Raw genomic sequence first — 72089 nt, forward strand, 5'->3', positions numbered from 1 at the left:
GATACGTAGGAGCACTAACGGAAACCCCTAAACACCTACCTGAGCACTCTCGCGACCACCCTGTGAGAGCCCTCTGTGGCCAAGAAACAGTGGGGTTATGACAAGTTAACCAGGGTAGGCCTAGCACCACAGAATACGCAGGAGAATCAATAAGGAAAAGACTAATCTTCTCCTTGTGACCCTCCTGCGTTATCATACACAAAGGTGCGGTGACCTCCCTGATAAACCCTGAACCTAATGGTCGACTATCTAAGGCATGAATAGGGAAAGGCATATCCACAGAAACAATAGGGATCCCTAAACTATGAGCTAGATCTTTATTAATGAAATTCCCAGCTGCGCCTGAATCTACTAGCGCCTTATACTGGGAATGCAGGGAAAAGTCCGGAAAAGTGACAGAGACAAACTTAAGTGCGACAGAGGGCTCTGGATGAGAATGGTGCCTACTCACCTGGGGTGATGCCAGAGTGCCCTGCCTGCCTTCTCTATTCCCAGAGGAACCAACCCGGCACCGACCAGCAGTGTGATCTCTGCGACCATAAATGGTGCTCGAGCAGGAACCCCCTTCGGTCTCCCTGCGCACCATCCCTCCTAATTCCATAGGTTCGGGAGAGAGGGTGCGGGAGGATGGAACAACCAGACCCCGATCTAGACGTCCACGAGTAGCCAGCATGTTGTCCAGCCTGATGGACATGTCCACCAGCTGGTCGAAGTTGAGGGTGGTGTCTCTACAGGCCAGCTCCCGACGGACGTCCTCGCGTAGACTACAGCGGTACTGGTCGATCAGGGCCCTGTCGCTCCATCCAGCGCCGGCAGCCAAGGTTCTAAACTCCAAAGCAAACTCCTGTGCACTCCTCGTCTCCTGCCTCAGATGATAGAGGCGCTCACCCGCCGCTTTGCCTTCGGATGGGTGGTCGAATACTCTCCGGAAATGGCGGATGAACTCCTCAAAATCGTCCAACGCCGCATCCTCCTCTCTACACACAGCGCTGGCCCACTCCCGGGCTTTCCCGGTGAGGCATGAGACGAGGGCGCAACTCTTCTCACGGTCTGATGGTACTGGGGAGACCGTGGCCAGATACAACTTAAGTTTAAGGAGGAAACCCTGGCAGCCGGCAGTATCTCCGTTGTATCCAATGGGTAGGGGTAAATGGATTTTGTTCGGTTCAGGAGGGAAAAAAGTGTTCAAGGAATACCCTGGTTGTGGGAGTGGAGGCGCTGGAGAAACTCCCTGTCTCTCCCAGCGGTCCATTTTCTGGACAATGCGATCCATGACTGCGCTCAAACATTCAATCTCCTCCTTTTGTTCCCGGACGCGTTCCTCCACCTCCATGAGCGTAGTGTCCTCTCCTGCTGACTTCATATTGGGTCAGAGATTCTGTCAGAGTCGTTTGTATAGGTGGCAGGGAAGTCAGGCGCAGGAGAGTCAAACGTAGTGTAAAATGGAGTCTTTTAATGAAAGTCCAAATACATGCTCCATAACACTAAATAAGAAACGAACAAAACAAATATGGGTACGAAGACCCGTCGCGCACCTATACACATAAAAACAATACTAACAAGAAACAATCTCTGACAAAGACATGAGGGGAAACAGAGGGTTAAATACACAAGAGGATAATGGATGGGATTGAAAACAGGTGTGTGGGAAGACAAGACAAAACCAATGGAAAATGAAAAATGGATCGATGATGGCTAGAAGACCGGTGACGTCGACCGCCGAACACCGCCCGAACAAGGAGAGGCAACGACTTCGGCAGAAGTCGTGACACAAAGGCTAGCTTTTTCAAGCAAAATTCGCCTCCTGTAGCACAAACTCCCAAAAGTTCTGGGACACTGTAAAGTCCATGGAGAATAAGAGCACCTCCTCCCAGCTGCTAGGAAACACTGTACCCACCGATAAATCCACGATAATTGAGAATTTCAATAAGCATTTTTCTACGGCTGGCCACTGCTCTTAAATGCAAGTAAAACTAAATGCATGCTCTTCAACCGATCGCTGCACGCACCTGCCCGCCCATCCAGCATTACTACTCTGGACGGTTCTGACTTAGAATATGTGGACAGCTACAAATACCTAGGTGTCTCGTTAGACTGTAAACTCTCCTTCCAGACTCACATTAAGCATCTCCAATCCAAAATTAAATCTAGAATCGGCTTCCTATTCCGCAAAACAAAGCATCCTTCACTCATGCTGCCAAACATACCCTCGTAAAACTGACTATCCTACCGATCCTTGACTTCGGCAATGTCATTTACAAAATAGCCTCCAACACTCAGCAAATTGGATGCAGTCTATCACAGTGCCATCCGTTTTGTCACCAAAGCCCCATATATTACCCACCACTCGTTGGCTGGCCCTCGCTTCATATTCGTCGCCAAACCCACTGGCTCCAGGTCATCTATAAGTCTTTGCTAGGTAAAGCCCCGCCTTACCTCAGCTCACTGGTCACCATAGCAGCACCCACGCATAGCACTCGCTCCAGCAGGTATATTTCACTGGTCATCGCCAAAGCCTATTCCTACTTTGGCCGCCTTTCCTCCAGTTCTCTGCTGCCAATGACTGGAACGAATTGCAAAAATCACTAAAGCTGGAGACTCATATCTCCCTCACTAACCTTATTAAGCATCAGCTGCCAGAGCAGCTCACAGATCACTGCAGCTGTACATAGCCCATCTGTAAATAGCCCATCCAACTACCTCATCCCCATTTTGTGATTTATTTATTTTTGCTCCTTTGCACCCCAGTATCTCTACTTGCACATTCATCTTCTGCACATCTATCACTCCAGTGTTTAATTGCTAAATTGTAATTACTTCGCCACTACGGCCTATTTATTGGCTTACCTCCCTAATCTTACTTCATTTGCAGACACTGTACATAGATTTTTTTCTATTGTGTTATTGACTGTACGTTTGTTTTTTCCATGTGTTGTTTTTGTCGCACTGCTTTGCTTTATCTTGGCCAGGTCGCAGTTGTAAATGAGAACTTGTTCTCAACTGGCCTACCTGGTTAAATAAAGGTGAAATACATTTATTTAACCAGGAAAAATAGGAAAAATAGGAAATAGAACTAGAGAAACAGGAAGGCAGGAAAGAACGCTGGTAAGCCCTGACAAGACAAGACGAACTGGCAACAGACAATCAGAGAACACAGGTATAAATACACAGGGGATAATGGGAAGATGGGTGATACCTGGAGGGGGTGGAGAAAAGCACAAAGACAGGTGAAGCAGATCAGGGTTTGACAGGTAGGATTCATATAGGTAGAGTGTTTGGGGTGGAGAGAGGGTGTGTGTGTGGGGGGGGGGGGGGTGGAGATGTGTGTGTGTGTGTGTGTGTGTGTGTGTGTGTGTGTGTGTGTGTGTGTGTGTGTGTGTGTGTGTGTGTGTGTGTGTGTGTGTGTGTGTGTGTGTGTGTGTGTGTGTGTGTGTGAGATAGATAGACAGTGGCATAAGGTAACCCTGGCATAGCCTGGCTTCAGCCCACTACCACCCTGCAACAGTATGGCAGCCACATCTGTTCAGTCTGCTGCTGTTCCTCTCTACCTGAGCAGTCTGAAGCTCTGTTGAAAGAAGTCACGTTCATGACAAAGATGAGGCATTTCCATCCAATGTCCAACACAGCGGGCTTACAAACTGGAAAATGGACATTTGCACTCAACATTTACACAGAGGACAAGCTGAAGTCTTCGCTAACTATGTACTTTCTGAAACACTTTCATCTACAACACTAAATCCTCAAGCCATTTCAGTCAAGGTGTTGACAGAGAGAAAGAGAGCTGACATGACACAAGCTTCCAAATCGAACTCGGCGGTGCTGCAAAGTGCTTTAGCAATGCTGGATGGGAGGAGGGGGGGGGGGGCAGCTGTGCACTGAGCTGAGGATAGTCAGGTAGTCAGGGGTGGGGGGCTAGTGAGGGGGGTGGGAAAGGAGGAGGGAAGATGGGGGTGATGGGTGCGGTGAGCGTGTAGGACCTGATGAGTGGGAGATGGGGCGAGGGGATGTAGACTGTAGTTGGGCTGACTGCACTGTGCTGACGGTAAGGGGTTTCCAGAAGCAGAAGCTGCAGGCTCAGCGCTCCGTTCCATTGGTTAGACAGGGACAGAGGAACACTTTTCCCCCCTTGTGGGAACAACCTCACCTGGCTGCACCTGTTCTGCAGAGTCAGGGGGCTTTGGGAGGAAGGGGTGAGGGGGATTAGAGGTGTATTTGTCCCATCACATCTGGAAAACATACACTTGTTGGGCTGAGTCTGTGGGCATTATAGCTTGCTCACTGTCATAGCATTTTTTGGGTCACAAATAACAGTGTAGTATAAATGTTCATAATCAATCTTCCTCCCTTTCTCTTCCCCCTAACCCTCTCCCCCAACCATTCCCGCCAAGATCACGCGGAACTTTGTCAAGAAGCTGGTGAGCACGTTTGCCGTGGGGTTGGAGAAAGTCTCCAACGTGTTCACCACATTCTCCAGCGCGGCATCAGAGTCGCTCGCCCACCGAGCCCAGGCCACCGCTCAGGACCCTGTCTTCCAGAAGATGAAGGGACATTTCACCACAGGCACGATCCGTTCTACACTGCTACATCTTATTTGTCTGTTCTGCTGTTTTCATTGTTTATTTATGTACTCTTTTTTGGAGAAATAGATCTCACTTTTGGAATCTAACCAACAGTGTTGGGCCATAGGATTCCAGGGGTGAATCTCAAATCACACTCATTTCCTTATGTAGTGCGTTACTTTAGAACAGAGTTCTTTAGAACCAAGATGCCAGACATAACCAAGCTGCCAGACATAGACAGACATAAACAAGCTGCCAGACATAACCAAGCTCCCAGACCTAGACAGACATAACCAAGCTGCCTGTCATAAACAAGCTGCCAGACATAAAAAAGCTACCAGACATAACCAAGCTATCAGACCTAGAAAGACACAACCAAGATGCCAGACATAACCAAGCTGCCAATCCTAGCCAGACGTAACCTAGCTGTCAGACATAACCAAGCTGTCAGGCATAACCTAGCTGCCAGACATAGCCTAGCTGCCAGACGTAGCCAAGCTGCCAGACATAGCCAAACTGCCAGATGTAACCTAGCTGCCAGACGTAGCCTAGCTGCCAGACATAGCCATGCTGCCAGACATAGCATAGCTGCCAGAAGTAGCCATTCTGCCAGACATAACCAATCTGTCAGACATAACCTAGCTGCCAGACATAACCTAACTGTAGAAGTAGCCAAGCTGCCAGACATAGCCTAGCTACAAGACATAGCCATGCTGCCAGACATAACATAGCTGCCAGAAGTAGCCATGCTGCCAGACATAACCAAGCTGCTAGACATAACCAAGCTGCCAGACATAGCCAATCTGTCAGAAATAACCTAGCTGCCAGACATAACCTAACTGTAGAATTAGCCAAGCTGCCAGACATAACCTAGCTACCAGACATAACCTAGCTACCAGACGTAACCTAGCTGCCAGACATAACCTAGCTGCCAGACATAACCTAGCTGTAGAAGTAGCCAAGCTGCCAGACCTAGCCTAGCTACCAGACCTAGCCTAGCTACCAGACATAGCCAAGCTGCCAGACATAACATAGCTGCCAGAAGTAGCCATGCTGCCAGACATAACCAAGCTGCTAGACATAACCTAGCTACCAGACGTAACCTAGCTGTCAGACATAACCTAGCTACCAGACGTAACCTAGCTGCCAGACATAACCTAGCTGCCAGACATAACCTAGCTGTAGAAGTAGCCAAGCTGCCAGACCTAGCCTAGCTACCAGACCTAGCCTAGCTACCAGACATAGCCAAGCTGCCAGACATAACATAGCTGCCAGAAGTAGCCATGCTGCCAGACATAACCAAGCTGCTAGACATAACCTAGCTACCAGACGTAACCTAGCTGTCAGACATAACCTAGCTGCCAGACATAACCAAGCTGCCAGACATAACCAAGCTGCCAGACGTAGCCAAGCTGCCAGACATAGCCAAACTGCCAGATGTAACCTAGCTGCCAGACGTAGCCTAGCTGCCAGACGTAGCCAAGCTGCCAGACGTAACCAAGCTGCCAGACCTAGCCAGACAGAACCAAGCTGCCAGACATAAGCAAGCTGCCAGTCCCAGCCAGACGTAGCCAAGCTGCCAGACGTAGCCAAGCTGCCAGACGTAGCCAAGCTGCCAGACGTAGCCAAACTGCCAGATGTAACCTAGTTGCCAGACATAGCCAATCTGCCAGACATAACCTAGCTGCCAGACATAACCTAGCTGTAGAAGTAGCCAAGCTGCCAGACATAGCCAAGCTGCCAGACATAACATAGCTGCCAGAAGTAGCCATGCTGCTAGACATAACCTAGCTGCCAGACATAACCTAGCTGCCAGAAGTAGCCAAGCTTCCAGACATAACTTAGCTGCCAGAAGTATCCTAGCTCTGCATTACCAGGCAGAAACAGAACAGAACAGGGATGTTCCGGAACGTAATTGGGGCTTCTGAACCAGATGATTTGATTTAATGGAGGGCTGTGTGTGTGTGTGTGTGTGTGTGTGTCTGTGTGTCTGTGTGTGTGTGTCTGTGTGTCTGTGTGCGCGTCCGTGTCCACAAGCGCGCGTCCGTGTGCCAGTGTGTGCTGGGCTGGTTTGGGGTGTTGATTTCACAGGCGTTACACAGCTCTGCTAATCCAACCCGTTAACTCTCCCTAAAGGCCTGTTTAGCAGTCATTTGGGTACATACAGCATGGGGAGAAAAACATAACAGTGCTTGCTGGTACTGGAGCTGCAAAGAGAATTGAGTTTGAACTGATGTTTAATAAAACAGTAAGAGCAACTGTTGAACATCTGCAGACATTTCAAATCAAATTTTGTTTGTCACATGTTCCGAATACAACAGGTGTAGTAGACCTTACAGTGAATGCTTACTTACAAGCCCTTAACCAACAATGCAAAAAATATCTAAAAAAAATAAGAAATAAAAGTAACAAATAACTAAAGAGCTGCAGTAAAATAACAATAGCAAGGCTATATACAGGGGGTACCGGTACAGAGTCAATGTGCGGGGGGCACCGGTTAGTCGAGATAATTGAAGTAATATGTACATGCAGGTAGAGTTATTAAAGTGACTATGCATAGATAATAACAGAGAGTAGCAGCAATGTAAAGTGGGGGGGGGGGGGGCAATGCAAATAGTCTGGGTAGCCATTTAATATAGATGTTCAGGGGTCTTATGGCTTGGGGGTAGAAGCTGTTTAGAAGCCTCTTGGTCCTAGACTTGGCGCTCCGGTACCTCTTGCCGTGCGGTTGCTGGAGTCTTTGACAATTTTTAGGACCTTCCTCTGACACCGCCTGGTATAGAGGTCTGGATGGCAGGAAGCTTGGCCCCGCTGATGTACTGGGCCGTACACACTACCCTCTGTATTGCCTTGCGGTCGGAGGCCGAGCAGTTGCCATACCAGGCAGCGACGCAACCTGTCAGGATACTCTCGATGGTGCAGCTGTAGAACCTTTTGCATGATCCTTTTGCATGATCTGAGGATCCATGCCAAGTCTTTTCAGTCTCTTGAGGGGGAATAGGTTTTGTCGTGCCCTCTTCACGACTGTATTGGTGTGCTTCAACCATGTTAGTTTGTTGGTGATGTGGACTCCAAGGAACTTGAAGCTCTCAACCTGCTACACTACAGCCCCGTCGATGAGAATGGGGGCGTGCTCGGGCCCACAATAATCTCCTTTGTCTTGGTCACGTTGAGGGAGAGGTTGTTGTCCTTGCACCACACGGTCAGGTCTCTGACCTCCTCCCTATAGGCTGTGTCGTTGTTGTCGGTCATCAGGCCTACCGCTGTTGTGTCATCGGCAGACTTAATAATGATGTTGGAGTTGTGCCTGGCCGTGCAGTCATGAGTGAACAGGGAGTACAGGAGGGGACTGAGCACACACCCCTGAGGGGCACCTTTGTTGAGGATCAGCGTGGCGGATGGGTTGTTACCTACCCTTACCACCTGGGGGCGGCCCACAGGATGTCTAGGATCCAGTTGCAGAGGGAGGTGTTTAGTCCCAGGGTCCTAAGCTTAGTGATGAGCTTTGAGGGCACTATGGTGTTGAACGCCTAGCTGTAGTCAATGAATTGCATTCTCAAGTAGTTGTTCCTTTTGTTGAGGTGAGAAAGGGCAGTGTGGAGTGCAATAGAGATTGCATCATCTGTGGATCTGTTGGGGCGGTATGTGTTTGACCTCAGCCACTGGTGTAACTAAATTATCACCACATACTGCTTTCAAAACAATACCTCGGGAACAGTTATACGGAAGTTAAATTGAATCATGAAGCAATCCGTTTATCTCTGGTATGGATGTTTGTGCATGTTAGTCAGCCACCCATGACACCGTCACCCTTCACTTCTCACTATGTATTTCTGTTCTACTCAGGAATGCGACAGACAGGTGCAGGCTGGCCCCTGTAGAGACATTTCTAAAAACGAATTGTTCTTTTTTGGAGAGGGTACATTTCCCTCCTCATTATATAACCACCAGGTTGAACCACAGTTCAGTTCCCTGGCCACTGGTTTTTTCTAGGAATGTCTGCTTCACCCTCTAACTTCCTCCCTGTGTCCACATAACAACTCTCCTCCTCTGTTTCTCCTCTCAACTTTGTACGACTGAGTACACACACAGAGCTACCCATTCCCCCATTCCCTGTCCACCTACAGACAGAGCTGCCCATTCCCCCATTCCCTGTCCACCTACACACACAGAGCTGCACATTCCCTGTCCACCTACACACAGAGCTGCCGATTCCCTGTCCACCTACACACACAGAGCTGCCCATTTCCTGTCCACCTACACACAGAGCTGCCTATTCCCTGTCCACCTACACACCGAGCTGCCTATTCCCTGTCCACCTACACACACAGAGCTGCCCATTCCCTGTCCACCTACACACAAAGCTGCCCATTCCCCCATTCCCTGTCCACCTACACACAGAGATGCCCATTCCCCCATTCCCTGTCCACCTACACACACAGAGCTCCCCATTCCCTGTCCACCTACACACAGAGATGCCTATTCCCCCATTCCCTGCCCACCTACACACACAGAGCTCCCCATTCCCTGTCCACCTACATACACAGAGCTGCCTATTCCCTGTCCACCTACACACACATATTCTCCCCATTCCCTGTCCACCTACAAACACAGAGCTCCCCATTCCCTGTCCACCTACACACACAGAGCTCCCCATTCCCTGTCCACCTACACACACTGGCACTCTTCTCATTTGTCTTGTCTCTCCTCACTCAGTTCCCCCTCTTTTCCACCTCTGTTTTCCCCTCCACCAGACTGGAGAGAGGCTAGCTGAGCTAATGTGTCTGACTACAGTACTGTATGATGACTGGGCAGGGAGAGGGAGAGAGGTCCAGAGAATAGAGCGTATGAGAGTAAAATATGAAAGAGGGAAAACAAATTGAGTAATGGAGAGAGAGAAAAGGAGGAACAAGAGAGCCTGTGAGAGAATAAGCAAGACAGAGAGAACAAAGGGAAACAGAATTAGAGGCAGAGCAAGAGTGAAGCATGAGAGACACAGAGGGAGCGTGTAGCGTGTTACCAGCTGTGTGGGTACTGGGTGCCAGCTGTGTTGGCTCGGCCAGTCGTCACTGGAGCTCCGGCTCACAGGGTGCCCACCTGCCGACCGGCCGTCGCTCCCCAGCTGTGTCCACGGCAACCAAGCGCCGCAGAGAAATCCAAAAAGCCCTCAGAGCAGAACAAACAGGGTTTACAGCCCAGCACTTCTGCTGCTGCCGAGCAGCCAACCTCACCGCCACCGCCTTGCCCTGTTACACGATCCCTCGTTCACTTTCCCTGGGTTTGTGGGCCGGAAAATCTGTTTATGTGCGCACACATAACATTTGTCAGAGGGGACAGGGAGGAGAGGGGGGAGGCATTCAAATCCAATTATGGGGAATGCTCTTTGCATGAGTTACTGTTTAAGACATTGATCCCACTCCAGATCTCTCTGCTTGTCAAAAGAACCCTGGAAAAAATATATTTTATACTTCACTGTTCACAGCAAGATCACCTGTCTTTGTCAGTCTTTCAGAAACTACAGTATTTTGGCAACATGGTATCATGTGAACACTCTTTTGGGGGTTTTTCAAACAATTTTCACACAAGCTGAAACAAATATTATTTTGTCTGAAGGGTTGTGCATCACAAATCAAATGTTATTTGTCACATGCGCCGAATACAACTTACCATGAAATGCTTACTTACAAGCCCTTAACCAACAATGCAGTTCAAGAAAAATATTTAATAAAATATTTACTAAATAAACTAAATTTAAACAAATCAGATCAATCAAAAAGTAACACAATAAATGTACATAACAATAACAAGGCTATATACAGGGGGGGGTCAATGTAAACAGTCCGGGTGTCACGTTCGTCATACGAAGGAGACCAAAGCGCAGCGTGATGTGAATACATCTTCTTTAATGAAACGAAGAACACTTAACAAACTAATACAAAACAACAAAGACCCCAAGTATAACGATGGCAGACATGCAACATCTCATAGACAATCACCCACAAACCAAACTGGAAAATGGCAACCCAAATAGGATCCCCAATCAGAGACAACGATAAACAGCTGCCTCTGATTGGTTACCAATCTAGGCCACCATAGACCTACATAATGCCTAGACTACACACACACACCTAGACATACCCAAAACCCTAGACAAGACAAAACACACATACCACCCTCGTCACACCCTGACCTAACCAAAATAACAAAGAAAACAAAGATAACTAAGGTCAGGGCGTGACACCGGGTGGCCATTTGATTAGAATCTTGTAGCTTGGGGGTAGAAGCCATGCGTAGCAGAGAGAACAGTGTATGACTTGGGTGACTGGAGTCTTTGACAATTATTTGAGCCTTCGTCTGACACCGCCTAGCAGAGGTGTGGACTTGAGTCACATGACTTGGACTCGAGTCAGACTCCGGCTCGACTTTGACTTTAACACCAATGACTCTTGACTTAACTTGGACTTGAGCCTTTTGACCCGAACTGACTTGAAACCCTCCCCAAACCCAAATATGAAAAATTATGCTTTAAAAAAAAGTGTTTAGTGCATCAACTCTTCATTTAACGGATTACAGTTTGAATCGGACAGCAGCCAATCAAATTATACCAGTGGAGAAAAAGTTGTGCGTGGCAGTGCAGAGGAACGTCGGCGGGTTAATTCAGATGGAGCCCTTGGAAAGATGATACCCCAAATTATTATTTTCGGATATAAAGACTATGATGTAGTCAACAAAAAACAGATTGCAACTTACAAAATATGCGGGAAGAAAATTACAGCAACAATTTCCAACTTTGTTCGACATTTGAAGCTGCACAAAGAACAGTAAGTCGTGGCTAATATAGCCGACAACTATATATAATTTTGCTAGTGTAGCATGTAGGCTAACGTAACGTTAAATCAATGAGCCTCCACACAGTCAGTCAGTGTGGGAATGTGATCATTGCACCCAAGATTGAGCTACAACTGGCTAGGCAGTTGGTAGCCTAAATCCTGCCTGATGTTACTACTGTTCCCTAAACCACTGACATATGTTAGTCTACTGTAACCACACACAGAGAGAGTGTGTGCGTGTGTGTGTGTGTTTCTGTGTTAAGGTTGGGCGGTTGTGTACAAGCCCACATTGACCGATTGCGCCCCATAGCGATCCTCGATAGTTGATCGATATGGGGGGGGGGGAGGGGGTTGCGGCTGCTGTGCTACTGCCGCTGCTCAATTAACCACAACAGTCTCCAATCTCACAGTTCATGGAGACTTATGTAGGGCAGTAGAGCATGAATCATCCACAGCAGAAAGCTATCAACAATGCAATACTGTCTGACCTAGTTATCGATTGCAACTTGCCTCTGTCTATTGTGGAAAACAAGAGTTTTGGTCACTTTCTGTCAGTGGTTGACAGTAAGTACAGCCCAGTGTGTAAGTACAGCCCAGTGTGTAAGTACAGCCCAGTGTGTAAGTACAGCCCAGTGTGTAAGTACAGCTGTACTGACACGGGTTGCGGCTGCTGTGCTACTGCCGCTGCTCAATTAACCACAACAGTCTCCAATCTCACAGTTCATGGAGACTTATGTAGGGCAGTAGAGCATGAATCATCCACAGCAGAAAGCTATCAACAATGCAATACTGTCTGACCTAGTTATCGATTGCAACTTGCCTCTGTCTATTGTGGAAAACAAGAGTTTTGGTCACTTTCTGTCAGTGGTTGACAGTAAGTACAGCCCAGTGTGTAAGTACAGCCCAGTGTGTAAGTACAGCCCAGTGTGTAAGTACAGCCCAGTGTGTAAGTACAGCCCAGTGTGTAAGTACAGCCCAGTGTGTAAGTACAGCCCAGTGTGTCAGTACAGCCCAGTGTGTAAGTACAGCCCAGTGTGTCAGTACAGCCCAGTGTGTCAGTACAGCCCAGTGTGTCAGTACAGCCCAGTGTGTCAGTACAGCCCAGTGTGTCAGTACAGCCCAGTGTGTAAGTACAGCCCAGTGTGTCAGTACAGCCCAGTGTGTCAGTACAGCCCAGTGTGTCAGTACAGCCCAGTGTGTCAGTACAGCCCAGTGTGTCAGTACAGCCCAGTGTGTCAGTACAGCCCAGTGTGTCAGTACAGCCCAGTGTGTCAGTACAGCCCAGTGTGTCAGTACAGCCCAGTGTGTAAGTACAGCCCAGTGTGTAAGTACAGCCCAGTGTGTCACAGAACATTGACATCAAAAGTAGAGAACCTCGCTACAGAGAGACGTTCAAAACTGAAAAAACTCAAAACTCAGTTGAGCAACACTGACCATGTTTCAGTCACAGTGGACATTTGGTCCGACCGAAAGATGAGGGGGTTCCTTGGTGTCACTGTGCACTGTATGGAGAAAGATGGAGAGAGGATACAGCTCAAGTCCAATCTCTTGGCCTGTGACCGCTTCAAAGGCCCACACAAGGCCAAAAGAATCTGTGAGCAATTTGAGGCCATATGTGACGAGTACAGCATTAAAGATAAATTGGACTATATCATTAGTGACAATGCTGCCAACATGAGAAAAACATCCACGGTGTGCTTCCCCATTGAACAAGAAGATGAAGTACATGACGAAGATCACCTTGATGACCCAGAGCTCTGGAATGACCTAACCCTGGAAGACCAGCAAACAGTAGATGCTGCTATTGCAAAAAAGCAGCGCTTGCAGTGTTTTGCCCACACTCTCCAGCTGGTGGTGGGAGATGGCTTGAAGGAAACAAAAGTGATGACTCCTTCTCTTTCAAAGTTATCAAAAATCAGCTCCCTGCTGCATACAAGCAGAACATTCAAAGACGTGTTTGAGGCTGAATTCGGGGAAAGAGGCATCCCTGCTGCTGTCAACACAACATGGAACTCAACACTGAGACAAGTGAAGGCAGTTATCCAATGTGACCATCTAAAGCTCTGTCATGTTCCAGAAAAGGCTGGGCACAAGGAGTTGCTGTTCACAGTATGGTAGTTGAATAAGTTGAAGGAGTTGGTGGACATTCTGAAGCCATTTGGAGAAGCAACAGATATGACACAGGGGGAGAAGATAGTCACAATCAGTTCTGTTGTTCCCTCTGTCCTGTCAGAAGTCTCCAGGCATCCCTGAACAAAATATTTATTGGAATCTTCATCAATGTGAAAATGGCCAGGACACAAGATGGAATCACTGCCCACTTTTCAGATCCAGTCTACCTCAAAGCAGCTGCCTTGGATCTGGATGTTCCTCTGATGTGGGCGGAGCACCATGTACTGGTCAAGGAGGAGGTGGCACAAAGAGTGAAAGGTAAATATTATTGAGTTTAAAGTAACTTTTTCTCATAATTTAATCAAATTGACTGCAACAATAATACTTTATCAGTTTAACCCACTGCATCACCAATACTCTAATACCGGCCTTTTTGTTTCTGCTATGCTTTTACATGTTTGCCAGAACTGATTCTGCAAGATGCTGCAGGGACTGAGCAAGCAGTGCCTCTTGTTGATGAGGAAGAGAGAGAGGACCATAGTCTTGGACAAGAAGAAGGGCTGTTTGCAGCATACTGTAAGAGGCAGAAGAAAGCTGTTGGGACCACTCCAGAACTACAGTTAAGTCACTACCTTGACATATGCGAAGGACAGAATGCCCTCTTGTTCTGGGCGATGAACATGAAGGCTCTTCCTTCACTGTCCCGAGTGGCCATCAGGGTCTTGGCAGTGCTTGCCTCCAGTGCTCCGGTGGAGCGTGTCTTTAGCCATGGTGGCATCACACTGCGGCCTCATCGTGCACAAATGACTGACAGAATTTTATCAAATTTGGTCTTTTGCAAATGCAATGCATCATAGGGCCCTGAGATAAGAGAAATGTTTTAACTGTTTATGCATCACGCACGCACGCACGCACGCACGCACGCACGCACGCACGCACGCACGCACGCACGCACGCACGCACACACACACACACACACACACACACACACACACACGTAGTCTCCATGTTCAGGTTTTATCTCCCATCTTTGGGATCTGTATTGTTTTCTCAGACATTCAGGCCGCTGTTCAAATTGTAGGCCTACTTGAAGTTCAGTAGCAGTTGTTTTGATGTACCTTTTAATAAATGATTGTAACTTCATGGCAGGATTGTTTTAGGTGTCTAGAGTATATCTGGAGAGGGAGAGAGAGAGAGCACTACAATATTTTGTTTTTGTTGTCATATTGATGTGTCTTTCTCATGGCTACCCATGTAAAGTTTATTTGGAAAGTACTAAATATATATATTTTTTAAAAGCATTCATGATTTGTGTAAATGTAATATACTAACTCCACTGTAACCACTGTGGTTCTCTGGACATGATGAAGGGGGTCAGGGGTGGAGTTCCAGGCCTCCTAGTGTTCCAGTCTCAGGTCAGGGAGCAGGTATCTGAGGCTGTGTGAAGAGACTAGGGATTAGCGAGCAGGGAGCTTGTTGTTCACAGCAGCATGAGATGACTGATCAGCAGTCAGATAAAAAGGGAGCTAAAATAGCCCCCCTCCTCCTTACTTTTGCTGGGACGCAGTTTCCACTATATGGCCACGCTGCAATGTCAAGATGTGTTCTATTTTCAACTCTCCTCTTCTTCCTATTTACTCTGTTTACGTACCTTTTGATATCACAAAATAATTGAGACAGTAATGAAAATGATCTTGTAAAATAAAGACAGTTGCAGTTCATGTGTTCTATTTGTAGGTTATTTATACTTTTATGCCGCTGAATCATTGGCAATTCAACAAGACTACCCTATTTCAAATTCACCATCTCCCCTAGGCTAGCAAAGCGCAGGCAGTTAAAAAAGGAACATTGGAATTAAAGGTTTATTTCAAGCGTTATACTTCCCTTAGACAGTGGGAAATGGCAAGGCCTTTCCTTCTCTGATACACTTTCATGGTTTCATTACAACAAGCAGAGAACAGCAGCCACATGATACTGGAGCAGGTTTCTGCACGCTTGATAAAGATGTCCTGGGGCCTTCACCGTGGCTCCCTTTCTGCTTGCACCTTTTGTTATACAATTCCCTCCCAAGAATTTGCACAATGTCAGTTGTGACTTGAATATGGAGTTGAATCCCTTTTCTTGTGAGAGGGACTTGTGATTGTATCAGTAGACTAGCTCCATGGGGGATTGGGTGGAAAATGTACAGCACTTTTGTTGATATGATGACGAAGAGCTTATTTCTGCCTCTTATTCATTGGTTCTTTTCAGTCTCAGCTTTGCTCTCTTTGGTCATTTCTAACATTCATGGAAACAAAACCATTTAGTTTTCTGTATGAACCTTAATAGACTAAACCAGGTATTCCCAAACTGGGGTACACGTACCACCAGTTTTTTTAAACAGTCCATTTATATTTTCCAACGGGGCTATACATTTGGGTGAGGTTTTTTTCTCGCCTGAGTAGCCTCGTTTCACTGCCAAAAATAAAATTAAACCATTTAGTGTTCAGTGAAATAACAACACAATGTCAAATACAGGTAGCCTAGTCAAATCATTCACATCCAATCACATCAACCGTTACTCTCTTGTGGGAATTCCACTAACGGTTCGTATGTAGCCAAACGTAGCTGCTGCTCATGTTGGTATCTGTACTGATGGCACAAAAGCCATGACAGGGAGACATAATGGAGTGGTACCGCGCGTGCAAGCAGTTTCTCCCGTCGCCACTTGGGTACACTGCGGCATCCACCGACCTGAAAGACGTTTTGGCCACTACAGGGAAAATGGTTAACTTTGTTAAAGCAAGGCCCCTGAACTCTCGTGTATTTTCTGCATTATGCAATGATATAGGCAGCGACAATGTAACGCTTTTACAACATACAGAAGTGCGCTGGTTATCAAGAGGCAAGGTATTGACACGTTTAAAAAAAAAAGTTTTCTCTACTGACCATAATTTTCACTTGTCTGACCGCTTGCATGATGACGAGTTTCTCACACGACTGGCCTATCTGGGTGATGTTTTTTCTCTCCTGAATGATCTGAATCTAGGATTACAGGGACTATGATTAAGAAGTTGGAGCTCTTCTCTGTCTGCATTAACAAGGACAACACACAGGTCTTTCCATCATTGTATGATTTTTTGTGTGCAAACTCAAGCTTACGGACAATGTCAAATGTGATATAGCGAAGCACTTGAGTGAGTTGGGTGCGCAATTACGCAGGTACTTTCCCAAAATGGATGACACAAACAATTGGATTCGTTATCCCTTTCATGCCCTGCCTCCAGTCCACTTATCGATATCTGAACAAGAGAGCCTCATCGAAATTGCAACAAGCGGTTCTGTGAAATTTGAATTTAATCAGAAGCCACTGCCAGATTTCTGAACAGAGAATCCTGCCTTGGAAAATTGCGCTGTTAAGACACTGATGCCCTTTGCAACCACGTACCTATGTGAGAGTGGATTCTCAGCCCTCACTAGCATGAAAACTAAATACAGGCACAGACTGTGTGTGGAAAATGATTTAAGGCAGACTCTCTCCAATACAACCCAACATTGGAGAGTTATGTGCATCCTTTCAAGCACACCCTTCTCATTAACCTGTGATGAGTTATTCACAATTTTTGATGAACAAATAAGGTTTTATATGTAAGATGGTTAAATAAGAGCAAAATTATTCATTATTATTTATTATGTTTTTATTTGTGCCCTGGTCCTATAAGAGCTCTTTGTCACTTCCCACGAGCCGGGTGTGACAAAAAACTCACACTCATTCTTATGTTTAATAAATGTATCTTATGTGGCAGGTTTACAATGATGGCAAAAAACAACATTTGAGAGTGTGCTGACTCTGGTGCTAGAGGGGGTACGCAGCTGGAGGTTGAATGTTTGAAGGGGTACGGGACTATAAAAAATGTGTGAACCACTGGACTAAACCATTTAGTTTTCTGTATGAACTTTAAAAGACTAAATAATGTCGTTTTCTCTATGAACCATAATAGACTAAACCATTTGAACCCAAACTTAGAATTGTATGTTTGTCAGTGTAGGCTTTGGTGTTGGCTTCCTTCTACCTCCACTAACTCCAGTCTCATCCTTCTAACATGTTGTCTACCTCCACTACGTCCACTACCTTCATCCTCATCCTTCTAACATGTTGTCAACCTCCACTACCTCCAGCCTCATCCTTCTAACATGTTGTCAACCTCCACTACCTCCAGCCTCATCCGTCTAACATGTTGTCAACCTCCACTACCTCCAGCCTCATCCGTCTAACATGTTGTCAACCTCCACTACCTCCAGCCTCATCCGTCTAACATGTTGTCAACCTCCACTACCTCCAGCCTCATCCGTCTAACATGTTGTCAACCTCCACTACCTCCACTTCTTACACTACATCCAGCCTCATCCTTCTAACATGTTGTCAACCTCCACTACATCCAGCCTCATCCTTCTAACATGTTGTCAACCTCAACTACCTCCAGCCTCATCCGTCTAACATGTTGTCAACCTCCACTACCTCCACTTCTTACACTACATCCAGCCTCATCCTTCTAACATGTTGTCAACCTCCACTACCTCCAGCCTCATCCGTCTAACATGTTGTCAACCTCCACTACCTCCACTTCTTACACTACATCCAGCCTCATCCTTCTAACATGTTGTCAACCTCCACTACCTCCAGCCTCATCCGTCTAACATGTTGTCAACCTCCACTACCTCCACTTCTTACACTACATCCAGCCTCATCCTTCTAACATGTTGTCTGCCTCCACTACCTCCAGCCTCATCCGTCTAACATGTTGTCAACCTCCACTACCTCCACTTCTTACACTACATCCAGCCTCATCCTTCTAACATGTTGTCTGTCTCCACTACCTCCAGCCTCATGTAGGTTATCAACCCCTTTCTCTGTGTCTCTGTCCCCATGCAGACTTTGACTTCAGCGTGCCTGGCTCCATGAAGCTCCACAACCTCATCTCCTAGCTGAAGAAGTGGATCAAGATCCTGGATGCCAAGGCCAAGCAGCTGCCCAAGTTCTTCCTGATCGAGGAGAAGTGTCGCTTCCTCAGCAACTTCTCCGCCCAGACCGCTGAGGTGGAGATCCCTGGGGAATTCCTCATGCCCAAGCCCACACACTACTACATCAAGATCGCCCAGTACTGTACAGCACACTGATACAGTATAGACACACACACACAAACACACAACAAGTCTTGTTATGCACCCATTACCTCCCAGGTAGTAACAGTGTATGAGTGTTTCCTCCAGGTTCATGCCCAGAGTGGAGATTGTCCAGAAACACAACTCAGCAACACTGCGTCTCTACATCAGAGGTCTCAACTGGAACATCTATGCCTGACTGACTGATTTCCGCAGGGAGGAGAGGGTCCTACAGCTACTGAGACTGCTCAACCCTTGTCTGGAGAAGAGGAAGGAGACCACCAAGAGACACCTCTTCTTCACTTCTATGACACACACTGGTCTAGATCTCTTTCTCTGTCTCTCTCTAGCCCTCCTCGCTCTCCTCTGTCTAGTCTCTATAGTTCACCAAGAGACACCTCTTCCTCAGTGGGACAGCACACTGCGCTACTGCTTTACGTCTGTCTGACTGTGTCTCCTTGTCCCCTTCCCTCGGTCTTCGACTCTCCTCTTTCATATCTCTCTCTCCATCTGTGTCTGGGCTATCTGTTTTCCTCTTGTCAAGTCAGTCCTTTCACAGGCAGTTTAAAATTTCCTCTCCCTTTATATCTGCGGCTCTCAACCCAGGACTGCATTTCTCAAGGAGAGAGTAGAAATGTCTAAAATGTTTTTCCAAGGGCATGTCAATGCATTCGAAGGCATGCAGTGGATGTTTAAATCTTAGGTCTTTAACTGAGCTGTATATACGGTTTTCTTTAAAGAAAAACAGGGCAAACAAGAAAAGAGAGGAATGAGGGAAATGTGCCGACTTGTGTCAGCGCAGCGAATCAGTCAGTCAGTGAGTGAATAAAATAAGATGCAAGTTTATGACCACAGGAGGCTGGTTGGGAGATGACATCTAAATTGATCTTTCTATGATGGACTCATCAGTGTTGTGGTGAACCACATCCAGGGCAGAGGTCACGGGCATACTCATGGGGGGCTACAATGTTCTGGTCTGACAACATAAAGAAGTGCATTTCCATTTAGCATTAAGAAGACTTATGTCTTTCCTTTCATCTGCTCTGATCTAAAGAGACGGGGTATAGATTAGAAAGATGGGGTATAGATTAGATAGATGGAGTATCGATTAGATAGATGGAATATAGATTTGATAGATGGGGTATAGATTAGATAGATGGAGTATCGATTAGATAGATGGAATATAGATTTGATAGATGGGTATAGAATAGATAGATGTATATAGATTACATAGATGGGGTATAGATTAAATAGATGGGGTATAGAATAGTTAGATGGGGTATAGATTAGATAGATGGGGAATAGAATAGATAGATGTAGATGGGGTATAGATTAGTTAGATGGGGTATAGATTAGTTAGATGGAGTATAGATTAGATAGATGGAATATAGATTTGATAGAGATGGGGTATAGATTAGATAGATGGGGTATAGATTAGTTAGATGGGGTATAGAATAGATAGATGTATATAGATTAGGTAGATGGGGTATAGATTAGGTAGATGGGGTATAGGTTAGATAGATGGAGTATAGATTAGATAGATGGAATATAGATTTGATAGAGATGGGGTATAGATTAGATAGATGGGGTATAGATTAGATAGATGGGGTATAGATTAGATAGATGGGGTATACTTTAGATAGAGATGGGGTATAGATTAGATAGATGGGTATAGATTAGATATATGGGGTATAGATTAGATAGATGGAATATAGATTAGATAGAGATGGGGTATAGATTAGATAGATGGGGTATAGATTAGATATATGGGGTATAGATTACATAGATGGGATATAGATTAGATAGATGGGGTATAGATTAAATAGATGGGGTATAGATTAGATATATGGGGTATAGATTAGATAGATGGGGTAAATATTAGATATATGGGGTATAGATTACATAGATGGGATATAGAATAGATAGATGGGGTATAGATTAGATATATGGGGTATAGATTACATAGATGGGATATAGATTAGATAGATGGGGTATAGATGAAATAGATGGGGTATAGATTAGATATATGGGGTATAGATTAGATAGAAATGGGGTATAGATTAGATAGATGGGGTAAATATTAGATATATGGAATATGGATTTGATAGATGGGTATAGAATAGATAGATGTATATAGATTAGATAGATGGGTTATAGATTACATAGATGGGGTATAGATTAGATAGATGGGGTATAGATTGGATAGATGGGGTATAGAATAGTTAGATGGGGTATAGATTACATAGATGGGGTATAGATTAGATAGATGGGGTATAGATTAGATAGATGGGGTATATATTAGATAGATGGGGAATAGAATAGATAGATGTATATAGATTAGATAGATGGGGTATAGAATAGATAGATGTATATAGATTAGATAGATGCGATATAGATTAGTTAGATGGGGTATAGATTTGTTAGATGGAGTATAGATTTGATAGATGGAATATAGATTTGATAGAGATGGGGTATAGATTAGATAGATGGGGTATAGATTAGTTAGATGGGGTATAGATTAGATAGATGGGGTATAGATTAGTTAGATGTATATAGATTAGATAGATGGGGTATAGATTAGTTAGATGGGGTATAGGTTAGATAGATGGAGTATAGATTAGATAGATGGAATATAGATTTGATAGAGATGGGGTATAGATTTGATAGAGATGGGGTATAGATTAGATAGATGGGGTATAGATTAGATAGATGGGGTATAGATCAGATAGATGGGGTATACTTTACATAGAGATGGGGTATAGATTAGATAGATGGGGTATAGATTAGATATATGGTGTATAGATTAGATATATGGGGTATAGATTAGATAGATGGGGTATAGATTAAATAGATGGGGTATAGATTAGATAGATGGGGTATACTTTACATAGAGATGGGGTATAGATTAGATAGATGGGGTATAGATTCGATAGATGGGGTATACTTTACATAGAGATGGGGTATAGATTAGATAGATGGGGTATAGATTAGATAGATGGGGTATAGATTAGATATATGGGGTATAGATTAGATAGATGGGGTATAGATTACATAGATGGGATATAGAATAGATAGATGGGGTATAGATTAAATAGATGGGGTATAGATTAGATTAATGGGATAAAGATTAGATAGGATATAGGTTAGATAGATGGGATATAGATTCGATACATGGGGTATAGATTCGATAGATATGGGGAATAGATTAGATAGATATGGGGTATAGATTAGATAGATGGGGTATTTTTTATTCATTTATTTTATTTAACCTTCATTTAACTAGGCAAGTCAGTTAATTAAGAACAAATTCTTATTTACAATGATGGTGTCCCAAAAGGCAAAAGGCGGGGGCCTGGGATAAAAATAAAAAAAACAATATAAATATAGGACAAAACACACATCACAACAAGAGAGACAACACACCACTACATAAAGAGATACCTAAGACAACAACATAGCAAGGCAGCAACACATGACAACACAGCATGGTAGAAACAAAACATAACAACAACATGGTAGCAACACAACATGGTAGCAGCACAAAACATGGTACAAACATTATTGGGCACAATCAACAGCACAAATGTCAAGAAGGTAGAGACAACAATACATCACACAAAGCAGCCACAACTGTCAGAACAGTGTCCATGATTGAGTCTTTGAATGAAGAGATTGAGATAAAACTGTCCAGTTTGAGTGTTTGTTGCAGCTCGTTCCAGTCGCTAGCTGCAGCAAACTGAAAAGAGGAGCGACCCAGGGATGTGTGTGCTTTGGGGACCTTTAACAGAATGTGACTGGCAGAGCGGGTGTTGTATGTGGAGCATGAGGGCTGCAGTAGATATCTCAGATAGGGGAGAGTGAGGCCTAAGAGGGTTTTATAAATAAGCATCAACCAGTGGGTCTTGCGATGGGTATACAGAGATGACCAGTTTACAGAGGAGTATAGAGTGCAGTGATGTGTCCTATAAGGAGCATTGGTGGCCGAATGGTAAAGAACATCTAGCCGCTCGAGAGCACGCTTACTTGCCGATCTATAAATTATGTCTCCGTAATCTAGCATGGGTAGGAATTAGGGTTAGTTTGGCAGCTGGGGTGAAAAAGGAATAATTACGATACAGGAAACCAAGTCTAGATTTAACTTTAGCTTGCAGCTTTGATATGTGCTGAGAGAAGAACAGTGTACCGTCTGGCCATACTCCCAAGTACTTGTATGAGATGACTACCTCATGCTCTAAACCCTCAGAGGTAGTAATACCACCTGTGGGAAGAGGGGCATTCTTCTTACCAAACCACATTACCTTTGTTTTGGAGGTGTTCAGAACAAGGTTAATTAAGGGTAGAGAAAGCTTGTTGGACACTAAGAAATCTTTGTTGTAGAGCATTTAACACAATATCTGGGGAAGGGCCAGCTGAGTATAAGACTGTATCATCTGCATATAAATGGATGAGACAGCTTCCTACTGCCTGAGCTATGTTGTTGATGTAAATTGAGAAGAGCGTGGGGCCTAGGATCGAGCCTTGGGGTACTCCCTTGGTGACAGGCAGGGGCTGAGACAGCAGATTTTCTGACTTTATACACTGCACTCTTTGAGAGAGGTAGTTAGCAAACCAGGCCAACGACCCCTCAGAGACACTAATACTTCTTAGCCGGCAAACAGGAATGGAATGGTCTACCATATCAAAAGCTTTGGCCAAGTCAATAAAAATAGCAGCACAATATTGCTTAGAATCAAGGGCAATGGTGACATCATTGGGGACCTTTAAGGTTGCAGTGACACATCCATAACCTGAGCAGAAACCAGATTGCATACCCAAGAGAATACTATAGACATCAAGAAAGTCAGTCAGTTGATTGTTGACAAGTTTTTCCAACACTTTTGATAAACAGGGCAAAATAGAAATAGGCCTATAACAGTTAGGGTCAGCTTGATCTCCCCTTTAAATAAATGACGAACTGTGGCTGCCTTCCAAGCAATGGGAACCTCCCCAGAAAGGAGAGACAGGCTGTGTGATGATAGGGGCAGCAACCTTAAAGAAGAAAGGGTCTAAACCATCTGACCCAGATGTTTTTTTGGGGTTACGTTTATGGAGCTCCTTTAGCACCTTGGACTCAGTGACCGCCTGCAGGGAGAAACTTTGTAGGGGGACAGGGTATAAAGAGTGAGAAGCATCGGGGGTAATCACACGCACCAACGGACATTGTAACAATAATCCAAAGGGCACATCTATACGAGTACTAATCAGTGGGAATAGGGGACAGGTGTGTGTGATGAAAGTTTGGGAGGGATCCGTGACATTCTTGGGGTTAGACCCACTGTCACGTGCGTCATAAGGAGTAGACCAAGATGCAGCGTGATATGTTTCCATCCTTTTATTTGGAATAGAAAACTCAAAGGGAAAAAACAATTAAGCGAACAAATGAAACGTGAAGCTCAAAATAGTGCTCACAGGCAACTATACCTAGACAAGATCCCACAAAGCACAATGGGGAAATGGCTACTTAAATATGATCCCCAATCAGAGACAACGATAAACAGCTGCCTCTGATTGGGAACCATACCAGGCCAACATAGAAATATAATTCCCCTAGATAACCCACCCTTAATCACACCCCGACCTAACCAACATAGAGAATAAACAGCTATCTATGGTCAGGGCGTGACACCCACAGAGAGAGAACTGCTCCTTAAAGTAACTAACTTTGGCCTTCCGGATAGCCTGAGTGCACTTATTTGTCATTTGCCTGAACGATAGCCAGTCAGCTTGAGTATGCGTGTGCCGAGCCTTTCGCCAAATGCAAATCTTGAGGTGGAGTAACTCTGCAAGATCACGGTCGAACCTGTGGCTGAACCTGTTTTTAATTATAATTTTCTTTATGGGGGCGTGTTTGGCTGCAGGGGCAGTATTGAGTAGCTTGAATGAAAAGGTGCCCAGAGGTGCCCAGAGTAAAGAGTAAACTGCCTGCTCCTCAGTCCCAGTTGCTAATATATGCATATTATTATTAGTGTTGGTGTAACGGCTTTCTTCCTGGGATGAAGGAGAGGACCAAAATGCAGCGCAGTTAGTGTTCAACATGTTTAATCAGACGATAAACGGTGAACATTAACAAATAACAAAATAACAAAACGTGAAAGCCGAGACAGTCCTATCTGGTGCAGAACACAAACACAGAGACAGGAAACAGACGAACTAGACACACAACATAGAATTCCCACCCAGCTCACGTCCTGACCAACACTAAACAAGCAAAACACATAAGAACTCTGGTTAGGACGTTACAGTACCCCCCTCCTGAGGTGCGGACTCCGAACGCACCCCTAAAACTCAAGAGGAGGGTCTGGGTGGGCATCTGTCCGCGGTGGCGGCTCCGGCGCAGGACGAGGATACCACTCCACCACTGTCTTTGTCCCCCTCCTTAGCGTCCTTTGAGTGGCAACCCTCGCCCACGACCTTGGCCTAAGAATCCTCCCCAAGGCCCCCACATGATTTAGGAGGTAGCTCAGGACAGAGAGGTAGCTCAGGACAGAGAGGTAGCTCAGGACAGAGAGGTAGCTCAGGACAGAGAGGTAGCTCAGGACAGAGAGGTAGCTCAGGACAGAGAGGTAGCTCTGGACTAATGGCAGCTCCGGACTGAGTGGCAGCTCCGGACTGAGTGGCAGCTCCGGACTGAGTGGCAGCTCCGGACTGAGTGGCAGCTCCAGACTGAGTGGCAGCTCCGGACTGAGTGGCAGCTCATGACTGTAGGGCAGCTCATGACTGTAGGGCAGCTCATGACTGTAGGGCAGCTCATGACTGTAGGGCAGCTCATGACTGGAAGGCAGCTCATGACTGGAAGGCAGCTCATGACTGGAAGGCAGCTCATGACTGGAAGGCAGCTCATGACTGGAAGGCAGCTCTTGACTGGAAGGCAGCTCATGACTGGAGGGCAGCTCATGACTGTAGGGCAGCTCATGACTGTAGGGCAGCTCATGACTGTAGGGCAGCTCATGACTGGAAGGCAGCTCATGACTGGAGGGCAGCTCATGACTGGAGGGCAGCTCTGGCAGCTCCTGACTGGCTGGCGGCTCTGGCAGCTCCTGACTGGCTGGCGGCTCTGGCAGCTCCTGACTGGCTGGCGGCTCTGGCAGCTCCTGACTGGCTGGCGGCTCTGGCAGCTCCTGACTGGCTGGCGGCTCTGGCGGCTCCTGACTGACGGACGGCTCTAGCGGCTCCTGACTGACAGACGGCTCTAGCGGCTCCTGACTGACGGACGGCTCTAATGGCTCGGGACAGACGGGCGGCTCTAATGGCTCGGGACAGACGGGCGGCTCTGAAGAATCAAGGCAGACGGACGACTCAGATGGCGCTGGGCAGACGGACGGCTCAGATGGCGCTGGGCAGACGGACGGCTCAGATGGCGCTGGGCAGACGGATGGCTCAGACGGCGCTGGGCAGACGGATGGCTCAGACGGCGCTGGGCAGACGGATGGCTCAGACGGCGCTGGGCAGACGGATGGCTCAGACGGCGCTGGGCAGACGGATGGCTCAGATGGCGCTGGGCAGACGGATGGCTCAGATGGCGCTGGGCAGACGGATGGCTCAGACGGCGCTGGGCAGACGGATGGCTCAGATGGTGCTGGGCAGGCAGGCAGCTCAGACGGCGCTGGGCAGACGAGCAGTGCAGGCGGCGTTGGGCAGATGGCCGACTCTGACCTGCTGAGGCGCACAGTAGGCCTGGTGCGTGGTGCCGGAACTGGTGGTACCGGACTGGAGACACGCACCTCAAGGCTAGTGCGGGGAGCAGGAACAGGGCACACTGGACTCTCGATGCGCACTATAGGCCTGGTGCGTGGTACCGGCACTGGTGGTACCGGGCTGAGGGCACGCACCTCAGGGCGAGTGCGGGGAGAAGGAACAGTGCGTACAGGGCTCTGGAGACGCACAGGAGGCTTGGTGCGTGGTGCCGGAACTGGTGGTACCGGGCTGGGGCGGGAAGGTGGCGCCGGATATACCGGACCGTGCAGGCGTACTGGCTCCCTTGAGCACCGAGCCTGCCCAACCTTACCTGGTTGAATGGTCCCCGTAGCCCTGCCAGTGCGGCGAGGTGGAATAGCCCGCACTGGGCTATGCTGGCGAACCGGGGACACCATTTGTAAGGCTGGTGCCATGTACACCTGCCCGAGGAGACGTACAGGAGGCCAGATATGTTGAGCCGGCTTCATGGCACTTGGCTCAATGCTCACTCTAGCCCGGCTAGTGCGGGGAGGTGGAATAACCCGCACCGGGCTAAGCACACGTACAGGAGACTCCGTGCGCTCTTCCGCCCAACACGGTGTCTGCCCGTACTCTCGCTCTCCATGGTAAGCCCGGGAAGTTGGCGCAGGTCTCCTACCTGACTTCGCCACACTCCCCTTTAGCCCCCCCCCCCAAGAAATTTTTGGGTGAGCCTCTCGGGCTTCCAGCCGCTCTGCCTTGCTAGCGCCTCATAATGCCGCCTCTCCGCTTTTGATGCCTCCAGCTCCGCTTTGGGGCGGCGACACTCCTCTGGCTCTGCCCAGGGTCCTTCTCCGTCTAGAATCTCCTCCCATGTCCATTCCTCCTTGTACCACTGCTGCTGTCGCTGCTGCCCGTTTCCACGCTGCTTGGTCCGGGTTTGGTGGGTGGTTCTGTAACGGCTTTCTTCCTGGGATGAAGGAGAGGACCAAAATGCAGCGCAGTTAGTGTTCAACATGTTTAATCAGACGATAAACGGTGAACATTAACAAATAACAAAATAACAAAACGTGAAAGCCGAGACAGTCCTATCTGGTGCAGAACACAAACACAGAGACAGGAAACAGACGAACTAGACACACAACATAGAATTCCCACCCAGCTCACGTCCTGACCAACACTAAACAAGCAAAACACATAAGAACTCTGGTCAGGACGTTACAGTTGGATAGAAAACACTCTGACGTTTCTAAAACTGTTTGAATGATGTCTGTGAGTATAACATAACTCATATGGCTGGCAAAAACCTGAGAGAAAAATCCAACCAGGAAGTGGGAAATCTGAGGTTTGTAGGTTTTGAACTCATCGCCTATCGAATACACAGTGGGATATGGGTCAGTTTGCACTTCCTACGGCTTCCACTAGATGTCAACAGTCTGTAGAACCTTGTCTGATGCTTCTATTGTGAAGTGGGGCCGAAGGAGACGGGAATGAGTAAGGTCTACCATGAACTGACCATGCTCTGATAATGCGCACTCACATGAGGGAGCTCTGTTCCATCGCACTTCTGAAGACAATGGAATTCTCCGGTTGGAACTTTATTGAAGATTTATGCTAAAAACATCCTAAAGATTGATTCAATACATCGTTTGACATGTTTCCACTGACTGTTACGGAACATTTTGACATTTCGTCTGCTTTTAGTGAACGCGCTTCCTGACTTTGGATTTGTTGACCAAACACGCTAACAAAAATAGCTATTTGGACATAAATGATGGACATTACCGAACAAAACAAACATTTCTTGTGGAAGTGGGAGTCCTGGGAGTGCATTCCGACGAAGATCAGCAAAGGTAAGTGAAGATTTATAATGCTATTTATAACTTTTGTTGACTCCACAATTTGGCGGGTAACTGTATGGCTTCCTTTTGTGGCTGAACGCTGTTCTCAGATTATTGAATATTGTGCTTTTGCCGTAAAGCTTTTTTGAAATCTGACACAGTGGTTGTATTAAGAACAAGTGTATCTATAATTCTATGTAAAATATGTATCTTTCATCAAAGTGTATGATGAGTATTTCTGTTATTTGATGTGGCTCTCTGCAATTTCTCCGGATATTTTGGAGGCCTTTCTGAACATGGCGCCAATGTAAACTGAGGTTTTTGGATATAAATATAAACTTTATCGAACAAAACATATATGTATTGTGTAACATGAAGTGTCATCTGATGAAGATCATCAAAGGTTAGTGATTCATTTGATCTCTATCTATTTTTGCTTTTTGTGACTCCTGTCTGGCTGGAAAAATGGCTGTGTTTTTCTGTGATTTTGCAGTGACCTAACATAATCGGTTGTGGTGCTTTCGCTGTAAAGCCTTTTTGAAATCGGACACTGTGGTGGTATTAACAAGAAGTGTATCTGTAAAATGGTGTGAAATAATTGTATGCTTGAGGAATTTTAATTATGAGATTTCTGTTGAATTTGGCGCCCTGCACTTTCACTGGCTGTTGTCATATCGATCCCGTTAACGGGATTGCAGCCATAAGAAGTTTTAACAATACCACTGAAAATATCAAAAAATAAGGTCCAAGCGTCTTCGACAGAGGGTATCAAGCTGATTCTATATCATTTTACAGAAGCCAGTTCATGAAGGAAGCTCATGAAAGTTTTTTAGCAAGCGTTATGACAAATCAGGACAGGTCGTTTCACAAAGCAGCCATTACGAACACAGACTGTAAAACAGTGATCACTAAGGACATTACTGAAAACACCAGACTGATACCTATCAGGATTATTTGTGAGGATAACATCGAGGAGAGTAGCCTTTTCTAGGTGTTTGGAGTCATACCTTGAGGGATTAGTAATAATCTGAGAAAGATTTAGGGAGTCCCATTGCTTTAGGATTTGGTCAGGTGGTTTAAGTATGTCCCCGTTTAGGTCACCGAGCAGGAAAAATTCAGACTTAGTGTAAGGTGCCAGGAGAGAGCTTAGGGCAGGTAGGTTACAGGCCGGTGCTGATGGAGGACGATAACACCCAGCAACAGTCAACAAAGAGCTATTTGAAAGTTGAATGCTTAAAACCAGCAAATCAAATTATTTGGGGACAGACTTGATGGAGACAACCGAGCACTGAAGGTGATCCTTGGTAAAGATTGCCACTCCCCCATCTTGCCGAAAAAGGTTATAACCAGAAAGGTGAACATCAGTATTCAAAACACTTTTCCTTAACCACGTCTCAGTAATGACCAACACATCTGGGATTGGAGCTGTGAACCCACACTTTCAATTTATCCATTTTAGGTAATAAGCTTCTAATGTTAACGTGCAGAAAACCCAGGCTTTTACGAGAGCAGAAATCAGTGAAGCAGATATCAGAGCACAAGTCAGAATTGGGGCTAGCAACTGTAGATGATGGGCCAGGGTGTACATGCACATTTCCAGATATCATCAACAGTAATACAATCAAGGCACAGCAGAGGACAGGGAGAGCTCTGCAGTGCTGATTTATGACATCTGAATGTGCATCAGATGACAACAAGATCATATTGTACAGCAATTTTATCTGGTAACATGAATACATATGGGGTATAGATTAGATAGATGAAATATAGATTAGATAGATGGGCTATAGATTAGATAGATAGTGGTATAGATCAGTTAGATGGAATATAGAATAGATAGGATATGGAATAGATAGACAGAGAATAGATTAGTTAGATGGGGTATATATTAGACATATGGGGTATAGATTAGAAAGATGGGATACAAATTAAATTAATGAGATATAGATTAGATAGATGGGGTATAGATTAGATAGATGGGGTATAGATTAGATAGATGGGATATAGATTAGATAGATGGGATATAGATTAGATAGACGGGTACAGATTAGATAGATGGGGTATAGATTAGATAGAGATGGGATATAGATTAGATAAAAATGGGATATAGCATAGATATAGTTGGTATATAGGTTAGATAGAAATGGTATATAGGTTAATTAAATAGAGATGGGATATAGATTACATAGAGATGGTATATAGGTTAGATACAGATGGGATATAGGTTAGATAGAGATGGGATATAGGTTAGATAGATGGGATATTGTAAGGGGTGCGTAACTGGTGGCAGAGAAGTCAGACGCAGGAGAGCAGAACTGGGTAAATACAAAACCACCGGCATCCAGAATAACAACCTATGGGTACAAAACCCGTCGCGCACCAGACAACAATGTGCACAAGCACTTACAACAAACAATTCCGCACAAAGACATGGGGGGAACAGAGGGTTAAATACACAACACGTAATGAGGGAATGAAAACCAGGTGTGTGGGAAAACAAGACAAAACAAATGGACGATGGCTAGATGGCTAGAAGACCGGTGACGTCGACCGCCGAAGGAAAGGAACCGACTTCGGTATGGTATGTAGGTTAGATAGAGATGGGATATAGGTTAGATAGAGGTGGGATATAGATTAGATAGAGATGCGGTATAGATTAGATAGAGATGGGATATAGATTAGATAGAGATGAGGTATAGATTAGATAGATATGGGGTATAGATTAGATAGAGATGAGGTATAGATTAGATAGAGATGGGATATAGTTTAGATAGAGATGAGGTATAGATTAGATAGATATGGGGTATAGATTAGATAGATTGGATATAAATTAGATATAGATGAGGTATAGATTAGATAGAGATGAGGTATAGATTAGATAGATATGGGGTATAGATTAGATAGATTGGGTATAAATTAGATAGAGATGCGGTGTAGATTAGATAGAGATGGGATATAGATTAGATATATGGGGTATAGATTAGATAGATTGGGTATAAATTAGATAGAGATGCGGTATAGATTAGATAGAGATGGGATATAGATTAGATAGAGATGAGGTATAGATTAGATAGATATGGGGTATAGATTAGATAGATTGGGTATAAATTAGCTAGATGGGATATAGATTAGATACATGGGATATAGATTAGATACATGGGATATAGATGGGTATAGATTTGATAGATATTGGGTATAGATTAGATAGATGGGGTATAGATTAGATAGATGGGATATAGATTAGATAGATGGGATACAGATTAGATACATGGGGTTTAGATTAGATAGATATGGGGTATAGATTAGATAGATGGGGCATATATTAGATAGATGGGATATAGATTACATGGAGATGGGGTATAGATTAGATAGATATGGGGTATAGATTAGATAGATTGGGTATAAATTAGCTAGATGGGATATAGATTAGATACATGGGATATAGATTAGATACATGGGATATAGATGGGTATAGATTTGATAGATATTGGGTATAGATTAGATAGATGGGGTATAGATTAGATAGATGGGATATAGATTAGATAGATGGGATACAGATTAGATACATGGGGTTTAGATTAGATAGATATGGGGTATAGATTAGATAGATGGGGCATATATTAGATAGATGGGATATAGATTACATGGAGATGGGGTATAGATTAGACAGAGATGGGTAATAGATTAGGTAGAGATGGGGTATAGATTAGGTAGATTAAATAAATAGGGATGGATGAAAGTCTTTTGGCAGAAGCCAACTGAGCCCATATCAGTGTGCAATGTACATCCCTCGTTTACCGGACCTGGTATCTGTGGAGACAAGAGGAAATGGAGGGTTCAGAATGTCACCCGGGGGAGAATTGACCCGTGACATCACTGTGTACTTGGACTGATTGATACCCTGGTGCCTCTCTCTCTCTCTCTGTCCCTCTGTCTCTATGTCTCTCTCTCTCTGTCTCTCTCTGTCTCATACACACACATTCTCGCTCTCTGTCTCTCTGTCTCTCTCTCTCTGTCTCTCTCTGTCTCATACACACACATTCTCTCTCTCTCTCTCTCTCTCTCTCTCTCTCTCTCTCTCTCTCTCTCTCTCTCTCTCTCTCTGTCCCTCTGTCTCTCTGTCTCTCTCTCTCTGTCTGTCGTCTCTCTCTGTCTCCTACACACACATTCTCGCTCTCTCTCTCTCTCTCCTATTCTTCGTACAATCAATTTCTCTATTCCTTGTACAGTGCTTTTGGACAGTTTTCAGACCCCTTGACTTTTCCACATTTTGTTACATTACAGACTTATTCTAAAATTGATTAAATAAATGTTTTCCTTCATCAATCTACACACTATACCCTATAATGACAAAGCAAAAACAGGTTTTTAGATTTTTGAGCAAATTTGATAAAGATATAAAAATAAAATACCTTATTTGCATAAGTATTCAGACCCTTTGCTATGAGACTCGAAATTGAGCTCAGGTGCATCCTATTTCCATTGATCATCCTTGAGATGTTTCTACAACTTGATTGGAATCCACCTGTGGAAAATTAAATTGCTTGATAATTATTTGGAAAGTCTATATAAGATCTCACAGTACACTGTGCGTGTCAGAGCAAAAACCAAGCCATGATGTCGAAGGAATTGTTACAGGGGGTCAAGACAGGATTGTGTCGAGGCACAGATCTGGGGAAGGGTAACAAAACATTTCTGCAGCATTGTAGGTCCCCAAGAACACAGTGGTATCCATCATTCTTAAATGGAAGAAGTGTATAACCACCAAGACACTACCATTCAGGCCTTTATGGTAGAGTGGCCAGACAGAAGCAACTCCACAGTAAAAGGCACATGACAGCCGGCTTGGAGTTTGCCAAAAGGCACCTAAAGACTCTCAGACCATGAGAAACAAGATTCTCTGATCTGATGAAAGCAAGATTGAACTCTTTGGCCTGAATGCCAAGCGTCACGTCTGGAGGAAACCTGGCACCATCCCTACGGTGAGGCATGATGGTGGCATCATCATGCTGTGGGGATGTTTTTCAGTGGCAGGGACTGGGAGACTAGTCAGGATCGAGGGAAAGATGAACGGAGCAAAGTACAGAGAGATCCTTGATGAAAACCTGCTCCAGAGCGCTCAGGACCTCAGACTGGGGCAAAGGTTTACCTCCCAACAGGACAATGAACCTCAGCATACAGCAAAGACAATGCAAGTCTCTGAATGTCCTTGAGTGACCCAGCCAGAGCCTGGACTTGAACTCGATCGAACATACCTGGAGAGACTTGAAAATAGCATGTTCAGCTTCGGTCCCCATCCAACCTGACAGAGCTTGCGAGGATCTGCAGAGAAGAATGGGAGATACTCCCCAAATACAGGTGTGCCAAACTTTTAGGGTCATACCCAAGAAGACTGGAGGCTGTAATCACTGCCAAAGGTGCTTCAGCAAAGTACTGAGTAAAGAGTCTGAGTACTTATGTCATATTTCAGTTTACATTTTTTATAAATTTTCTGACATTTAAAAAAATCTGGTTTTGCTTTGTCATTATGGGGTATTGTGTGTAGATTGATGAGGGGATTACCATTGTCATTGTTTTATTTAACTTAGTCCTGCATGTTGGAGCTCGGGGGCCTAAGATTTTCACTGTACCCTGCAACCTCACCTGCAACACTGTACATGTGACTATTAAACACTCTGAATCGGAATCAACTCTACTGTTACATCATGGCCGACAGGAGCACTAAAACTCTTGTACTGTATTGAGAAATCTGAAGTTAGGCTTGATAGGTAGACCTGGTGGATATGATTTAACTTGATTGTTTTGTCTCTAAAAATGAAGGTGTAGCTGTTCTATTGAGGTGTCTTACTGCCCTAGCTCTCTCTCCCTCTCCCTCTCCCTCTCCCTCTCCCTCTCCCTCCCTCTAGTCCACCAAGGTTAGGTTGTATACATTGTATTGAGGTGTGTAATCAGTTTCCCATGTTATTAAATTGTGCTTACTCTCCCTCCAGCCCTCCCTACCCCCTATCTTCCTCCCTCCACCTTTCCTCTCACCCTCCCTCCCTCTCTCCAGTCCCCAGGGTGGTAGCTGTCTCCTCAGATGCGTCTGGTGGAGGACATCCCATCCTCTCTGTCTATAGTTGAGATCTATGCCACGCTTGTCCAAGAAGGGCATCAAGCAAGATAACCCCATCTCACGCTACTACGATCGTCTGGCTACTGTACAGGCCAGGGGCACACAGGCCAGCCACCAGGTACTGGAACACACACACACACACACACACACACACACACACACACACACACCCACACCCACACCCACACACACACACAGAAAGACCACCTGGCTACAGTTCAGTCCAGCGGCACACAGGCCACCAGGTACAGTCTGGAACACACATACACTCCCTCTCTGACTCTAACCCCCTGTCCTCACCAGGTACTGTCTGGAACACACACACTCCCTCTCTGACTCCAACCCCCGGTCCCCACCAGGTACTGTCTGGAACACACACACTCCCTCTCTGACTCCAACCATTCCACGCAGACACACACACAGACACACACACACACACACACACACACTGACACACGCACAAAGACCACCTGGCTGCAGTTAAGTCCAGCGGCACACTCCCTCTCTGACTCCAACCCCCTGTCCCCACCAGGTACTGTCTGGAACACACACATACACTCCTTCTCTGACCCTTCCCCCGGTCCCCACCAGGTACTGTCTGGAACACACACACTCCCTCTCTGACTCTAACCCCCTGTCCCCACCAGGTACAGTCTGGAACACACACACTCCCTCTCTGACTCTAACCCCCTGTCCCCACCAGGTACTGTCTGGAACACACACACTCCCTCTCTGACTCTAACCCCCTGTCCCCACCAGGTACTGTCTGGAACACACACACTCCCTCTCTGACTCTAACCCCCGGTCCCCACCAGGTACAGTCTAGAACACACACACTCCCTCTCTGACTCTAACCCCCTGTCCCCACCAGGTACTGTCTGGAACACACACACTCCCTCTCTGACTCTAACCCCCGGTCCCCACCAGGTACAGTCTGGAACACACACACTCCCTCTCTGACTCTAACCCCCTGTCCCCACCAGGTACTGTCTGGAACACACACACTCCTTCTCTGACCCTTCCCCCTGTCCCCACCAGGTACTGTCTGGAACACACACACTCCCTCTCTGACTCTAACCCCCTGTCCCCACCAGGTACAGTCTGGAACACACACACTCCCTCTCTGACTCTAACCCCCTGTCCCCACCAGGTACTGTCTGGAACACACACACTCCCTCTCTGACTCCAACCCCCTGTCCCCACCAGGTGCTGTCTGGAACACACACACTCCCTCTCTGTCTCCAACCCCCTGTCCCCACCAGGTGCTGTCTGGAACACACACTCCCTCTCTGACTCCAACCCCCGGTCCCCACCAGGTGCTGCGTGACATTCTGAAGGAGGTGCAGGGGAACATGGTACCTTGCAGCATGCTGAGGGAGTGGGCGTTACACACCTTCCCCAAAGCTACAGACTACTGGACCTTCAGGAAAATGTTTAGCTGTCTCTCATCGGCCTGGCTGAATTCATGTTACACCTCAACCGCATCAAACCTGAGATGCTGCAGATAGCACAGAGAGACACGCATCCTCAAACCTGAGACGCTGCAGATAGCACAGAGAGACACGCATCCTCAAACCTGAGACGCTGCAGATAGTACAGAGAGACACGCATCCTCAAACCTGAGACGCTGCAGATAGCACAGAGAGACACGCATCCTCAAACCTGAGACGCTGCAGATAGCACAGAGAGACACGCATCCTCAAACCTGAGACGGTGCAGATAGTACAGAGAGACACGCAACCTTTAAACCTGAGACGCTGCAGATAGCACAGAGAGACACGCATCCTCAAACCTGAGGCGCTGCAGATAGCACAGAGAGACACGCATCCTCAAACCTGAGATGCTGCAGATAGCACAGAGAGACACGCATCCTCAAACCTGAGACGCTGCAGATAGTACAGAGAGACACGCATCCTCAAACCTGAGGCACTGCAGATAGCACAGAGAGACACGCATCCTCAAACCTGAGGCACTGCAGATAGCACAGAGAGACAGGCATCCTCAAACCTGAGGCACTGCAGATAGCACAGAGAGACACGCATCCTCAAACCTGAGGCGCTGCAGATAGCACAGAGAGACACGCATCCTCAAACCTGAGGCACTGCAGATAGCACAGAGAGACACGCATCCTCAAACCTGAGGCACTGCAGATAGCACAGAGAAACACGCATCCTCAAACCTGAGGCGCTGCAGATAGCACAGAGAGACACGCATCCTCAAACCTGAGGCGCTGCAGATAGCACAGAGAGACACGCATCCTCAAACCTGAGACGCTGCAGATAGTACAGAGAGACACGCAACCTTTAAACCTGAGACGCTGCAGATAGCACAGAGAGACACGCATCCTCAAACCTGAGACGCTGCAGATAGCACAGAGAGACACGCATCCTCAAACCTGAGACGCTGCAGATAGCACAGAGAGACACGCATCCTCAAACCTGATGCGCTGCAGATAGCACAGAGAGACATGCATCCTCAAACCTGAGGCGCTGCAGATAGCACAGAGAGACACGCATCCTCAAACCTGAGACGCTGCAGATAGTACAGAGAGACACGCAACCTTTAAACCTGAGACGCTGCAGATAGCACAGAGAGACACGCATCCTCAAACCTGAGACGCTGCAGATAGCACAGAGAGACACGCATCCTCAAACCTGAGGCGCTGCAGATAGCACAGAGAGACACGCATCCTCAAACCTGAGACGCTGCAGATAGCACAGAGAGACACGCATCCTCAAACCTGAGACGCTGCAGATAGCACAGAGAGACACGCATCCTCAAACCTGAGACGCTGCAGATAGTACAGAGAGACACGCAACCTTTAAACCTGAGACGCTGCAGATAGCACAGAGAGACACGCATCCTCAAACCTGAGGCGCTGCAGATAGCACAGAGAGACACGCATCCTCAAACCTGAGATGCTGCAGATAGCACAGAGAGACACGCATCCTCAAACCTGAGACGCTGCAGATAGTACAGAGAGACACGCATCCTCAAACCTGAGGCACTGCAGATAGCACAGAGAGACACGCATCCTCAAACCTGAGACGCTGCAGATAGCACAGAGAGACACGCATCCTCAAACCTGAGGCACTGCAGATAGCACAGAGAGACACGCATCCTCAAACCTGAGGCACTGCAGATAGCACAGAGAGACACGCATCCTCAAACCTGAGGCACTGCAGATAGCACAGAGAGACACGCATCCTCAAACCTGAGGCGCTGCAGATAGCACAGAGAGACACGCATCCTCAAACCTGAGGCACTGCAGATAGCACAGAGAGACACGCATCCTCAAACCTGAGGCGCTGCAGATAGCACAGAGAGACACGCATCCTCAAACCTGAGGCGCTGCAGATAGCACAGAGAGACACGCATCCTCAAACCTGAGGCGCTGCAGATAGCACAGAGAGACACGCATCCTCAAACCTGAGACGCTGCAGATAGTACAGAGAGACACGCAACCTTTAAACCTGAGACGCTGCAGATAGCACAGAGAGACACGCATCCTCAAACCTGAGACGCTGCAGATAGCACAGAGAGACACGCATCCTCAAACCTGAGGCGCTGCAGATAGCACAGAGAGACACGCATCCTCAAACCTGAGACGCTGCAGATAGCACAGAGAGACACGCATCCTCAAACCTGAGACGCTGCAGATAGCACAGAGAGACACGCATCCTCAAACCTGAGACGCTGCAGATAGTACAGAGAGACACGCAACCTTTAAACCTGAGACGCTGCAGATAGCACAGAGAGACACGCATCCTCAAACCTGAGGCGCTGCAGATAGCACAGAGAGACATTCATCCTCAAACCTGAGATGCTGCAGATAGCACAGAGAGACACGCATCCTCAAACCTGAGACGCTGCAGATAGCACAGAGAGACACGCATCCTCAAACCTGAGGCACTGCAGATAGCACAGAGAGACACGCATCCTCAAACCTGAGACGCTGCAGATAGCACAGAGAGACACGCATCCTCAAACCTGAGACGCTGCAGATAGCACAGAGAGACACGCATCCTCAAACCTGAGGCACTGCAGATAGCACAGAGAGACACGCATCCTCAAACCTGAGGCACTGCAGATAGCACAGAGAGACACGCATCCTCAAACCTGAGGCACTGCAGATAGCACAGAGAGACACGCATCCTCAAACCTGAGGCGCTGCAGATAGCACAGAGAGACACGCATCCTCAAACCTGAGACGCTGCAGATAGCACAGAGAGACACGCATCCTCAAACCTGAGGCACTGCAGATAGCACAGAGAGACACGCATCCTCAAACCTGAGGCGCTGCAGATAGCACAGAGAGACACGCATCCTCAAACCTGAGGCGCTGCAGATAGCACAGAGAGACACGCATCCTCAAACCTGAGACGCTGCAGATAGTACAGAGAGACACGCAACCTTTAAACCTGAGACGCTGCAGATAGCACAGAGAGACACGCATCCTCAAACCTGAGATGCTGCAGATAGCACAGAGAGACACGCATCCTCAAACCTGAGACGCTGCAGATAGCACAGAGAGACACGCATCCTCAAACCTGATGCGCTGCAGATAGCACAGAGAGACACGCATCCTCAAACCTGAGGCGCTGCAGATAGCACAGAGAGACACGCATCCTCAAACCTGAGACGCTGCAGATAGTACAGAGAGACACGCAACCTTTAAACCTGAGACGCTGCAGATAGCACAGAGAGACACGCATCCTCAAACCTGAGACGCTGCAGATAGCACAGAGAGACACGCATCCTCAAACCTGAGGCGCTGCAGATAGCACAGAGAGACACGCATCCTCAAACCTGAGGCACTGCAGATAGCACAGAGAGACACGCATCCTCAAACCTGAGGCGCTGCAGATAGCACAGAGAGACACGCATCCTCAAACCTGAGGCGCTGCAGATAGCACAGAGAGACACGCATCCTCAAACCTGAGACGCTGCAGATAGTACAGAGAGACACGCAACCTTTAAACCTGAGACGCTGCAGATAGCACAGAGAGACACGCATCCTCAAACCTGATGCGCTGCAGATAGCACAGAGAGACACGCATCCTCAAACCTGAGGCGCTGCAGATAGCACAGAGAGACACGCATCCTCAAACCTGAGACGCTGCAGATAGTACAGAGAGACACGCAACCTTTAAACCTGAGACGCTGCAGATAGCACAGAGAGACACGCATCCTCAAACCTGAGACGCTGCAGATAGCACAGAGAGACACGCATCCTCAAACCTGAGGCGCTGCAGATAGCACAGAGAGACACGCATCCTCAAACCTGAGACGCTGCAGATAGTACAGAGAGACACGCATCCTCAAACCTGAGGCGCTGCAGATAGCACAGAGAGACACGCATCCTCAAACCTGAGACGCTGCAGATAGCACAGAGAGACACGCATCCTCAAACCTGAGACGCTGCAGATAGCACAGAGAGACACGCATCCTCAAACCTGAGACGCTGCAGATAGCACAGAGAGACACGCATCCTCAAACCTGAGACGCTGCAGATAGTACAGAGAGACACGCAACCTTTAAACCTGAGACGCTGCAGATAGCACAGAGAGACACGCATCCTCAAACCTGATGCGCTGCAGATAGCACAGAGAGACACGCATCCTCAAACCTGAGGCGCTGCAGATAGCACAGAGAGACACGCATCCTCAAACCTGAGACGCTGCAGATAGTACAGAGAGACACGCAACCTTTAAACCTGAGACGCTGCAGATAGCACAGAGAGACACGCATCCTCAAACCTGAGACGCTGCAGATAGCACAGAGAGACACGCATCCTCAAACCTGAGGCGCTGCAGATAGCACAGAGAGACACGCATCCTCAAACCTGAGACATACACATACACATATACACATCGAGACATGTGCATGCACACACACACACACGCCTCCTCCACACCCAACCCTGGCCAAGGACACTTAGATAAGGGAATTTGAAGCAGTCTGTCTGTCAAATAAAGAGTTTAAGGATGTCAAGGAGACTAATTAAATGTGAAGATGTTCCTCCGAGACCCCTAAATTTCATGCCCAGGATCCCCTGCTGAGGTAATCTGGCGACCCAGGGACCCCCGCCGAGGAAAATTTATGACCCAGGGACCCCAGCCGAGATATAGAGTTGGGGTAAAGATTAGATAATGGGATATAGATTAAATAGATGGGATATAGTTAGATGGGATATAGATTAAATAAATGGGATATAGATTAGATAGATGTAGTATAGATTAGATAGAGATGGGATATAGATTAGATAGAGATGGGCTATAGATTAGATAGACATGGGCTATAGATTAGATAGACATGGGGTATAGATTAGCTAGAGATGGGGTATAGATTAGACAGATGGGGTATAGATTAAATAGAGATGGGGTATAGATTAGATAGACGGGTATAGATTAGATAGATGGGGTATAGATTAGATAGAGGTGCGATATAGATTAGATTGAGATGAGATGGGATATAGATTAGATGGAGATGGGCTATAGATGAGATAGATGGATATAGATTAGATAGAAATGTGATATAGATTAGATGGATGGGGTATAGATTAGATGGATGGGGTATAGATTATATAGATGGGGAATATATTAGAAAGAGATGGGGTATAGATTAGGAAGATTGAAGATAGATTAGATATATGGGGCATAGATTACATAGAGATGGGGTATAAATTAGATATATGGGGTATAGATTACATAGAGATGAGGTATAGATTAGATAGAGATGGTGTATAGATTAGATAGACGGGATATAGATTAGAAAGAGATGGGTTATAGATTAGATAGATGGGTTATAGATTAGATGGAGATGGGATATAGATTAGATAGAGATGGTGTATAGATTAGATAGATGGGAAATATATTAGATACATGGGAGATAGATTAGATAGAGATGGGATATAGATTATATAGAGATGGGATATAGATTAGATAGATGGGATATAGATAATATAGATTGGGCATAGATTAAATAGATGGGTTATAGATTAGATATAATTGGGATATAGATAAGATAGATGGGGTATATATTAGACTGATGGGTTATAGATTAGATAGAGATGGTGTATAGATTAGATAGATGGGATATAGATTAGATAGAGATAGGATATTGATTAGATAGATGGGTTATAAATTAGATTGAGATAGGATATAGATTAGATAGAGATGGGATATTGATAAAATAGATGGGGTATATATTGCTGTTTTGGGTTTTAGGCAGGGTTTCTGTACAGCACTTTGAGATATCAGCTGATGTAAGAAGGGCTATATAAATACATTTGATTTGATTTGATATTAGATTGATGGGTTATAGATTAGATAGAGATGGGATAGAAATTAGATAGCAATGTTGTATAGATTAGATAGAGATAGAATATAGATTAGCTAGAGATGGATATAGATTAGATAGAGATGGGATATAGATTAGCTAGAAATGGGTATAGATTACATAGAGATGGGATATAGATTAGATAGATTTGGTATATATTATATAGATGGGTTATAGATTAGAATAATGGGCTATAGATTAGATAGAGATGGGATGTAGATTAGATTAGATAGAGATGGGTTGTAGATTAGATAGATGGGTTATAGATTAGATAGATGGGCTATAGATTAGATTGAGATGGGTTATAGATTAGATAAATGGGTTATAGATTAGATAAATGGGTTATAGATTAGATAGATGGGTTATAGATTAGATCGATGGGCTATGGATTAGATAGAGATGGGATGTAGATTAGATAGAGATGGGATATAGATTAGATAGATGGGTTATAGATTAGATCGATGGGTTATAGATTAGATCGATGGGCTATGGATTAGATAGAGATGGGATATAGATTGGATAGTGATGGGATATAGATTAGATAGAGATTGGGTTTAGATTAGGTAGATTAGATTAATGGGGATGGATGAAAGCATTTTGGCAGAAGTCCACTGAGCCCATGTCAGTGTACGATGTGCTTCCCTCGGTTACAGGACCTGGTATCCGTGGAGACCAGAGGAAGGGGAGGAGACCAGAATCCATGGAGACCAGAATGTCACCCGGGGAGAATTGGCTCGTGACATTGCTGTGTACTCGGACTGATTGGTACCCTGGTGTGTCTCCCCCTCTCTCTCTCAATTCAATTCCATTCAATTCAATTGACTTTATTGACATGGCAAGTTCATTATTACTTACATTGTCAAAGTATACATATCGAAAAATAAAATATATATGTATATATATATACAATATATATATATATTTATATATAAATAAATGGTGGGACCAACAGCAATAATAATAGTAGTAGTGGACATGGGATTACCATTAATAACAGCTACAACAACAATATTAATCAGAACAACAATACATTAAAGCAATGGTAGTAGACCAGTGTCAACATGACTGAGAAGACATATGACCTGGTATGAAAGACAAAACAAAACTAAGCTAAATGGGAAATATTATCAACATTACTTTGCATTTTTCACTGGCTGTCCCTCAGGTTGTGGCAGGAGGACACATATTTGGCTGATTGTGCATCCTGTTTCTCTCTCTCTCTCTCTCTCTCTCTCTCTCTCTCTCTCTCTCTCTCTCTCTCTCTCTCTCTCTCTCTCTCTCTCTCACACACACATTCCCACTCTCTCTCTCCTATTCTTCATTCAATCTCTTTTTCTCCTCTTTGTATAGTGCATTCGGAAAGTATTTAGACCCCTTGACTTTTCCACATTTTGTTACTTTATTCTAAAATTGATTAACTTCTTGAGCCTATGGGGGCGCCATTTCGACTTTGTAAAAATGAGTTCCCAAATTAAACTGCCTCGTACTCAATTCTTGCTCGTACAATATGCATATTATTATTACTATTGGATAGAAAACACTCTCTAGTTTCTAAAACCGTTTGAATTATTTCTCTGAGTGAAACAGAACTCATTCTGCAGCACATTTCCTGTCAGGGAGTGAGATTTCAGAAATCGAGGTCCCTGTTCTGAGGTCAGTTTATAAATCCCCATGTAAGCCATCGGGCTACATGCACTGCATACGTCTTCCTCTAGATGTCAGTAAGCGGGGAGAATTTGAATGGAGTGGATTGCGCAATCTGGGACCTTATATAAGACCGTGGAACGGAAGTACCGTCCTTTTCAACGGTGCGCCTGGCGCAAGAAGACATCACAATGGCGTCCTGCAAACGCTTTCGTTTTAGTAGTTCTATATCTCCGGTCATGTTTTTATTCGTTATAGGTGTTAAAGACATCATAAGGTAGTTAATTTAAACCGACTTATATCAGTTTATAGCAGTTTATTGCGATTTTCTGGGATTTCTTTGTCATGCGCTTTCACGAGGTGGACACCTCTCCAGTTGGTGGCTAACATTAGCGGCTATTTCGACCGGACAAGAGGACATCTTTCAACCCAAAGACGATTGTTCTGGAGAAAGGACACCTTGCCCAAGATTCTGATGGAAGCTCAGCTAATAGTAAGCAGTCTTTATGCTGTTAATTCGTACTTATGTTGACAAATGTTAAATAATAATTCCGCCATGAATTATGGGGCGGTCTCGCTTTAGCGCACGCTGTATTGCGCAGTAACGTTAATTTTAAAAATCTAACCCAGCGATTGCATTAAGAACTAATTTATCTTTCATTTGCTGTCCAACTTGTATTTTTTAGTCAAGTTTATGAATAGTTTTCGATTAGAATAGGTGCCTTTCCCAAGATTTCTCCTGACATTTTCTTTGCAGCTTGGCTACTTTTCTCATTGTATAACCACGATTTGTGCCGCTAAATATGCACATTTTCGAACAAACTCTATATGCATTGTGTAATATGATGTTATAGGACTGTCATCTGAAGAATTCTGAGAAGGTTAGTGAAAAAATTAATATCTTTTGGTGGTTTATACGTAATCACTATGTTTGGCTTGAATCAATGCTGTTGTGATGTTTGCTATTGTGGTATGCTAATATAACGCTATATTGTGTTTTCGCTGTAAAACACTTAGAAAATCTGAAATATTGGCTGGATTCACAAGATCTGTGTCTTTCAATTGCTGTACGCTGTGTATTTTTAAGAAATGTTTTATGATGAGTAATTAGGTAATACACGTTGCTCTCTGTAGTTATTCTAGTCGCTTTGGTGAGAGTTGTGATGGTGGCTGCAATGGTAAACTATGATTTATACCTGAAATATGCAAATTTTTCTAACAAAACATATGCTATACAATAAATATGTTATCAGACTGTCATCTGAAGAAGTTGTTTCTTGGTTAGTGGCTATTTATATCTTTATTTGGTCGAATTTGTGATAGCTACTGATAGAGTAAAAAACTGGTGGAGTAAAGAAAGTGGTGTCTTTTGCTAACGTGGTTAGCTAATAGATTTACATATTGTGTCTTCCCTGTAAAACATTTTAAAAATCAGAAATGATGGCTGGATTCACAAGATGTGTATCTTTCATCTGGTGTCTTGGACTTGTGATTTAATGATATTTAGATGCTAGTATTTACTTGTGACGCTATGCTAGGCTATGCTAGTAGCTTTTCTACTGATGGGGGTGCTCCCGGATCCGGGTTTGGGAGGTGTTAGAGGTTAAACAAAATGTTTTCCTCATCAATCTACACACAATACCCCATAATGACAAAGCAAAAACAGTTTTTTTGAATTTTTTGCAAATGTTATAAAACTAAAATCAAAAATACCTTATTTACATAAGTATTCAGTTCCTTTGCTATGAGACTGGAAATTGAGCTCAGGTGCATCCTGTTTCCATTGATCATCCTTGAGATGTCTCTACAACTTGATTGTAGTCCACCTGTGGTAAATCCAATTGACTGGACATGATTCGGAAAGGCACCCACTTGTCTGTATAAGGTCCCACAGTTGACAGTGCATGTCAGAGCGAGAACCAAGCCATGAGGTCGAAGGAATTGTCCTCAGAGCGCCGTGACAGGATTGTGGTGACCCAGAGACCCCTTCCGAGGGAAACTGGCGACCCAGGGATTTGTTTTTTCCCACGTCTTGTCTTATCATCAGGTGAATGATAATAGAGGACAAGTAATCAACATTTAAAATGAATACATTTGGTAGATCGTTTTCAATTATTTTGACCTCCCAACATTATATTTGGAAGAGGAAGTGTAAACTCTAACAAAGCCTATTACAGTTGAAGTCGGAAGTTTACATGCACTTAGGTTGGAGTCATTAAAACTAGTTTTTCAACCACTCCACAAATTTCTTGTTAACAAACTATAGTTTTGGCAAGTCGGTTAGGACATCTAATTTGTGCATGACACAAGTCCTTTTTCCCAACAATTGTTTACAGACAGATTATTTCACTTATAATTCACTGTATCACAATTCCAGGGGGTCAGAAGTTTACATACACGAGATGACTGTGCCTTTAAACAGATTGGAAAATTCCAGAAGATTATGTCATGACTTTAGAAGATTCTGATAGGCTAATTTACATAATTTGAGTCAATTGGAGGTGTACCTAAGGATGTATTTCAAGGCCTACCTCCAAACTCAGCGCCTCTTTGCTTGTCATCATGGGAAAATCAAAATAAATCAGCCAAGACCTCCGAAAACATATTGTAGACCTCCACAAGTCTGGTTCATCCTTGGGAGCAATTTCCAAACGCCTGAAGGTACCACGTTCATCTGTACAAACAATAGTACGAAAGTATAAACATCATGGGACCACGCAGCCGTCATACCGCTCAGGAAGAAGACGCGTTCTGTCTCCTAGAGATGAACGCAATTTGGTGCGAAAAGTGCAAATCAATCGCAGAACAACAGCAAAGGACCTTGTGAAGATGCTGGAGGAAACAGGCACAAAATAATCTATATCCACAGTAAAACGAGTCCTATATCGACATAACCTGAAAGGCCGCTCAGCAAGGAAGAAGCCACTGCTCCAAAACTGCCATAAAAAAGCCAGACTACATTTTGCAACAAATATGTCCTCTAGTCTGATGAAACAAAAATAAAACTTTTGGCCATAATGACCATTGTTATGTTTGGAGGAAAAAGGGGGTGGCTTGCAAGCTGAAGAACCCCATCCCAACCGTGAAGCAAGGGGGTGGCAGCATCATGTTGTGGGGTGCTTTGCTGCAGGAGGGACTGTTGTACTTCACAAATAGATGGCATCATGAGGCAGGAAAATTATGTGGACATATTGAAGCAACATCTCAAGACATCAGTCAGGAAGTTAAAGCTTGGTCGCAAATGGGTCTTCCAAATGGACAATGACCCCAAGGATACTTACAAAGTTGTGGAAAAATGGCTTAAGGACAACAAAGTCAATGTATTGGAGTGGCCATCACAAAGTCCTGACCTCAATCCTATAGACATTTTGTGGGAAGAACTGAAAAAGCGTGTGCGATCAAGGAGGCCTACAAACCTGACTCAGTTACACCAGCTCTGTCAGGATGAATGGGCCAAAATTCCCCCAACGTATTGTGGAAAGCTTGTGGAAGGCTACCCGAAACATTTGACCCAAGTTAAACAATTTAAAGGCAATGCTGCAAAATACTAATTGAGTATATGTAAACTTCTGACCCACTGGGAATGTGATGAAAGAAATAAAAGCTGAAATAAATCATTCTCGCGACTATTTTTCTGACAATTCACATTCTTAAATAAAGTGGTGATCCTAACTGACCTTAGACAGGGAATTTTTATTAGGATTAAATGTCCGGAATTGTGAAAAACTGAGTTTAAATGTATTTGGCTGAGGTGTATGTAAACTTCCAACTTCAACTGTAGCTAGAACGGTAACTCCAAAATAAATGTCCAAGTCAAGAAAGCTTACCAGCACCCAGCGGGACTTTTCAAAGCCTTTATCAGATACTCCAGTGAGTGTAATTGGCTCTAGTAAGTGTAATTTGCTATTAGGAGTTGGGAAATAAAGTTGACATCATTAGAAAGAAGATATTCTCCTATTTTATTTTGTACTCAAAGTATGTAATTTTAAATCTAAATAAAATAAAAAATATATTTTCACTTTTTGCGGAACCTCTCCTGTTCCTCCCCCGGTTGAATACTCCTGCCCTAGATGCATTTTTAACAATCCACTCCTTGTCACTCCTTTTGCCAAAGAGACTGGCCTTTCGGCAATCTCAACGCTCAATATGCAGCGGAGTTAGTTGTTGGAAATAATATTAATGTTTTCCATGACAACATGTGGAGCCTCGAAATTAGAATTTTAACAAACATTTAGCTTCTGACAGGCAATATGCATTACTTCCTCTCCTCTATGACATCACTGCAGCCCTGTCAGTCAGTGAGCCTCTATGACATCACTGCAGCCCTGTCAGTCAGTGAGCCTCTATGATATTAATGCAGCCCTGTCAGTCAGTGAGCCTCTATGACATCACTGCAGCCCTGTCAGTCAGTGAACCTCTATGATATTAATGCAGCCCTGTCAGTCAGTGAGCCTCTATGATATTAATGCAGCCCTGTCAGTCAGTGAGCCTCTATGATATTAATGCAGCCCTGTCAGTCAGTGAGCCTCTATGATATTAATGCAGCCCTGTCAGTCAGTGAGCCTCTATGATATTAATGCAGCCCTGTCAGTCAGTGAGCCTCTATGACATCAGTGCAGCCCTGTCAGTCAGTGAGCCTCTATGATATTAATGCAGCCCTGTCAGTCAGTGAGCCTCTATGACATCAGTGCAGCCCTGTCAGTCAGTGAGCCTCTATGATATTAATGCAGCCCTGTCAGTCAGTGAGCCTCTATGATATTAATGCAGCCCTGTCAGTCAGTGAGCCTCTATGATATTAATGCAGCCCTGTCAGTGGGTGAGCCTCTATGATATTAATGCAGCCCTGTCAGTCAGTGAGCCTCTATGATATTAATGCAGCCCTGTCAGTCAGTGAGCCTCTATGATATTAATGCAGCCCTGTCAGTCAGTGAGCCTCTATGATATTAATGCAGCCCTGTCAGTCAGTGAGCCTCTATGATATTAATGCAGCCCTGTCAGTCAGTGAGCCTCTATTTTATTTTGTTTAACCTTTATTTTATCAGGGAGTCATACTGAGACCAAGGTCTCATTTAATAGATGAACCCTAAATTACAGAAATTACACACACAAAATATAAATGGAAAATGCAAGCAGAAAGAAAAACACATTCTTTAGTAATAAGGTCCTCAATCAGCTTTCTGAATTAGAGGCACCAAACATAAAGTTTAAGAACATTTTGAAGATTGTTCCACAAATAAGGTGCAAGAAAGGTAGATCAGCTTTCAGTTAACTCAGTAAAGAGCGGCAGGTAGCCTAGTGATGAGAGCGTTGGACTAGTAACCGAAAGGTTGCAAGATCAAATCCCCGAGCTGGCAAGGTAAAAATCTGTCGTTCTGCTCCTAAACAAGGCATTTAACCCACTGTTCCTAGGCTGTCATTGAAAATAAGAACTTGTTCTTAACTGACTTGCCTAGTTAAATAAAGGTCAAATTAAAGAGACAAAAGGAATTTCCAGTGACCGGGTGTGCTAACTTGTATGTCTAAAGTTTAGTATTAATGTAAGGTACAGTGGGACCTTTTTTAAAAGGGTTTTATAATTGAAACATAGCAATGTATCAATCTACGTGACATGAAAGAGGGCCAACAAACTTTCTGATCGAGAATGCAGTAGTAAAATTGTCATCCGTAATAAAGTGCACTGTGCTATGATAAACTGCATCTAACGGCTTTAATGAAGTGGCAGTTGTGTTCATATAGATGATGTCACCATAGTCTAGGACCGATAGGAACGTTGACTGAATAATCTGCTTTCTACTATTTAGCGAGAGGCAGGACCTATTTCTATAGAAGAAGCCCATTTTTATGCTGTGCGTCTTAATTAACTCATCAATATGCTATTTAAAACACAAAGTACATATGCTGAAATCATCAGAGTTATTTTTATGTGCTCTAGAGAACCTTATATACTTAGTTTTACCTGCATTCACCACCAATTTCCGGTCAATAAAGTGTTTCTGTATTACAACCAGATAGAGCCTGGTCAACCGAAAGGGGAAATAGCACACACAAATGTATCATTGGCATACAAGTGCAGGTAAAAATGTTTTTACAGACAAGTCAATATTGTTAAAACCTCTTTTTTTTCAATTTTCGCCTGAAATGACTTACCCAAACCTAACTGCCTGTAGCTCAGGCCCTGAAGCAAGGATATGCATATTCTTGGTACCATTTGAAAGGAAACACTTTGAAGTTTGTGGAAATGTGAAAGGAATGTAGAAGAATATAACACATTAGATCTGGTAAAAGATAATACAAAGAAAAAAACAACCGTTTTTTTTTGTACCATCATCTTTGAAATGCAAGAGAAAGGCCATTATGTACAGTATTATTCCAGCCCAGGTGCAATTTAGATATTGGCCACTAGATTGCAGCAGTGCATGTGCAAAGGTTTAGACTGATCCAATGAACCATTGTATTTCTGTTAAAAATGTTTTATCAAGACTGCCCAAACGTGCCTAATTTGTTTATTAATAACTTTTCAAGTTCATAACTGTGCACTCTCCTCAAACAATAGCATGGTATTATTTCACATAATAGCTACTGTAATTTGGACAGTGCAGTTAGATTAAAAATTATTTAAGCTTTCTGCCAATATCAGATATGTCTATGTCCTGGGAAATGTTCTTGTTACTTACAACCTCATGCTAATTGCATTAGCCTATGTTAGCTCAACCGTCCCGTGGATGGGACACCGGTCCTGTAAACAGTAAAAAGTACAGAACCAAGAATCGACACCTTTCGTAATGTACAGGAAAGCTGATTTAACATCATCAGTAGATACATATTGAGTTCTATCTGTCAAGTAATTTTAAAAATCATTTACATGCAGCCTGGTCCAGGTCAATTGAGGAAAGCCTCTGAATTAGCAGTGAGTGATCAACAGTATGGAAGCCTTTGACAGGGCAATGAAGAGGGCAGCACAATGTGGCCTTTTATCCATACAGTTAACCATATAATTTATAGCTAGGGATGCAGCAGAGTACATTTTAAAGATAAGAAAGATCTTAGCTGAGAATTTATCAAGCATTCTAATATTTTAGCGAGGCAATTATTGAAATTATTTATTAATTATTCTATTATCTATGAGACGTTCCTGACAGTCAGTCATATTCAGACTCTTTGCTCTGCTATCAGAGTTTATTCAATTTAAGGAGCCGGGATGCTTCACAAACACAGACACACACACACGCTCCTTTCGGAGGGCAGAGAGCCTCTGAAAGTCATTATTAAAGAAGCTTCTCCTCAGACTCCTCTCTGATCCTAATCTGTCTCTGCTGACAGGCGTTCCACTGGGCAGCTAAGCAGACGCATTAAGCCCCCTCCCTGTTCCACTCCACAGAGCCCATTAGACATAGGCAGGATTACACACACACACACACACGCACACGCACACTGGCACACACACACACACACACACACACACACACACACACACACACACACACACACACACACACACACACACACACACACACACACACACACACACACACACACACACACACACACACACACACATCAAGGACATTGCTGACATAGATAACCCCTAGCCTCTCCCCAATAAACACCCAAATATCCCCAGATTTTACCCCTAGACTAGTACACTATTCTAACGTAGTGCATTGAGATGGTTTGGCCTCTGCAGTGTATGTTTTATAGAAATAAAATGAATAGAATATGCGTCCCCATTCAAGTAAATTATAGCATAATGATTGGATTGGGTGCCATTGCAAGTACTTATAGGAGCAAAGCAAGAAGCAAAAGCAGGAAGTGTACACATCGATATGTGCTGTGATTTGTTGATTTAACTCAACTGACATTACAACAAATTCATTCCATTGCATGAGCCACATCATTTAGCTTTCCAATACATTTGTAAATAATATCGATTTACTTGAATCCAATCCCGGTGAAGCCCATTTTCTGTTCGCCGCTCGCTACCTCTTCGGGCTGTTGTTGTTTTTTTTTTCAAAGTTTGCCACACACTTAGAGGAAACTAATGTCAGCAAACATTTGCGAACTATTCCCCTTGTTGAACGCACCTCAGTTAACATCATAAAATGAACATTCTACATTACCATGGAAATTACTACATCACAATACCAGGCATGAGTGTACCCATGAGTTTGCCAGCCAAATATGCCCGGGTTATAAATTCTAAACCCATTTTATTCATTCTATTTCTATGGTATGTCCACATCCTCAGAGAATGTATTTTATGTCACCTCCCTTATATTGTGTTCACAGCCTATTAATATAGCCCCAAAACTGTGTTATTTTTCAGCACACTGCGTCAGTCCAGAGCCAGAGGAGTTTCTCTCTGAGCCTGAGCTTATCTGCGCCTCATGGGGCCTAGCATCTAACCCTTTTGGCCAAAAAAAACCTAAAATGAAATGTTATTGCCATAAAGCTGCCATAAGCAGACTCCCCTTCTCCCATAAACAGCTTATCTTCCCAAAATGCTCTTTGCTCTTCGTACATCATATGGCTCCCTCACCTAAACACAGGCTTAAAGACCTGTTGTATATACAGTTGAAGTCGGAAGTTTACATACACCTGAGCCGAATACATTTCAACTCAGTTTTTCACAATTCCGGAAGTTTAATCCTAGGAGAAATTCCCTGTCTTAGGTCAGTTAGGATCACCACTTTATTTTCATAATGTGAAATTTTTGAATAATAGTAGAGAGAATTATTTATTTCAGCATTTCTTTCTTTCATCACATTTCCAGTGGGTCAGAAGTTTACATACACTCAATTAGTATTTGGTAGCATTGCCTTTACATTGCTTAACTTGGGTCAAATCTTTTGGATAGCCTTCCACAAGCTTCCCACAATAAGTTGGGTGAATTTTGGCCCATTCATCCTGACAGAGCTGGTGTAGCTGAGTCAGGTTTGTAGGCCTCCTTGCTCGCACATGCTTTTTCAGTTCTGCCCACAGATTTTCTATAGGATTGAGGTCAGGGCTTTGTGATGGCCACTCCAATAACTTTACTTTGTTGTCCTTAAGCCATTTTGCCACAAATTTGGAAGTTTGCTTGGGGTCATTGTCCATTTGGAAGACCCATTTGCGACCAAGCTTTAACTTCCTGACTGATGTCTTGAGATGTTGCTTCAATATATCCAAATAATTTTCCTGCTTCATGATGCCATCTATTTTGTGAAGGGCACCAGTCCCTCCTGCAGCAAAGCACCCCCACAACATGATGCTGCCACCCCTGTGCTTCACGGTTGGGATGGTGTTCTTCGGCTTGCAAGCCTCCCCCTTTTTCCTCAAAACATAACGATGATCATTATGGCCAAACAGTTCTATTTTTGTTTCATCAGACCAGAGGACATTTCTAAAAAAAAGTATGAGCTTTGTCCCCATGTGCAGTTGCAAACCGTAGTCTTGCTTTTTTTGGCAGTTTTGGAGCAGTGGCTTCTTCCTTGCTGAGCGGCCTTTCAGGTTATGTCGATATAGGACTCGTTTTACTGTGGATATAGATACATTTGTACCTGTTTCCTCCAGCATCTTCACAAGGTTCTTTGCTGTTGTTCTGGGATTGATTTGCACTTTTCACACCAAAGTACGTTCATCTCTAGGAGACAGAACGCGTCTCCTTCCTGAGCGGTATGACGGCTGTGTGGTCGCCTGGTGTTTATACTTGCGTACTATTGTTTGTACAGATGAACGTGGTACCTTCAGGCGTTTCTTTTGATTTTCCCATGATGTCAAGCAAAGAGGCACTGAGTTGGAAGGTAGGCCTTGAAATACATCCACAGGTACACAATTGACACAGAAGCTTTTAAAGCCATGACATAATTTTCTGGAATTTTCCAACCTGTTTAAAGGCACATTTACCTTAATGAATGTAAACTTCTGAAACACTGGAATTGTGATACAGTGAATTATAAGTGAAATATTCAGTCTGTAAGCAATTGTTGGAAAAATTACTTGTGTCATGCACAAAGTAGATTTCCTAACCGACTTGCCAAAAGTATAGTTTGTTAACAAGAAATTAGTGGAGTGGTTGAAAAACGGGTTTTAATGACTCAAATCTAAGTGTATGTAAACTTCCGACTTCAAGTGTATTTATCTCACCAGAGACAGACAAGGAGGGATGAGGAGGGAGGGATTATGGATATGCTTGGGGTGTTCTGTTGACTTTTTATGGTGACACACACACACACACACACACACACACACACACACACACACACACACACACACACACACACACACACATATATATATATATATATATATATACCTCTGTCTGGTCTGGAAGGCAGCTGTTTCCTGTCCATGGTTCAATACAGGGGTAACAGGTCTGTAGAGAGTATCTCAGGAGAATGTTTATAGAGGGCTTCTGTTAGTGATCAGACACAATTCAATTCTGACTAGAATAGATGAGGAATATCAGGATGGGAAGATACACGAACACACACTGATCACACATCATACACACCTGATCCTAACCGTTATTAACCGTTGAGTCAGCACATCACAGTTGAAATTGAAGCTACTGTAGGAGAGAGTTCTCCTTTACGGCAGTAGACCACTGCTGTGCACTGTGTAGAACCTACAGACATCACGAGTAGAACCATACACTTTAGTTTAGTTTAAAGTGTGAACAAATAGACTTCAGTCTGATTTCTCAATTCTTGCCTTAATTTAGATACCTATAATTCTTGATGGATGTTATTCTGTGTGGGTGTTACATCCTACAAATGTAAACTTGGAGGGAAATTGACTGAGGCGAAGCAAAACAAAAACAACAGCCTCTCAGCCTCAGTCCCAGCTGTGGCAGGAGGAGGGCTGTATATCTATGTTGGTCCCATAATGATAGGGCAGCAGGCAGGCAGCTATATATCTATGTATAGCCCAGCTCCATCCTGTAGTTACAGAGAGAGAAGGAGGAGGAGGTGAAGAAAATGGGGTGTTAAATACTTAGAGATGTTCCGGTACTTATGTATACTTTTCAGCCAGTAGTTCTGAAAGTAGTGCTCTTAACCCAAAAGTGGTCGCTGAAAATTGCGTACTACGTCACATTTGTGCACCACCTCATTTCTCTCTCTGTGCCGTGTCCACTGAGCCGTTGGGCCCGCCCTGCAACCTCATTGGATAACGCTGGGCAGTCCTCTTGCTAGTCACTCAAATGTGAAGGGCTGAAGCTCATTGCTAGGGGGCACACCATACACTGAGCAGACCGAGAGAAGAGGACAGAGTGTATCCAGCTAGGTGGTTGGTTATTGTTAGTGTTGTAGCCTCTGCATAGTTAATATGGCTGATCTGTATAACCCTTTCCCACCATGGTGCACTAACAATATGGAGTGGTTTCAATATGTGATGTGATGGTCTCACAGTATCTCATGATTCCTGATTTTGGAACACATTTTTAGAGCATTTAGCTTCTCTCTTCCACCTCTCCGCTCTCCTTCTCCACCTCTCCTTCTCCACCTCTCCGCTCTCCTTCTCCACATCTCCGCTCTCCTTCTCCTTCTCTCTCCTCTCCTTCTCCACCTCTCCGCTCTCCTTCTCCACCTCTCCTTCTCTACCTCTCTCCTTTCCTTCTCCACCCCTCCCCTCCTTCTCCACCTCTTCTTCTCCCTCTCCCTCTCCTTCTCCACCTCTCCCTTCTCCACCTCACCCCTCTCCTCCACCTCTCCCTTTTCCACCTCTCCTCTCCCGTCTCCTTCTCCACCTCTCCCTTCACCTCTCCCCTATTCTTCTCCACCTCTCCCCTCTCCTTCTCCACCTCTCCCTTCTCCACCTCTCCCCTTCCTTCTCCACCTCTCCCCTCTCCTTATCCACCTCTCCCCTTCCTTCTCCACCTCACTCTCTCCTTCTCCACCTCTCCCCTCTCCTTCTCCACATCGCCCCTCTCCTTCTCCACCGCTCCCCTCTCCACCTCTCCCCTCTCCTTCATCACCTCTCCCTTTCCACCTCTCCTCTCCCCTCTCCTTCACCAGCTCTCCCCTCTCCTTCTCCACCTCTCCCTTTTCCACCTCTCCCCTCTCTTTCATCATCTCTCCCTTTCCACCTCTCCTCTCCCCTCTCCTTCATCACCTCTCCCCTCTCCTTCTCCACCGCTCCCCTATCTACCTCTCACCTCTCACCTCTCCTTCTCCACCTCTCCCTTTTCCACCTCTCCCCTCTCCTTCTCCACCTCTCCCCTCTCCTTCTCCTCTCCCCTCTCCTTCAACTCTCCCCTCTCCTTCTCCACCTCTCCCTTCTCCACCTCTCCCCTCTCCTTCTCCACATCTCCCCTCTCCTTCTCCACCGCTCCGCTCTCCACCTCTCCCCTCTCCTTCTACACCTCTCCCTTCTCCACCTCTCCCCTCTCCCTTCTCCACCTCTCCCCTCTCCTTCTTCACCTCTCCCTTCTCCACCTCTCCCTTCTCCACCTCTCCCTTCTCCACCTCTCCCCTCTCCTTCTCCATCTCTTCCCTCTCCCCTACTAGGTGGATTGCATCCTGAAAGCGGTGCTCCGTGATGAGATCACCACGTGGCACAAGAAGATCCAGGTAGGACACGTCCATAACCCTGTCCCCGGCGGTCCAGCCTGAGAACAAAGACTCCCAGTAGCTGGTGTCCCTGGTGCAGAAGGCTGTGATGGCCAGCATGACCAGGCTCCACAATCTGGCCCAGTTCGTGGAAGGGGAGTCAAAGGTTAACACTCTGTTGGCTGCAGCCAACAGCCTGAACTACCTCTGTCGCATGGACCCTGTAGCATGGACTCCCTGGCAGGCCTGGTTGCGAGGGGAGAGGAGACTGCCTGGTTGTGAAGGGAGAGGAGACTGCCTGGCAAGCCTGGTTGTGACAGGAGAGTAGACTTCCTGGCAGGTCTGGTTGTGAGAGGAGAGTAGACTGCCTGGCAGGTCTGGTTGTGAGAGGAGAGTAGACTGCCTGGCAGGCCTGGTTGTGAGGGGAGAGTAGACTGCCTGGCAGGCCTGGTTGTGAGAGGAGAGTAGACTGCCTGGCAGGCCTGGTTGTGACAGGAGAGTAGACTGCCTGGCAGGCCTGGTTGTGAGAGGAGAGTAGACTGCCTGGCAGGCCTGGTTGTGAGAGGAGAGTAGACTGCCTGGCAGGTCTGGTTGTGAGAGGAGAGTAGACTGCCTGGCAGGCCTGGTTGTGACAGGAGAGTAGACTGCCTGGCAGGTCTGGTTGTGAGAGGAGAGTAGACTGCCTGGCAGGTCTGGTTGTGAGAGGAGAGGAGACTGCCTGGCAGGCCTGGTTGTGAGAGGAGAGTAGACTGCCTGGCAGGTCTGGTTGTGACAGGAGAGTAGACTTCCTGGCAGGTCTGGTTGTGACAGGAGAGTAGACTGCCTGGCAGGCCTGGTTGTGAGAGGAGAGTAGACTGCCTGGCTGGCCTGGTTGTGAGAGGAGAGTAGACTGCCTGGCAGGCCTGGTTGTGAGAGGAGAGTAGACTGCCTGGCAGGCCTGGTTGTGAGAGGAGAGTAGACTGCCTGGCAGGTCTGGTTGTGACAGGAGAGTAGACTTCCTGGCAGGCCTGGTTGTGACAGGAGAGTAGACTTCCTGGCAGGTCTGGTTGTGACAGGAGAGTAGACTTCCTGGCAGGCCTGGTTGTGACAGGAGAGTAGACTTCCTGGCAGGCCTGGTTGTGAGAGGAGAGTAGACTGCCTGGCAGGTCTGGTTGTGACAGGAGAGTAGACTTCCTGGCAGGCCTGGTTGTGACAGGAGAGTAGACTTCCTGGCAAGTCTGGTTGTGACAGGAGAGTAGACTTCCTGGCAGGCCTGGTTGTGACAGGAGAGTAGACTTCCTGGCAGGCCTGGTTGTGAGAGGAGAGTAGACTGCCTGGCAGGTCTGGTTGTGAGGGGGTGAGGAGAGTGCCTGGTATCCTGGCACTTGGGTAGAGAGGAGAATGAAGTGGACATTGAGAGGGGGATATGAAGGGGAAATATAAAGAAGATGACATGATAAAACGTATGAAAATAGTTTTTCTTGGACACAAGGGTGTTGTAATGCACATTGGTCTGCAGGCACAACCATTAGATGTCATCATTGTTGGCCGCTGAAGAGTGTGTCAGTCCACATTACTTTGAGCCACATAAAATAGGAAATCATACAATGTAAACTGGAACTGAAGAAAATGCTTTTGTCACGTAAACATGCTGTGCTCTGTCAGGTATTGTTTTTGAAGAGAGCTTCCTGGTCTCAAGTTGAAAGGACGCAGTGATATTCTTTAGCAAACAAACAAAGCAAGGGAACAATGTAGCATTGTTGAGTTCTGTAGAACCAGTCAGGTATCAAGAAATAGCCTGCTCAAACTAGGGCTGGCACAATTTCTGTATAATCGTTTAACTGACAATTATGGTTGAAGACCGTCATGAAAATATAATAACCATAAAAATAAATGTGTGGAATGAACAGCTGACTGAAGACCGGACAATCAAGTCTGTTTCCATGGTAACATGGACTCTTCAATGTAATGACATGTTTCTCCTTGCTGAAACAAGCAAGGTGTTGTAGCAAATGATTTTTTGGTTGCCTAGGCAAATCTGCCTGCAGCAGCACGTGCAGAGGAGAAAATGTGCATATTTTTTCTTTCTTTCTATTCAAACGATTATAACCTGACCGCGGTCACTTGGCCGACCAATAATCGTCAACCAAATTTCCATGCCCTGACCGTCAAAGACCTAGGTTAAACCAGTTTGAATGCAGCATTCAGTCTTTAACCAGGCTAATCAGGAAACTCATTATGATGGAGAAACTAATTAAGGCACTCGAACCAAGCACAGTCTGACATGTTGATTCTGCAACGCTCCTCACTGTACTTGACTTACTGTCTGTTGTGTAAATCCTCCCTCCATGAAAATAGAACAGTCCAGGGACTATTGGAGAAAGTACTGTACTGTGTTTTATAATGCTCATTTTGTGTAGAGGTCATGTGATTTTCTCCTGCTTGACTTGGTAATACTGAGTTTCTAAGAGTCTATTCTAGAAGTTGACAAGTTGACTTGGTAATACTGAGTTTCTAAGAGTCTATTGTAGAAGTTGACAAGTTGACTTGACTTGGTAACACAGAGGTCTAAGAGTCTATTCTAGAAGTTGACAAGTTGACTTGGTAACACAGAGGTCTAAGAGTCTATTCTAGAAGTTGACAAGTTGACTTGACTTGGTAACACAGAGGTCTAAGAGTCTTTTCTAGAAGTTGACAAGTTGACTTGACTTGGTAACACAGAGGTCTAAGAGTCTATTCTAGAAGTTGACAAGGTAACACAGAGGTCTAAGAGTCTATTCTAGAAGTTGACAAGTTGACTTGGTAACACAGAGGTCTAAGAGTCTATTCTAGAAGTTGACAAGTTGACTTGGTAACACAGAGGTCTAAGAGTCTATTCTAGAAGTTGACAAGTTGACTTGGTAACACAGAGGTCTAAGAGTTTATTCTAGAAGTTGACAAGTTGACTTGGTAATACTGAGTTTCTAAGAGTCTATTCTAGAAGAAAAAATATTGTAAGTCCTTATTTTTATGTTTGTTTACGAGTCATTATTTAAATAACACATTGTGTGTGTGTGTGTGTATATATATATATATATATATACACTCCCGTTCAAGTTTGGGTTCACTTAGAAATGTCCTTGTTTTTGAAAGAAAAGCACATTTTGTCCATTAAAATAACATCAAGTTGATCAGAAATACAGTGTTGTCACGGCTGTTGGAAAAAGAGGACCAAGGTGCAGCGTGGTGAGAGTACATGTTCCTTTATTAAACAAGACGCCGAACAAAAACAATAAACACTACAAAAACAAACCGTGAAGCTCAAAGGCTAAGTGCCCTAAACAAAGTCAACTTCCCACAAAACACAGGTGGGAAAAAGAGCTACCTAAGTACGGTTCTCAATCAGAGACAACGATAGACAGCTGCCTCTGATTGAGAACAACACCCTGCCAAACACAAAGAAAAAGAAAACATAGAAATAGAAAATCATAGAAATACAAAACATAGAATGCCCACTCCAACTCACGCCCTGACCAAACCAAAATAGAGACATAAAAAGGATCTCTAAGGTCAGGGCGTGACAAGTGTAGACATTGTTATTGTTGTAAATGACTATTGTAGGGTAAGGGGTGGCTATTTTGAAAAGTCTCAAATACAAAATATATTTTGATTTGTTGAACACTTTTTTGGTTACTACATGATTCCATGCGTGTTAATTCATAGTTTTGATGTCTTCACTATTATTCTACAATGTAGAAAATAGTAAAAATAAAGAAAAACCCTTGAATGAGTAGGTGTGTCCAAAGTTTTGACTGGCACTTTATATATACACTACCGTTCAAAAGTTGGGGGTCACTTAGAAATGTCCTTGTTTTTGAAATAAAATAAAATAAAATTGTCCATTTAAACATCAGCAAATTTATCAGAAATACAGTGTAGACATTGTTAATGTTGTAAATGACTACTGTAGCTGGAAATGGCAGATTTGTAATGGAATATCTACATAGGCATACAGAGGCCCATTATCAGCAACCATCACTCCTGTGTTCCAATGGCATGTTGTGTTAGCTAATCCAAGTTTATAATTTTAAAAGGCTAATTGATCATTAGAAAACCATTTTGCAATTATGTTAGCACAGCTGAAAACTGTTGTTCTGATTAAAGAAAAATAAAACTGGCCTTCTTTAGTCTAGTTGAGTATACAGTATGTATGTAGTATGTGGGCTACACTGACCTGTTTTTGTATACATAATCCCCCATGTATACAGTATGTATGTAGTATGTGGGCTACCCTGACCTGTTTTTCTATGCATTATCCCCCATGTATACAGTATGTATGTAGTATGTGGGCTACCCTGACCTGTTTTTGTATGCATTATCCCCCATGTATACAGTATGTATGTAGTATGCGGGCTACCCTGACCTGTTTTTGTGTGCATTATCCCCCATGTATACAGTATGTATGTAGTATGTGGGCTACCCTGACCTGTTTTTGTATGCATTATCCCCCATGTATACAGTATGTATGTAGTATGTGGGCTACCCTGACCTGTTTTTGTGTGCATTATCCCCCATGTATACAGTATGTATGTAGTATGTGGGCTACCCTGACCTGTTTTTGTATGCATTATCCCCCATGTATACAGTATGTATGTAGTATGTGTGCTACCCTGACCTGTTTTTGTGTGCATTATCCCCCATGTATACAGTATGTATGTAGTATGTGGGCTACCCTGACCTGTTTTTGTATGCATTATCCCCCATGTATACAGTATGTATGTAGTATGTGGGCTACCCTGACCTGTTTTTGTATGCATTATCCCCCATGTATACAGTATGTATGTAGTATGTGGGCTACCCTGACCTGTTTTTGTATGCATTATCCCCCATGTATACAGTATGTATGTAGTATGTGGGCTACCCTGACCTGTTTTTGTGTGCATTATCCCCCATGTTGTAATTGTACAGTGCTTTTTGGCCAACTGAAGGATTGTTATCTCCTGTCTTGTAAATATGCATTTTGTTTTAATAAAATGCTATTTTTAAAAGTTATACTTTTCTTTTGACACTTGTTTGTGTGTCGCTACTCAATTTCACGCTAAAGACAAATGGTTCCTGGTTTTAAATGACATATCAACCACACAGTCAGACAGTGCTTCTCATACCCATTCAGTTACAAAACAGAAATTACACTTCTCTCAGAAGAAAGACCAGGGTTGAAATTGCAGTTACTACCTCTCACATTGCATACATTATCGATAAATTGTGTGCCTCACTTAGCTGGTCTGCAGTTTCAAGTAAAGTTAACTGTGGATGATGATGAGGCATTTTGGCTTAGTGCTATGTGGAGGCAGAATAACCTTGAGTTTTTGTCTTCTTTTTTCCCCCTCCGGGCATGGCCCTCTCCATGCCATGGAAGTCCAGGGGAAGAGCACTGAGGTGCATTCAGTCTTGGCCTCCTCTTCCCTGGTGACTGATTAATGTCAATATATCTCAGTGTGCCTTGGCCTCTGTTGAGTATCGGCCTGCTCTCCACACTCATGAACCATGTGTTCAATACTGTAAGTCACTCTCTCTCTCGTTCTCTCAATCTCACTATATCCGTTTCTCTCTGTCATCCACGTTCTCTCTGTTGCAGCTCTCGCACACTCGCATATTCACTTGCACACACACTCACTCACTCTTTCTCCTCACACACACACACACACACACACACACACACACACACACACACACACACACACACACACACACACACACACACACACACACACACACACACACACACACACACACACACACACACACACACAATCCCTCACTGAATCCATCTGCCTCTCTCTCTTTCTTTTGCAGCTCACTGTTCCCCCTTTATCATGTCAGCCAGCCAGACTACCTACCTGACTGTTCCTGTTTCTGCGTTTAACAATGCTACTTTATTCCAATCTGTTTGGCAGCTTAACGATAAGTGGGCCTTAAGCAAGAACAGACTGCCACCCAGGCTACCATCACATCACATGGGGCCTCGCCAGAAAACCTTCAAAAATCTAAACCAAATATGACATCTGAAGGTCAGTATAGCACCATGTACTGTATCTCATATATCACACATCCCTTTCTAATGGAGTCAATACTTAGGACATCTAGGACACCCACAGTCGGTTTTTGGACCTGAACAATAGCATTTGAACTTGCGGGTGTCCTTACTGTCCTGTGTAGTTTAGGCATCCATTTCACGCCTCAGGTGTCTCCTCATATGAGGCTGGCAGTGAGATATGAAACCCACCACAACAGAAAGATGGGTTGTATCCTGCCTGTGTTGTCTTGGCATGTGTCACGGCCGGCCTAGGCGTCTACTGATGTCTAGACTGATATCTGGGAAGAGGAGGTGATTGATGCAGACCTTTGGGATTGAAGTGGGGAAGGATGAAGAGGGAGGGAGTGTGGTAGCTGGCACTACCAGGGACTTTGACACTCACTACAATGGAACCTGGCAGGAAGAGGGATTACAATTCCCTCTGCTGATATAATATCACCTATCTGACGATGGATTTCAACGTTTATATCATGTGTATATAATATTTTATAATATTGCAATAGTACAGCATACTCTGGCTTTACATTTCAGAGCATAGTTACATTTACATTTGAGTAATTTAGCAGACACTCTTATGCAGAGCGACTTGTTAGTACATTCATCTTAAGGTAACTAGATGAGAACCACATTTAGTAAGACACTTTTTCTCAGAAAGTAGTTATCACTGAAGTCAAAGAAAAGACAAGTGTGAATGTTACTGCAAGAAAGGCTTTTCTGTGAGTTCACAGCATTCATTATGATAGAATCAATTCTTGGGTGACTTACTATCTCTGACTCTCTGCTCAGCTGTAATGCTGATCAGACAAGACCCAACAGTGGACCATAAAAATAACTCATAAAGAGAGCAGCTGTATAGTTGCAGTAGATATATAGCATACAGTAAATCTGTCTAGTCACAAGGAAAACAACATCATCCTAATCTGTTTGGTCTCTACAGTAATACATCATTCAATATCAGGATGTTATTGCCTGTCATACAGCAGGCCTAAGGTTTGATATTGTTTCGGATACATCTGAGGGATTTATTACTTCAGCTTCCCAAAGGCAGCCTATTCCCTATTTAGTGCACTACTTTTGAGCAGGGCCCATTGGGCTCTGGTCAAAAGTAGTGCACTATATAGGGAAAGGGTTCCATTTTGGCGGTATCCTACAAATATTTTTGTATCCTACAAGCAACATTAATCCAGATGTATCAGTTTATATAACAACAGTATTTTATTATTTAAAGGCCTGTTTTGATCTGGATTTTATTCCTGTTCTCTGACATAACACCATTAACACAGCTAATTCATTAAACATATCTCCCATGATCCTTCAGGCTATTATAATTTCACTGTGTCAAATGTCATCTCATCACACGGTTGTAGAAACCACGGCTGATGAATGAATTACATTTTCTGTGTAAAAATTGGGTCGGTGCTGATTTTAAATGTCTATTTCTATTTCATTTAATTCCTCCAGTTTGTGAGCAGATATTTTCACTGTTCTGTGAATGAAAATCACATCAACTGTAGTCATTAATATGGTAATTCAGGACATCTTCTCTTTAAGAGCCATTCAGGACATTGCTGTAATGCTTATGCTTACTGACTGTTTCAGCTTTCAATCCCTTGTTCCAAAGTCTGCACACTGTTAGTAACAGTTCATTGATATTCTTAGCAGTTGGGCCAGAAGAATGAAAGTGGTATTTTACAGTGTAGCTTATCACAGCTAGTGTTGTAGTTTATTTGTAAGTAAACAATCTTGAAAATGATATTAGGCTCTTTCAGTAAGCATACTGTAACAAGATTAAGAGGCAGTCACTGTGTAAGAGAATTCAGTTGTATTGTATTTGGGTTGCAAAATTCCTGGAACTTTCAATAAATTCCCTGGTTTCCAGAAATCCTGGTTGGAGGATTCTGGATTTCCTGCTTATTCCCTCCCGATATCCTTTACTAACAACATGCCACTGGCTTTGAGTAAGGCCAGTGTGTCTATGTATGCGGATGACTCAACACTATACACGTCAGCAACTCCTCCCTTTGCAGTACTGACTGGCTCCAAACAGCTCAACATCCTCAACCAGTTATTGACTCTCCTCTAACAATGTCCTGATCCTCTGGCAGACGAGGCAGAGAGGAGATGAGCTCAGCCCTGTTTGACAGCCTCTATCCCCCTCCTCCACACCTCATCCCTCCATCCCCTCCTCCACACCTCATCCCTCCATCCCCTCCTCCACACCTCATCCTTCCATCCCATCCTCCACACCTCATCCCTCCATCCCATCCTCCACACCTCATCCCTCCATCCCCTCCACACCTCATCCCTCCATCCCCTCCTCCACACCTCATCCTTCCATCCCCTCCACACCTCATCCCTCCATCCCTTCCTCCACACCTCATCCCTCCATCCCATCCTCCACACCTCATCCTTCCATCCCACTCTCCTCTCCTCATCCCGCTTTCTCCCAGATGTGTGATTTAATTTGTTTGGTAATACAGGATTGGCATGTTGAGCCCAGCCTCACTCCAAAGTGAAATTGGACAAGGGCATTGGAGCCTCACCATGTAAAACTGTCTAACCTTGACAGCTACTTGAGTGGGCAAAGGATTGCTGCTGTGGAGAGAAGAGAAGGATGAGGAGAGGAGCACCTGAAAAGGGAGGCCGACACCAATTTACTCCTGTTCTTTCCTCAGGGGAGGGCTCTGTCAAGATGCGAGCGCTACTAAGACGGATGCTCTTTACCTGGGCCAGTTGCAGCCAGGTGGTATGTTCCATTTGGTATCCCTGTAACTTCTGGAGCTAATCCACATCCTTTCCAACCACTCCGCTAAAATCCTCTCCGCACTCACAGGAAAATAATCTGCCCCTCCAAATTCGCTCCATTCAGAAAAATCACAATTTAACCAACCTCTATTTTTGTGAATACCTGGAACTACCATTTGGTTTTGAAGTATTGAAACCAAACCATATGATTTGTATGAAAAGTATTTTTAAAAACATGAAAAGGTGAGTGTGAGAAGCACACATCATTTCAAATAGGTTTCATGTCATACTAAACAGCATATAAACATTTTAAATAGGTCAGGAGCCAGACAGGGAGCCTAAGAAGGAACATGAAACATGAATTATGAATTATTTAGGCTATGTTATTTCAATTATTTCAAAGAAATACATTGTGAAGAATTTGCGAGGGTGACACAATAGGCTGGTAGGGACATAAAGCGCTCAGCATTTAAACAACATTTTGTTGTATTAAATCATTATAGTCTATACATTTCGCACATAGGCTGTTACTTTGAAATAAATACACATTTAGCGAAAAATTACTTATTAGTGCCTTTGAATATATTTTTAGAATCATTTTTAGAAACACTAGTTTGGCCAGTCTGTGGTTTCAGGCTCATGTGATGGTGTCTGGAGAGCAGGCCAGCAGTGGAGAATATCCTCTCCACACTAAACACCCTTTTGGCCACTCTCGCCAGACTGGGCAGAGATGCAGTTATTTTTTTTATTTTTCTATAGGTAGGCCTAAAGGTTTTTAGGCAAAAGAACCCAATCAACAAAAAAAAAACTCTGCATCTCTGCCAGAATGCTCCTTGAACTTGGGAATATGCCAGGTCTATTGGGCCAAAATCAATTATGGTCTATTGTATAGATAATATAACCAAATTTAAGGAAACTTTTAAGAGATGTGATTTTTTGTTTATAAATACTTTGCTACAACAACACACTTACTTATACCCACCTCGTTCCTTTCTTTTAGCATGTACATGTAGTAAGTACACCATCATTCTTTTAGGATACTTGTCTTTTCAGATTACACAATGGTTCTTTAGTTCTGGACACTACATCACCACACTCCCTCTCTTGCTCTTGGTCCTCATCTTTGTAAGTCACCTTAATTTTACACCTCTGTGTTTTAACAGTTTCTTTATGAAAATATTTAGTGAACTCCATGACAGTAGCTAAAGCAAGGGGCTATTAGCAGCACACAAGTAGACTACAAATGCATGCTTGGCTGGGAATGCCCTGAACTCGTGAAGTGAGCGCTACTGGAGCTAAATTGGAGCGGGTTAGAAGTCCGATGCTCCAGCCTTTGAGAATCTCGCTCCGCGCTCCAGTCAAATTGGGATCGCACTGCTCCTCGTTCCACACCAGCTCACATACTCTGTGACTGAGACACACACACACCCTTTAAACCCCATATGCTCCTTTGAGACCGCTCTTTCAAAGTCACTAAGATCTCTTATTCTAGCCATGGTAGCCATAATAATTGGGCATTTTTATGCATTGCCCTATACATGATGGGATGTTAATCACTTAATTAACTCAGGAACCACACCTGTGTGGAAGCACCTGCTTTCAAGATACTTTGTATCCCATTATTTTGGCAGTTACCTATTTTAATATTTGAATGGTTGCTATCATTACACCAATGTCTCCCAAAGAGTATTTCTCAATAAAACGTGACACAAATATTTCCCAGCTTTTGAGCACTCTAAAGACAAAATATTCCATGACAAACTGCATATTGAGTCTTCAACTTGCCATGGTGATGCTGAGCTGGATGCACAGGTGTTGATTTCTAGGTGTCCTCAGAGTTACGCCTATCAAACTGACAATAACATTCACAACCAGCAGAACACAACAAGCAGCTGGTACATGCCAGGTATGTCAGCTCGGGCTAGCAGAGTAGACAGAAAGCCAAACTGGTGAACCATACCATGCTGGAGTTTGAGGATTCACAACCAGCAGAACACAACAAGCAGCTGGAATGTCAGCTCGGGTTAGCAGAGTAGACAGAAAGCCAAACCAGTGAACCATACCATGCTTGAGTTTGAGTTGCACACCTTTCCCCACTTTCTAAAAAGTTCAGACTAAAGAACTGCTGAGAAAGCGTCAGGAGATGATAATTAACTTAGTTTGACCTGAACTTCCCAAAGCCCAGAGGCAAATGGGCATCAGAGGTGTTGATTTGACTTGTCAGTGTCACGCATGGTGTTACGCTCTCTGTCGGCTCTGATCAGTCAAGCTGCTTTGGCTGACAGATCTGTTCCACGTGAAACGAAGAGGACGTGCTGAGTAGTTCCAGAGAGCTTTAAGAGGAATTAAAGACAATGAGATCAAACAGTAGAATGAAACATGACTCAATGTCCAGTACAATTACTCATTCAAACCATTTGTCATCAAATAACCTTAACATGTGAAAGAGGATTCTTTCAAACTTTTGAAATACTATCTAATAGTAATTTCATTACAACACTGTTTGTTGAAAATACCCTTGACAAAGGCGTCATTATGACATAAGAAAATGGTGCATAACAAATGCACAACAGTGACCACCACTCAGAAAAAACATTCACTGTGTGTAGCGAGTATATCCTATTCACCAGTCAACCTGTCCAGTCAAGCTGCCAATGTGTTTCTCCTCTTTCTCTTCCTGACAATGCTACTCAGGAACACAGAGACACAGACAGGTAGTGAGAGGGGCTCGAAGCCTGCATGTCTGCCTATCTGTCTCTGTTTCCCTGAGTAGCATTGTCAGGGGGAGAGGAGAGATGGAAGAGGGGAGGAGATGAGAAAAGCAGGCAGGTAGACTGGCAGGCTGGCAGGGAGGGAGACACAGGGAGAATCTCAATTGCATACTCCTTGCGTCCTCTCTCCTCGACTCCTTCTCAAAACCCATTGGATGAGAAAGCCAGAAGTCCCTCCCCTCTCATCTCTCCTCCAATGTCATCAATGGGTTTTAAGAGGAGTATGCAAATGAGATTCTCCCATAGACAGGGAGGCAGGAAGAGGTCAGATGGAACAAGAGAAAGTAAGAGGGAGGAATTCCACCAATTAGGCAAGGGAAGCAAAAAGCCTGGGATACAAGGGAAGAAGGAAGACTGGGATAAATGGGAAGCAGGAAGACTAGGATGCAAGGGAAGCAGGAAGACTGGGATACAAGGGAAGCAGGAAGACTGGGATACAAGGGAAGCAGGAAGACAGGGATAAAAGGGAAGGAGGAAGACTGGGATACAAGGGAAGCAGGAAGACTGGGATACAAGGGAAGCAGGAAGACAGGGATACAAGGGAAGCAGGAAGACAGGGATAAAAGGGAAGGAGGAAGACTGGGATACAAGGGAAGCAGGAAGACTGGGATACAAGGGAAGCAGGAAGACAGGGATAAAAGGGAAGGAGGAAGACTGGGATACAAGGGAAGCAGGAAGACTGGGATACAAGGGAAGCAGGAAGACAGGGATAAAAGGGAAGGAGGAAGACTGGGATACAAGGGAAGCAGGAAGACTGGGATACAAGGGAAGCAGGAAGACAGGGATAAAAGGGAAGGAGGAAGACTGGGATACAAGGGAAGCAGGAAGACTGGGATACAAGGGAAGCAGGAAGACAGGGATAAAAGGGAAGGAGGAAGACTGGGATACAAGGGAAGCAGGAAGACTGGGATACAAGGGAAGCAGGAAGACAGAGACACAAGGAGATGGAAGAATGGAAAAGTGGGGAGGAGAAGAGAGAGACAGCAGGCTGGGAGAGAGAGACAGACAGGAGAGGAGAGAGGATCTCAGGCCAGACTCATTTCCTCCTCCAGTGGAGGGAGACCGCCTATTTCTCCTGTATGTGAGGAGGCCAGGCCTAAGGGACAATAGCAGATCACAACCCATCAGGTGGAGGAGCGAGCTCAGATCAAACTGATTGGCAAGGAGGGAGGTTGGAGCAACGTCTCACTTTTCCATATCCATATAATTATCTATTTACGTTACACATTTTAATTCACTGAAAGTAACCCACATTAGTGCAGTTCAATCAATAACCCATTCGCTCATCAAAAAGTAGAATTAAGACGCATCAACACTTGTTTTTTTACGTCTTCTCCTATAAGCACATTCACTGAGTGGACAAAATATTAGGAACAGCTGATCTTTTCATGACAGACTGTCCAGGTAAATCCACTTCAGTCAGTGTAGATGAATGGGAGGAGACAGGTTAAAACCTGTTTGTGATAGGGGGCGGTATTTTCACATCCGGATGAAAAGCGTGCCCAAAGTAAACTGCCTGTTACTCAGGCCCAGAAGCTAGGATATGCATATAAAGTCTGTGAGTATAACATAACTTATTTGGCAGGCAAATCGAGGACAAATCATCCAGGATTTTTTTGTTGCTGAGTTCACTCTCTTTTCAATTGGTTTTCTATGTGGATCTAGATTTCTAAAGCACTTGCTTGCAGTTCCTATCGCGTCCACTAGATGTCAACAGTCTTTAGAAATTGGTTGATGTTTTTCCTTTGAGAAATGAAGAAGTAGCCCTTTCCTTTCTGGGTGGATAGCCAAGTGTACTGTTTTGTTTGGGGCGCGCAACCTGAAGCACGCTCCACTTTCATTTTATCCGCTATTGAACGCAGTGTATCCCGTCTTAAATTTTATTGATTATTTACGTTTAAAAATACCTAAAGTTGGATTAGGAAAGTTGTTTGAAAAGTTTGGACCAAGATTATATGTAATTTTTTAGATAATGTGTAGTCATGTTGGGCGAGTTGGAACCGGTGTTTTTCTGAATCAAACACGCCAAATAAATTTACATTTTGGGGCTATAACGACGGAATTAATCAAACAAAAGGACCATTTGTGATGTTTATGGGACATATTGGAGTGCCAACAGAAGAAGATCTTCAAAGGTAAGGCATGAATTATATCGTTATTTCTGAGTTTTGTGTCGCGCCTGGCGGGTTGAAATATGATTGTCATGTGTTTGTTTGATGGGTAGATAGTAGCATGGTTTGCTTTCGCCGTAAAGCCTTTTTGAAATCGGACAGGTTGGCTGGATTAACAACAAGTGTAGCTTTAATTTGATGTATTGCATGTGTGATTTCATGAAAGTGTAATAATTATAGTAATTTACCGGATGTTGTCGAGGGGTTCCGGTAGAGGAACGTCTAGCCGTAATTAAAGAAGGATTTTTACGCCTTGAGACAATTGAGACATGGATTGTGTATCTGTGCCATTCTGAGGGTGAATGGGCAAGACAAAATATTTAAGCACCTTTGAATGAGGTATGGTGGTAGGTGCCAGGCACACCGGTTTGAGTGTGTCAAGAAATACAAAGCTGCTTAGTTTTTCATGCTCAACAGTTTCCCGTGTGTATCAAGAGTGGTCCATCACCCAAAGAACATCCAGCCAACTTGACACAACTGTGGGAAGCATTGGAGTCAACATGGTCCAACATACCTGTGGAACCCTTTTGACACCTTATTAAGTCCATGCCCTGACAAATTGAGGCTGTTCTGAAGGAAAGGCAGGGGAGCTAGAGAGAAAGGATATAATCTACCACACCTGGATAATATGGCCAGGAAGGATCCTCATTTAACTTGACTCATTATATATATATATATATATATATATATATATATATATATATATATATATATATATATATATATATATATGTATATATACACAGAGAGAGAGAGAGAGAGAGAGAGAGAGAGAGAGAGAGAGAGAGAGAGAGAGAGAGAGAGAGAGAGAGAGAGAGAGAGAGAGAGAGAGAGAGAGAGAGAGAGAGAGAGAGAGAGAGAGAGAGAGAGAGAGAGAGAGAGAGAGAGAGAGAGAGAGAGAGAGAGAGAGAGAGAGAGAGAGAGAGAGAGAGAGAGAGAGAGAGAGAGAGAGAGAGAGAGAGAGAGAGAGAAAAAAAAAAAATATATGGGAGCTCACCCTTGTTATTTCCATAAAATAACCATCATACTAAATCATAAAAGCCCTTGCTGTCGCCCCGTATGGAAAACCCATTAGATACGATCACTAATGTACATAAACTAATGAGCATAATATCCTTCTCTAGATGTTCCTGCACCACATGCAATCATTTAAACCTAGTTTACAAAATTAGGACATTTCTATAGCCTCTATTCCACTATCACGGTTTAATGTGTGTACCTAATAAACAGGCCACTGTATATCTATATCAGCTGCTGCAAAATGGATCCACAAACACAACATGTAGGTTAATGGATTGAGGAATCACCATGGGGGGCTTACTTTCTCAAATCATCAATATCCTATAGTCTATATAGCCTATAGTTGTACCATACAGCCCATGTGTGTTTTGATTTGTAAGACATTCTAAGGTTTGTATCATTCACAATTAAAGTTGCCAAACTACACAAAATCTAGCATACAGGACCTGTTTCAAATGCTCATTTTACATTCTTCTTACTATAAAATCATATAATATAAAATAATGGCAGGGGACTTATAAGCATATCATGTTAGCTAAATGAACAAGCCTAAAGCCTATGGCATGGAGCATACAATATTTCATGACCGCCACAGCCCTACATGGGAGCTGTTATGAATACAGTTAACTACCAAAATAACGGAAACATTTCAGTAAATGAGAGATAAAGTACAGTTGAAGTCGGACGTTTACATACACCTTAGCCAAATACATTTAAACTCAGTTTTTCAAAATTCCTGATGTTTAATCCTAGTAAAAATTCCCTGGCTTAGGTCAGTTAGAATCACCACTTTATTTTAAGAATGTGAAATGTCAGAATAATAGTAGAGAGAATGATTTATTTCAGCTTTTATTTCATTCAACACATTCCCAGTGGGTCAGAAGTCTACATACACTCAATTGGTATTTGGTAGCATTGCCTTTAAATTGTTTAACTTGTGTCAAATGTGTCGGGTAGCCTTCCACAAGCTTCCCACAATAAGTTGGGTAAATTTTGGCCCATTCCTCCTGACAGAGCTGGTGTAACTGAGTCAGGTTTGTAGGCCTCCTTGCTCACACACGCTTTTTCAGTTCTGCCCACACATTTTCTATGGGATTGAGGTCAGGGCTTTGTGATGGCCACTCCAATACCTTGACATTGTTGTCCTTAAGCCATTTTGCCACAACTTTGGAAGCATGCTTGGGGTCATTGTCCATTTGGAAAACCCATTTGCGACCAAGCTTTAACTTCCTGACTGATGTCTTGAGGTGTTGCTTCAATATATCCACATAATTTTCCTACCTGATGATGCCATCTATTTAGTGAAGTGCACCAGTCCCTCCTGTAGCAAAGCACCCCCGCAACATGATGCTGCCACCCCTGTGCTTCAGGGTTGCGATGGGGACCATAACGATGGTCATTATGGCGAAGCAGTTCTATTTTTGTTTCATCAGACAAGAGGACATTTCTCCAAAAAGTATGATCTTTGTCCCCATGTGCAGTTGCAAACCATAGTCTGGCTTTTTTATGGTGGTTTTGGAGCAG

The 72089-nt window shown here is 44.4% G+C and overlaps 1 pseudogene; it reads left to right on the forward strand.

The window, feature by feature from the left end:
* The first annotated feature begins 3991 nt into the window (after window positions 1-3991).
* Window positions 3992-50263, forward strand: LOC120017849 (annotated as a pseudogene).
* Window positions 50264-72089: the final 21826 nt, after the last annotated feature.

Source organism: Salvelinus namaycush, chromosome 22 (genome assembly GCF_016432855.1).
Source record: "Salvelinus namaycush isolate Seneca chromosome 22, SaNama_1.0, whole genome shotgun sequence".
Classification (NCBI taxonomy): Eukaryota; Metazoa; Chordata; class Actinopteri; order Salmoniformes; family Salmonidae; genus Salvelinus; species Salvelinus namaycush.